This window comes from Medicago truncatula, chromosome 5 (genome assembly GCF_003473485.1).
Source record: "Medicago truncatula cultivar Jemalong A17 chromosome 5, MtrunA17r5.0-ANR, whole genome shotgun sequence".
NCBI lineage: Eukaryota > Viridiplantae > Streptophyta > Magnoliopsida > Fabales > Fabaceae > Medicago > Medicago truncatula.
Genome location: NC_053046.1, coordinates 9,283,174 through 9,355,262, shown reverse-complemented (window position 1 = coordinate 9,355,262; position 72,089 = coordinate 9,283,174). Strand labels below are relative to the sequence as shown.

The window sequence follows — 72,089 nt, the reverse complement described above, 5'->3', positions numbered from 1 at the left end:
TAAACTTCATCAACCTATTCATACGTATTCTCGGATTAGTGTTGCATATCCTAATTATCAATTGATATTATCACATATTGCTCGACAACATCATTCGTGTCCAAATGATGTCATGAGTCCTATTGAATCGTTCAATCGTCGATTTCCCAAACTAATAAACGATCCACTAGTCGATTGCATCATTGTATAGTTGATTTCCCAAACTATTCAATGATACAAAAGCTTTAAGTTCCAATATTCAAAGTGATTATCAAGCTTAAGTTCCATGTCTAGAACCTAAGCATTAATAGAAGATTATTCTAAACTAGATTCAAAAGGTATTTTTCAATAACAATTCAAATCCATAGGATTAAAATGAAAAGCAAGAATAACATCAATATCTTAAGATAATTTAGAATCACACAACGTCCAAATCAAAGGGAATACATACTAATAGAGTTAACTACATTTAATCCCAACAAAAAGAGTTTAGCTACTCATTTTCATGGTAACCTTACAAGGAGAAAAGAAGAGATGAAATGTGCAAGCCATGATGTCTCAATGATCTTGGAGATCCCTTCAATCCTTGTGCTCCTTGCTCCTTAGGTTCTCTCTGGTTTTCCCCTGTTTTCTCTCCCTCAAGTGGCCTATGATATGATAAATTTTTCTTCTGAAATGAGTAAATGGCCTTTTATTCGCCATGGCAGGTAATTTGCTCGCCTCGCGAGTTGAGCTTTCTTTCCCAGTGGGTTTCTGCCACGTCAGTTTTGAAGGATTAGGCCGCCTTAACTCGCCTCGCGAGTAATTTTGCTCGCCATGGCAAGTTAGCTCGCCTTGAACTCGCCATGGCCGGTTGGTGGCGAGTTGCTTCTGGTACTCTCTGCCTCTACTCGCCTTCATGCTCGCCTCGCGAGTAATTCACTTGCCATGGCAAGTTGACTTTTTTCACAAATCCTTGTTTTTCTTTCTTTCTTAGTGTCTTGATATTCAATTCCTGCACAAATGGATAGAGTAAGATATAAAAAGCGTAATAGGGCAATTTTTCATCTTTTTCTCGCCTTTTCCCTAACTAACTTGTAAGACAAGTAACAAATGTGCCTTAAATGTAACATGATATTAACTACTTTCTGGCACTTATCAAGAGGCTTTGGAAATTGCCATTGACAAGATAGAAAAAGGTATGGAGAGTGTATGTAGGCACTTGGTTAGAATCAGAGTCAATGACTCAATAATCTAGTTGGGTCACATGCATCAACAGGGCACGTCGCCTGACATCCACGATATTAGATAGATGCAAAGAGTCAGTCACCTTCAGTCAAACTAGGCTTTGATATAACTCTTAGGTCATTAAAGGAGTCTAAAACACCACAAAGATATTCAAATTGTATTAAGAGCATCACCAAAAGTGGCTTGGACGCCTCATCTTTACCAACAATATTAAAAGCAACACCACGATAAAAGGAAGACATTGACAAGTGGACTTCGACTGTTGTACTATTAGGTTTTAAGGCCTATTTGAAATTTCATTTGATACATAATTGTTGTTGTCCGGCATTATCAACCTGGCTAGGGGATGACTAGGAAGTGGTGGTGGCACTACAACATGATTGAGATTTTGTAACAATTGAAAATTGTAACAAAATCAAGAAAAATGTTACTAATTAAATTTAGTAACATTTGAGCAATTGTTAGGTAAAGTCGATGTTACTAAAAAGCTACACAATTCAGTAACAACCATGGTGAGATATGGTGGGTGCAGGATTTTAACTGAGATAAACAAGTTAGTAAATGGATCCAACTTGCAAACTTTTGACCTTCATTTCAGTTTCAATATGTTGTGATATCTTCCATTCTAAGCATGAATAATGGATAAGTTTTTTTTTTGTAATATTTGGTTGAAAATTAATTTGCCTATTTAATATTTGATATTTGCAAAAACACAACTCAATATGAGAAAATTATTTTAATTTTAAGAATAAATATTTTAACTAAAATAGTAGGGACTTTACCTAAAAGGGAGTCCTTCCAAAAATTCTCGAAGGCAGTTGCACCAAGCCTAAGAGGGGGTTTGGAAATAGTTTTCAACCAGCAATAGACGCGCCTCAGTTAATTCCTCACTAGCTGCGTCATTGCCCCAAGTGAAAAGATGATTATTTTCATAGACTAAGCTCTATTTTTATATAACCTTACGCTCACCTCTTTCCTCTTTTAAGCAATGTGGGACTTGGAAGTTTTGCTTTTTTTCTATGCTCGCCTCATTCCTCTTATACGTCACTTCCCATAACTCTTTTCCTTAAAAAGTTTTCGACCAGGAAGTTTTGGTAACAATTAAGACAACAAATATCATATAAAAAAATCAGATGTTTTGGCCTGCAGCTCCTTCATATTGAGACAACCTACTGCACAAATCTCAGAGAAATATGCACCACTAATTTTTATAATTGAAATGATGAGGGTAATGTGGCAGCAAAGGAGGCAAGCTAATTGATGACTAATGAGGTTTTCTGATTGCCAACACTAGGAAGACATGCCAGCTATATTCATCATGCATCTCAAATTCATTTTAATATCATAGCATCTTGCATAATACCACATGCGATACCATTCACATATTCACAATGCTGGGAAAACATCTAACAAGGTTACTATATTCAAAAGGAAATCATACAGGCACCACATGCTCTAAACCATCATCAACAAGTACTGCATATTTTATCAACTTATTATATTATATGAATTAAATAATTATCAACCAATCAATATGACGAATACCTCTTATATAAATAGAGCATCAAGAACTTGGTAACATCACACAAACATTGAGCTTTACAATTATCTTAGAAAAGAAAAATAACACACAGCAAATTAAAGAAAAATATGGCAAACACCAAGTATCATGTTCGCTCAAACAGTTTTCCTTCTCAATCACATCCCAACTCCACAAGAATAGAACAAGAGCTATGCAAAATCAAGACATGGAAAGCCACATCAACATCCACATCTGATTCAATTACCAATGGCCTTTTCTTGCTTGAAGATTTGTATATTTCCTTGGAAGATCTTCTCAATATGTCATCAACACAAAAGGCCTTTGCTCACCATCAAGGTGAGAAATTTGTGGAAGAGTTGTTGGATGGTTCAGTGAAAGTTTTGGATATATGTGGCATCACAAGGGACATCATGTTACAAATTAACGAAAATTTTCAATCAATTCACTCTTCTCTTAGAAGGAGAAAGGGAGAATCAAGCATTGAAAAAAGTGTAGCAGAATATAAATTCTTCACAAAGAAGATGAAGAAGAACGTCACAAAGTTGATTACATCTTTAAAACATATGGAAAGTAAATTTGGAGCTTCCTCACTTTTGAATAAATTAGATCAAGACCTTGTTGCAGTGATTACAGTTCTTAGAGAGGTCATTGCAATGAACTTGTCTACCTTTCGATCCCTTTTTTCTTTCTTGGTTGGATCTTCATCAAAGTCAAAGGCAGCAAAATGGTTAAAAGTGACAAAGTTGATGCAAAAGAGGGTAACATGTGAAGAGAACATGGAGAGTTTCAATGAATTCCAGTGTGTGGAAGCATCTTTAAGAACCCTTATAAGTGAAGGTTCAAATGTTGCACATGAAGGATTTGAGGCTTTGGAGAATGCAATTGAAAGTATAGAGAATGGTTTAGAGAATATATTTAGGCGTTTGGTTAAAACTAGAGTCTGTCTTTTGAACATCATGACTCTATCTTAGGGATTTGATAAGGATTGAAATTTTTTGCACAGTCAATCTGTATACAAATATTATGTATACAATTCAATAGTAATACAAGCAAATAGAAACGACACATTTTTGTTCTATATATCATCTCTTTTTATTTTGAATTTTAAATTTAAGTTACAACTTTTCTCTAATGTCTGAAATTATGAATTACGTACTAGAATAAGACACACGCGTTGCGCGGATGTCTTGAATTATATCTTTAATTGGAAAGATATCGAGAATTTATTCTTAACTTACTGCACGTACAAATTTTTTTTGTGATATTGAAAAGTATGGATTACTCATACTCTTCGAAGATATAATTGTATCAATTACTACAGTCTACACAAATTTCTCTTTCCCCTTCTATGCAATTCGCAATAGAGCTGCACATATTTTACAAAGATGAGTCAACAAGATGAAAAGTAAAAGATGAGTCAACATGCACACATATTGACAAAGATCATTAGTGATATGTATCACAAAATACATAACAGAGCAATTTGCACTACAAAGGAAACTTATTTCAACTTACCCATTGAATCACAACTAATTTCAATTGACATACGTAGCTAAAAATGTTGCATGGGAAGAATAAAATTGGCTGTGTTAGTATTTTTTTAAGCGGTGCAAAAGTACAACAGATGTGCTTAGGGAGAAGTATACATACAAAGAGAGTTTGAGGAGTGAGACAATTTTTTTAGCAAATGAATTTAACATTGGTGGCAATATAAAGTAGCCAAAAGATTTTTGGATCAACATCAAAGATAATAGAAGATGAGGAAGGGGAAGAAAGGGTGGTCGAAAAATTACCATCAATAATAGAAACTAAACATAGAAACTTTTTCTTGAAAATTGTACTTTCATTGTATTAAATTAAAATTTTATATATTCAATGCAAAAGTTATCTTTTAATTCCATTTTTAGTTTTTTAATTAACTTGTGCCCTAAAGGTATAAGTTAACATGACCCTATTAATAATAATAATAGATGTAAAACATTTACAATAACATTAGCAGGGCTCGCAGGCACCACAACAACAAATGGCAATTAAAATTGCTTAAAATTACCATAAATATATCTTGTTAACGAGTGTCCCCGGGGCACTCTTTAAGCATTCAAACAATTTATGCTCGAAGACTCGTTACTTGGGATTATGACCGTTTTATTATCAATTGACGCAAGTTGTACTCCCTCCGTCTTTAAATATAAGCATTGACTTTGGATGTGGGACTCAGAGAAGATGACATTGGGCTATTTCATTTGAAAGAAGAAAATAACGAAAATACCAGCTTCCATACATAAATGTCTAATACCTATAGTAATTTTAATTGATACATTTGATTAGTTTATTACTCTTCAGTTTTGAACTTTTGATCATGTATGTTGCATACTAGATTCTTGGTAGTTTGGTCACCTACCATGCTCATATATAAAAGTATGACCAGAATATTAGCTAGCTTTTACATTTTGATGGTTTTGCTGATTGAATTTCCTTTACTTTTCATTTATCATGACACCAAAACATAACAAAGAACCTGCATAAAATATCATTTAATGAACATATCTTTTCTGCATTCTTCATCCACCATTGTTTTAGTAATATTTTGCACCTGTGTTTCCTCAAACCATCACTTTGCATTGTTTCATTAAGCCCCAAAGATAGTTGCTGCCACCTAAAAAACCATCATCTGCTTAATACCTCTCCATTTACATTATAGTCTACTACTAAAGTGCTCAAGTTTTAGTACCTGTTATTAATGAGTACTGTTTGTTTAACAGAACAAATATTAATAACTATAGTTTTTAAGCAAAGAATAATTCACAATTTCAGACCTTAGCGGAAAAATAAAAGAGCAGAAATATATAGGACAAAGATTTGTTTTTTCTATTTGATTGTATGACTACTCAATTGTATATATACAAATTGATCAAGCGAAAAATTCCAATCCTCAAGAATTCCCTAAAATTTGGATTCTTTGGAAGAATTGGAAATAAATTTACAACTCAGCAGGCTACTGAGTCATGATGTTCAAAAGACAGACTCTAGTTTTAACCAAACGCCTAAATATATTTTCTAAACCATTTTCTATACTTTCAACTGCATTCTCCAAAGCCTCAAATCTTTCATGTGCAACATTAGAACCTTCACTTAAAGATGCTTCCACACACTCCAATTCATTGAAATTCTCCATGTTCTCTTCACATGTTCCCCTCTTATGCATCAACTTTGCTACTTTCAACCATTTGGTTGCCTTTGACTTTGATGCAGCCCCAACCAAGAAACACAAAATGGATTGAAAGATAGACATGTTCATTGCAATGACCTCTCTAAGAACTGTAATCACTGCAACAAGGTCTTGATCTTTATTCAAAAGTGAGGAAGCTCCAAATTTAGTTTCCATATGTTTTAAAGATGAGATCAACTTTGTGACATTCTTCTTCATCTTCTTTGTGAATAATTTATATTCTGCTACACATTTTTCAATGCTTGATTCTCCTTTTCTCCTTCTAATAGAAGAGTGAAGTGATTGAACATTTTCTTTAATTTGTAACATGGTGTCTGTTATCATGGTTTTTGGGTGCCAAGCCATTAATTGGACTTGTACCTTTCGACCGTTGATATCTCTCTTTTTTCTTGGGAAGGGTAAAAGGAGAAAAACCCTTGAGTTTCCGAATCCGGGGGTCGTTTTCGCTACGGGAAGGTGTGAGGCACCCGGAGCGATTATGGTATTCCATAAGAACCGCTCTCCTAAGTTTATTTCTACGCTTTATTTTTAGAGGCTATTTGTAAAAAATGAAGGTGTGATTAGTTAAGAATGGGGGGTGAGAAGAAGTAGAATTTGATTTTTATTTCGGCTTGGATGAGTTTTGACTCATTGCCTACGTACCCTTTTAAGGGATCAAAACCGTTCGTAGTTCATTCTCAAAAATGGTTTTTTGTTTTTATTGGTTGATTTTAAGTTTGAAAAGAGATTTTGAAGAATAGAGATGAGAGGCCTCAAGGGCATTAGATTTAGCAAAAAGTGAGGTTTGATTAGTGATTAAAAAGAAAGTCTAAATGATTAAGATGAATTGAATTTTTCTTAAGAAAAAGAAAAAAAAAATGAAGTGTTGACTTCATATTTATTATGAAAATTTTTGAAGTGAAGTTCAATTGTTCTTTTTTGGAAAGAGATGGATTTTCTCTAAGTGTTCAAACCTAAGCGCTCATCTAACCATACAATCCTACGCATACATCTAAGGTGAGTGTGTGCGTGTCGGTGCGTCATAGTGTCCATAGTCCATATTACAAAAATTGCCTAAATACATTCTATGGCCCCTTTGCCAAGCTACAAACCAATGATAACAAATTACATTACCAAATGAATTAAAACTTGCAAAAGATAAATGCTAGGCTAAAGAAAGTGGAGGGAATGCTAAATGGGATGCATGAAACATGGAAATAAACTTGTTAGTGAAATAAAGCATAAAGAGTAGCAAGAGGCAAAGACGCATAAAATGCCATAAAGATAGTAATAAAATGGTAATAAAAACCCAAAATTTTGATATAAGAACTAAGGCATTTGTAGCTTCTAATTCTCATGCTATAGCAAGTTTGAAATAGTTTCTTTTATCTCAAGCTATAATTATGGGATCATTAGAAACAAACAAGCTTAGTTTCATGCCAATTTTGAGATAGAATTAGCATCTTATTACTTTCTAGAATATGCATACGTTGCTCATACAATCAAGGTTTCATGAATCCATTTAAAACAGCAAAATCAAGATAGGATCGTAGGTGTGAGCACCTCACATTAACATATCAAATGGCTTTTATCACATTTTCACAAATCAATGATAGAATTGACAAAACAATCATAAGAAATAATCCAAGAAAGAATTAAAATGCCATGGATTAATCATACAAGAATTTTGCCAATTCCAGCGTGCAAAAATGCCATAAAACATCAAGAAAATGTCAAGAAGTAAGCATGGATTTTCTAGGAAATTTATCAAGATTTTTAAATCAAGTCATAGGTTCAAATAGCAAAGAAAAACAGTGCAAATAGCAGAAAAAACAAAAAAACGTAAAGGAAAACTAAGCCCAAACCAAAGCCCAATCACTAAAAGATCCGGATGCACAGGGAGCGTTGGATTGATCCAGGGAAGGAAACCCTAGATCCAACGCTCAGGATTGAAGGGATTGGACCGGTCTTGAACCGGTCCGGTTCAGTTGCCTATATAAACAAGCTAGCACCGGTTTTTTCATTTTTACAAAACCTTTCTCTCTCTACACTCAGAGCTTCTCTCTCTTCTCTCTAACATAAGCTCACCGGATTCTGGGTTGAGCCACCGTGAGAGATGAAGGTCTGGCTGGAGCCACTGTAGGCTCGCCGGAACCTTCATCTTCTCCGGTGAGCTCCCTAGGGTTCCGGCGAGCTTTCAACCCAGAATCTGATGAAAATCACATCATTCTCTTCGTCTTTTCATTGCGATTACGGTTCTGGCCTTGGTTTTTACAAACACTACGTGAATCAACGCGAATCTGGTCTTCTCACTTACGTTTTTTCGCAAAATTAGGGTTTGCTCTTTTTGATGAAATTCTTTGAATCTTTTTTGAGATTCTGTTGATTCACGTACTGATGGTCCTTTTTACGAAAAGATGAAGAGATTAACGGTCTGGATGATGTAGATCTGCGCTTTTGGTGTTACGGTTTTTGGAAATCTTTTAGGTTTTTTGGCTTAAATGTTTTCAACTTCACAGATCTACATCTTCTCTGAGTTTGTTATTGACTTTGATGATGAGAATGATGAAGATTCACGAGTTTACCTGAGTTTGTATGGAGATTGTTGATTTCTTCAGAAAATCTTCAAATCTTGTTTCTGTTTTGATCTGATTTCGTTTCTGGAGACTGAAAATAAATCAGTGTGGTCCTTGCTAGCCTTGAATCTTCATCTTCTTCGGTGTAAACCCTAACTTCTTTTCTTCTTCTTCCTTCGAATCTCTGCGATCAGCACTCGTAGCTTTTTGCCATAGGTGAAGAGCTCGTGCTTCGAATTGCAGAGTCTGCAATTCAGTGATGATGATTCAATTGAATCACTGAGAATTGCAGTAACAAACCAGTTCAGCTTTTCTGGATTTTGCGTTCTGGAAGTGGTTTAGGTTTTCGCCATTGATGAATGTTGAAGCTTTTTCTGTTTGATTCGTAACTGACAAGAGAGAGAGTGTGATTCTATGTTTATGAGTTGGCACTTGATGAATGGAAAACGTCTGAAATTCATTGCCACTGTGTTGCTTTTATAGCTGACAAGTGTGCATCTGAACCAATGAGAACAGGACACCTGGATCTGGAAAAAAAAAATGGCACGGCCTTGCAGTTTTGGACTTTGAGGACCTCCCTGCAATTTTGTAAAATATGGGACTGGACTGCAATTTTAAAAATAGAACTAAAAAGAACATAAAGATTGGACAGTTTGGACTTAAATGCAATTTTAAAAAGTTGAAGGATTTAAAATGCAAAGTAAAAATAAAAATGAATTAAAATATGTAATTTGACTAAACGTAAAGCGAAACAAAAATAAAACTGACAAAACGGACTAAAACGAACCAATGGCCTAAATGAGGTACTTCAAAGTAACCTCCCTATGTCAAAATTTCGTGTGAAATGACCAAAATGCCCCTAGGGCTAAAAATGACCTAAACTGACTCAAACAGACTTGACACTGACTCAGACGCAAGTTTGAAATGAATTTTAACAAGGTTTACTGATGAAATGTTAAAAAATTCTGAGAAAGACTCAGAGACAGTCACAAGGATGAAAATGGGTCCCACTGCAGGAAATGACCAAAATACCCTTCTGTATGACTTTTTTTTGCAAATTTTGAAATAAACTGTAGAAAAAGCAATGTAATGATTCAGAGACACTTTTGAATGACTTACAAGACAAGTAAAGACATTTCGAAAGGTTTTATGCAAGAAAAACATAGGTAAAATTGTGATTGAAAATACTGCGAGGCAGAGACAATTTGAACTGTGCAGTTGAAATTTGATAATTGACAAAGTTTGAAATGAAATTGGGCCCAGTATTTTTAGGTCCAAAAACAGGGTATAACAGCTGCCCCTACTTAAGTTTCTTTGTCTGGAGAGTCAAGAGACGGAGTCTTTGGCTTGACAGGACGAAGATACTTAAATATTAACATTTGCACTGTGTTTGGACGTAAAAATACGCCTACCCATTTTCAAATAATATGCATGCTATGCATCATTTGGATTATAAATGCAAGACCTCATGGAGATTGGAATTAACAAAATATGTTGTATCCATTGCGGGATTGGTAGACATTGACAAAGATAGTGAATAGCAGAGTAACGGGAAACTAGAAACAAGTTGGATAGGTACAAGCTGTTCTTGGATTCGAACTAGCCACTTGACCGGGAATGAAACAAACAGACAACTGCGAGTTGTTCTTATGGATTCGAACTGGTCACTTCACAGGGGATAGAGGTTACTGGACAAACATGAGTTGTTCTTATGGATTCGAACTGGTAACTCACTTGGGGATATTGGAAAGTGCGAGTTGTTCTTATGGAGTCGAACTGGTGACCCGACTGGGAAAAAGAGAAAATTGGCAAGTACGAGTTGTTCTTAAGGATTCGAACTGGTTACTCGACTGAAAGCAAGGCAAATAGACAGGTGCGAGCTTGTTCTTGGATGCGAACTGGTTACTCCACCGGAGACAAACAGATAGATAGGTACAAGCTGCTCTTGGATTGAGCTGGGCACTTGACCAAACGGAAACATATTGACAGGTACAAGCTGCTCTTGGATTGAGCTGGGCACTCGACCGATAACATAAGCAAATTGATAGGTACAAGCTGTTCTTGGACTTGAACTAGCCACTTGACCGAACAGAAACATATTCACTGGAGATTGGTTTGTTGACAAAATATAAATTGAGATTGACTTGACGTCGATTTGAATTGAAAGGTAGAAATTGACCGATATTATTGACTCACAAGGCTTTGACAGAGAACCTGACATGAGTATCGAATTGAGACTGATGTTGATATTGGAAATGCAATATGCACGGATGATATAAAAGATTCATTAAGTGCACGGGTACGTAATATGCATGATTATGCATGTATGAATGCTTGTAATGCATGACTATTGGCATTTTGTAGGCACGACTTCACGGGGAAGACAAGACATTAGAGTATTGGGCACGTAGTGGCTCGTGCTATATTACACATTCTTGGAAATCCTCTTTGGAGATGACGTCGTTGGGAGACGTATCGGAACCATGGCTGAGGGCAGGTAACTAAACAACTTGCTTGGGGATAGAATCTTGAGAGACTCCACCGGGGAAAACGCCGTTGTGCTGGGCATGTCGTAGATATTGCATCTGTGGTCAATGCTTTTTGCATGTTATTTTCTCAATTTCCATTCATCATTTTTTGCATCCCATTTTTGCCTGGATCGCCCTTTCGGGTTTTCGATCCACCGGGGCAATAAATTCTTTTCAATGCCCCATTTTTGCCTGAACTGCCCTTTCGGGTTGTCAATCCAGCGGGGTGCTCATTTTTGCCTAAGTCGCCCTTTCGGGTTTTCAACTTAGCGAGCTCATTCATTTTCATGCATTTTCATTCTGTTTTTTCATTCTTGCCATTGACCACAGATTATCTTGGAGGAGAACCTGCTTGTAACATATATTGAAATAGACATCGACATACTCTCGCTTATGCATGTTTCGTTTGAATGTACCCTGTTGCTCAGGTTTGCTTTTCAAAATAGACAAAAGGTTTTCAATTTTCAAAATGTTTGTTTCAAGCATTGTCATTATCAAAATAGAAGGAAAATGATTTGTATATAGCTTTGAAAATAGAAGAAAATAGAGTTTTAAACAAAAGCACAGGCTCAATTTGATGTATAAGAGTGGTGGTCAGCCGAAGGCGTGACTCCACGGATTCACAAAGCTTGGAAAATGGTAATTTTATTGGTTGGTGGTACATTGAACACAGTAATCATTACATTTCCCAAAAAACTTTGAATTCACAAGTACAGAAACTTCAGATGAAGATGGTCATTAACAGCTGCAGATGCCCCAAGGGAGACGGTGGTTGACTAGATATAGTTACTTGCCTTTTGTTTCAATCTCATTTTTGCATGAACCGCCCTTCCGGGTTTTCGGCTCATCGAGACGCTCATTCTTGCCTGAGTTGTGTACAATCTCAGCGAGCTTTTCATATTTGTTTCTTTTTGTCCCTTATTTTTGCCTGGACCGCCCTTTCGGGTTTTCGATCCACCGGGAAGCGCATTCTTGCCTAGGCCGCCCTTTCGGGTTTTCGACCTACCACGCTGTTCTTTTCACATTTCTAGGCAAAGTATTTCTTGACTATATCGGCATTCACTGGATTTGGAAGTTCTACACCATCCATGTGTGTAAGGATTAAAGCACCACCGGAGAAGGCCTTCTTGACAACATAAGGACCTTCATAGTTAGGCGTCCACTTGCCCCTTGGGTCGGGTTGCTGGCCTATCCTCCTTTTCAATACAAGTTCCCCTACCTTGAATTCTCGAGGATGGACTTTCTTGTCAAAAGCAGTCTTCATTCTTGCTTGATACGACTGTCCACGAGCCATGGCATCCATGCGTTTTTCTTCAATCAAATTTAACTGATCATACCGGCTTTGGCACCATTCAGCCTCAGATAACTTTGCTTCCATGATCACACGGAGAGACGGGATCTCTACTTCCAAAGGAAGAACTGCTTCCATACCATATACAAGAGAGAAAGGGGTTGCCCCGGTTGAACTGCGCACGGTAGTACGGTAGCCATGCAGAGCATAGGGTAACATCTCATGCCAGTCCTTGTAAGTGGTTACCATCTTCTGGACAATTCTCTTGATATTCTTGTTGGCGGCCTCAACTGCACCATTCATCTGAGGTCTATAGGGAGAAGAGTTATGGTGCTCAATTTTGAATTCTTCACAAAGAGCTTGCACCACATTGTTGTTCAGGTTGGTACCATTGTCAGTAATAATCTTGTTGGGAACACCATATCGACAGATGATGTTGTTCTTGATAAACTTGGCTACCACTTGCTTGGTCACATTGGTATAAGATGCTGCTTCAACCCACTTGGTGAAGTAGTCAATTGCCACTAAGATGAAACGATGACCATTTGAAGCCTTCGGTTCAATTCTTCCAATCATGTCGATGCCCCACATTGAGAACGGCCACGGGGATGACATAACATTGAGAGCGTGCGGAGGCACATGAATCTTATCAGCATAGATTTGACACTTGTGGCATTTTCTGGCGTACTGGTAGCAATCATGTTCCATGGCCATCCAGTAGTAACCTGCTCGTAACAACTTCCTTGACATAGTATGCCCTGTAGCATGGGTCCCGAAGGTACCGTCATGTACGTCATGCATTAACTGCTCTGCTTCGTGTTCATCAACACATCTTAACAATACCATGTCATAGTTTCTCTTGTACAGAATATCTCCATCTAACAGGAATCTACTGGCCAATCTTCTCAGGGTCTTCTTATCTTGTTTGGAAGCACCCGGCGGATACTCACGGCTCAGCAAGAACTGTTTGATGTCGTAGTACCAGGGTCTATAGTCAACCACATTTTCACCAGCCTGATCGACCACATCCCCAATAGCAAACACATGTGAAGGTCTTTCAAGGCGCTGCACTTTGATTACTGGCACATCATTCCAATGGTTTACTCGAAACATGGAGGATAGAGTAGCAAGAGCATCAGCCATTTGGTTCTCATCACGAGGGATATGGTGCAGCTCAACCTTTGTAAAATATGTCAGAAGACGTCTCGCATAATCACGATAAGGAATCAACTTAGCATGGTGTGTCTCCCATTCACCCTTTATCTGATTGATGACGAGCGCAGAATCTCCATAGATGTCGAGGTGTTTGATTCTCATGTCAATTGCTTCCTCGATCCCGAAGATACATGCTTCATACTCAGCCATATTGTTGGTACATTCGAACAGGATTCTGGCGGTAAAAGGAATGTGATGCCCCTGTGGGGATACAATGACTGCCCCAATTCCTTTACCATAAGCATTGACAGCACCATCAAAGACTAAACCCCACTTGCTATTGGGATCTGGACCTTCATCAATCAACGGTTCTTCGCAGTCTTTTGATTTCAAATACATGATCTCTTCATCGGGGAAGTCGAACTCAATTGGTTGATAATCATCAAGAGGTTGGTAAGCAAGATGATCGGCAAGAATGCTACCTTTGATTGCCTTTTGAGTTTTGAACACAATATCATATTCAGACAAAAGCATCTGCCAGCGTGCAATCTTTCCAGTAACAGCAGCTTTCTCAAAGATATACTTGATCGGATCCATTCTGGATATCAACCAAGTTGTATGATTCACCAAATAATGACGCAGGCGTTTGGCAGCCCAAGCTAAAGCACAACAAGTCTTCTCAAGCATTGTATACCGAGTTTCACAATCGGTGAACTTCTTGCTCAGATAGTAGATAGCATGCTCTTTCTTCCCAGTTTCATCTTGTTGACCAAGTACACATCCCATGGATTCATCAAACACTGCCAAATACATAATCAAAGGCCTTCCTTCCACGGGTGGGACAAGGATAGGTGGTTCCAGCAGATAATTCTTGATGCTATCAAAAGCTTCTTGGCATTCATCATTCCATACAATAGGCTGATTCTTCCTGAGTAGCTTGAAGATCGGCCCGCAAGTTGCGGTCATGTGAGATATGAATCGAGAGATGTAATTCAAACGTCCGAGGAAGCCTCTGACTTGCTTCTCTGTCTGTGGAGCTGGCATTTCTCGGATGGCCCGGACTTTATCAGGATCGACTTCAATGCCCTTTTGGCTGACAATGAAGCCTAATAACTTCCCGGATCTGACGCCGAATGTACATTTGTTAGGATTCAATCGAAGCTTGTATTTTCTCAACCTTTCAAACATCTTTGTCAAATATTCAACATGCTGCTCCTCATCTGTTGACTTCACAATCATGTCGTCCACATATACTTCGACCTCTTTGTGAATCATGTCATGAAACAGAGTAGTCATTCCCCTTTGGTAGGTAGCACCAGCATTGATTAGGCCGAACGGCATCACTTTGTAGCAGAAGGTACCCCATGGAGTGATAAAAGACGTCTTTTCTCTATCTTCAGGAGACATCTTGATCTGATTGTAACCGGAGAAACCGTCCATGAAGGAGAACACCTTAGACTGAGCAGTATTATCAACAAGCACATCGATATGAGGTAACGGAAAGTTGTTTTTTGGACTGGCTTTGTTCAAGTCCCTGAAGTCAACACACATCCGGACTTTACCATCCTTCTTTGGCACAGGCACAATATTGGCAACCCATTCAGGGTACTCAACTGTCATGAGGAAACCCGCATCAATTTGCTTTTGAACCTCGCTCTTAATCTTGAGAGCCATATCAGGATGAGTCCTTCTCAATTTCTGCCTGACGGGAGGACATTCGGGCTTGGTAGGGATCCGGTGCTCCACAATCATAGGGTCTAGACCTGGCATATCTTCATACGACCATGCAAAAATATCCGGATATTCCCGTAGGAGCTGGATGATCTTACTTTTAACCTCTTCCCCTAGAGCAGCACCGATCTTGATTTCCCGCTTGTTCTCCTCGGTACCTATGTTGATAAGCTCAATCTCTTCCTGATGAGGTTGAATGGCTTTCTTTTCTTGCTCGAGTAACCGAGTGATCTCATACGGTATATCATCACCCTCCTCATCTTCGGCTTCATATACCGGGAATTCAAAGTTTGGAAGAGGCATAGAATTACTGTGTTCAACGGGTTTATTATGGTTCAACCTGCATATAATGATTGGATGATTTTAGAAAGAGTTTTTTTTGTTTTTTGTTTTTTTTTTTTTTTTCATGCAGGTTTTTGAAATTAATAAGAAAATACAGACGTTTTGGTTTTTTCTGGCATTACCATTTTTCCAAGAAAAAGGCACTAAAAAAAAAAAGCAGTCGTGAAAGAAACGACAATTTTTATTCATCAAACGGCAATGCCGAAACAAACACGCCCTTACAGAAAATATCACTCTCGCTTTGGGCAGAGCGAGAGGATTGTTATTTTTGAAAACAAAGCGCTAAAGCAACAAGACGCATTACTCGGAAACATGCATGATTGAAGGAATGTCAATGGCGTCCCAATTACTCGCAATGCCTCCTGGTGTAACAAATGCAGGCCTGAGACCAGATCCAGTTGCTTCTTCAGAGATAGCATTAACAAACCCAGCACTGTGGAAGACTCCTGAGGAAACCCTTGATGACGGGGAGAACCCGAGACCTTCTTTACGCTTGTTCTCACAGAGCTGTACCACCTTGCCCCAACCGGCAGTCTGACCTTCCTGGATAACCTTCTGAGCATCTTTCAATGAAGCCATAGCAGCCCCAGCTTTCTTAGGCTCTGCACCTTCAATGGTCAAACCTTGGAAAGCAGTCCCTTCAGCAGACCCTGCTTCAATACAAGAGAAGGAAGACAGCTGGCTGACTAAGTATGCCTCTTCACCATGAATGGTAACAAGCTTTCCCTTCCTTACGAATTTCAACTTCTGATGTAAGGTAGAGGTTACCGCACCTGCATCGTGTATCCACGGTCTTCCCAGCAGACAACTGTAGGATGCATTAATGTCCATCACTTGGAAGGTAATCAGGAAATTCTCAGGGCCAATGGTTATCGGCAAGTCTATCTCCCCCAGCACATTCTTTCGAGATCCATCAAAAGCTTTGACCAAGAAAGTACTCCTCCTCAAAGGGGTCCCTCGGTAGCTCAACTGATCTAGAGTTGTCTTGGGCATTACATTGAGTGAGGAACCGGTATCCACCAACACATTTGATATCATGTCTGATTTGCAATTCACCGAGATGTGCAAAGCCAGATTGTGACTCTTTCCCACTTCCGGCAATTCTTCTTCACTAAACCAGAGGTTGTTACAAGCAGTAATATTTCCCACTATGCCACCGAAACGATCTACCGTAACTTCGTGGTCAACATAAGCCTGCTCCAGCACTTTCAACAAGGTATTCCTGTGAGCCTCAGAGCTCAAGAGTAATGACAAGACAGATATCTTTGAAGGAGTCTGCAGCAACTGATCAACGATCTTGTAGTCGCTCCTCTTTATTATCCTCAGAATCTCATCTAAATTTGAATCCTCTATAGCCTTTCCTGACTGGTTCACATCTGTAGCAATGGGTGAAACAACGGTTGGAGTTGCTTCTTCAACTGGTGGAATGGTCGGTGTAGCTACCTTCTTCTGAAATAACGGCGGACGAACCTTCCCGCTTCTTAGCGCTGCAGAAGTCCCTTCGGCAATATTGCTTACTGTGGCAAAGGAGGCTAGAGGCACCTCTACTCCATTTTCTATCATAGTAGCATTGTATTTGTATGGAACAGCCTTGTCCGAAACATAAGGAATTGGTCCTGGCAACCTTATCACCAAAGGCTCAGCATTCTTCTTCAAAGGTGTACTCTTGACAGGCGGATCGTGAAAAACCGGCACAATCACGCAAACATCACTGACAGTCAGAAGATTATCATTCATCAAGCTTTGGATGTCTTCTTGAACAGTATAACAACCCAAAGGATCACGGAGACATCCCAGACACTTGGCATGATCATGATTGAACAGAGAAGCTTTGCACAGCTTGATGTGTAGAGGTACCAGAGGAGTTGCGACGTTGCGGACATCAAGTCTCGGAGCTTCTTCACACACTTCGATCATATTCACAGCGGCATGATTTGGAAGAGGATTGTCGAGGACGTGTGGGACATTATTCTCAAAAGTCAGCTTCCCTTGATCGATGAGCTTCTTCACGATATACTTCAAAGCATAACACCCCTCGACATCATGACCTAGGGCACCTTGATGAAAGTCACATTTGAGATCAGACCTGAACCTTGGAGGCAACGGATCAGGTGGGGGCTTACCCTGTCTAGTTGTACAATGCCCTCTCTGGAGTAAAGTTGGAAGCAACTCAGCATATAACATCGGTATCGGAGGGAAAGTAGGCCTAGCTTGCTGATTTTGTTGTTGTTGTTGAACCGGCATCTGTTGTTTCATCTGTTGGGCAATTGCATTGACGGGCACTTGAGGCTGGCCCGGCGGCAAAGGGTACTGATGATAAAACGGTGGGAAGAACGGATGCTGAGAATACGGCATATATGGGTATGACGGAGGCATTTGAGCTGCATTGATAGGAGCAACAGTAGCCATTGATTGACCGGCTCCAGCTGACACCATCCCCACTTCCGTTTCTTTCTTCTTGTGGTGTCCATTACCATACCTCTTTGATGCACTCACAGAGGATTCAGCTTTCTCAAACACAATGATTCCATCCCTGACTACTTCCTCAAGACGGGTTCCCATAGTGACCATTTCCGAAAAGTTGTTCGGGGCAGCGATGATCATCCTCTCAACATAATCTTTCTTCAACGTCTTTAAGAACGTCTGGGTCATTTCTTCCTCATCTAAAGCAGGAGTGATACGGGCAGCCGCCCCTCTCCACCTTTGCGCATATTCACGGAAACTTTCCTCCTTCTTCTGAGATAGGGACCTGAGAAACTCCCTATTTGGCCTCAGTCGAGTGTTAAACCCATAATGGCTCTTGAAAGCGGTGGCTAACTCATCAAAGGTATGGATGTCATTCTTACTCAAACTAGTATACCACTCTGCGGCATCCTCCATCAGACTATCCTGAAAACAGTGGATCATAAGGGAATCATTGTCTTTGTAATTGCCCATCTTCCGGACGTATTTGATGATGTGATTTTGAGGACAAGTTAGCCCGTTGTACCGGTCGAAGTCCGGAATCTTGAACTTTTTAGGAACATCCACTTTTGACACTAAGCAAAGGTCTTGAGTTTTGACAGAGTCTGCATTCCCTCGATTGGCCTGGATCTCGTGACGGAGTTCTTTAGCAAGTTCCTCCATCATCTCTTCCATAGTCTTGGTTACGGGGATGCTTCTGTGCTGTGTGTTGATGTTAATACCTTGAGGCAGAGTGTGTACCAGAGGCTCAGTGACAGCTGCTGTTGTTTGTGGCAAAGTAGCAATGATGGAGGCGGCATTTGTTGCAGGGATCAGAACATTGTTAGCAGTGCCCGAGGTGCTTGCTGTAGCAACGGGAGTGAAGAACGGTGGAAGCCCATACGGAAACCCCACTGGCATAGTAAAGCGATTGTCTGCAGAAGTGGTAGGGAGCACGCTTGTAGTTACTGGTGCAGCTGTGGTTGTAGGGATAGCTGTAGCTGATTGCTCTTGAGCAGCTAGTAGAGCAGTCATGACGTCATTAGCTTTAGCCAATTCCTCCTTTAGAGAGGCTAACTCGGTGCGAAGCTGAGCGTTCTCTTCTTCCATAGCCCTTTTCTTTCTTCTGTATTCTCTGGTTCGATCAATTCTATCTGGTTCGTAAACTCTCTGAGCACGAGCCACTTTTCACACTGCGGCAGAGGAACCAGGAGATAGTGAGCACTTGGAAGCCTTTGTGACCAATGCATGATGCATATGATGCATGATATGCAAATGCGAATGCAAAAGACTTATTTTTTTCATCGAAGGATTTTAAAACAAATTAGAAATCTTGCAAATAAACAAAATTACACAACATTTTCAACAAGGTAAACAAATAAAGCTCTCAAGCATAGGAAGTAGTCGGAAGATCATCGGACTCGGAATCTGAATCACAGTATCTGTCAAAGAAATCTCGTCGTCCTCGAGCTCTCTTGGAATCCCTCATAAGCAGCTCGTCTTTCTCTTCCAATTCCTTCCGAACCTTAGCTAGTTCTTTCTTCAACATCAGATTCTCATGAGTCTTCTGCTCATCTCTACCATCCAAAGTCATGATTAGATTCTCGGCTTGATTGTACCGAGCTTTCCACACTTGCTTCTCACGACTCTCCATAGCTAGATGCTCCTGATACATATCCTGAGTTGCGGGAAGTAGAGGTAAAGGCATAGACGGAGTGGATGAAGACACGTATCTCATAGCTGGATAAGGCATACCAATCTCCTCAGCTCGATCTATCACCCACTGAGTATAGGCCTCATGAGCGACACCGGATCTCACACCTAGATGCTTCACACTCTTCCTTCGAACCTTGGACCAAGCATCTATGAAAGCTTTCCTTTGTCCGGTGGGAGCATTCATGTAGAAGAAGAACTCTGGAGATGTGGCAAGATTGATGGGCTTCGACTTCATAGGGAAACCGAACTGTCTCATAGCAAGCTCGGGGTTGTAGTTGATTCCTCCACGGGTACCAAGAAGAGGTACATTGAGAAAGTCTCCGCAACCCATAATGATTTCCTTCACTTGAGCGGCAGGAGTGAGCCAGACGACCTCATTAGGAGTAAGGGCCATAATCCGCTGCGAGTAGGACCAGTTCTCCGAGTTGTCATGGAAGGAACTCGGAAGGTGCGAAATAAACCACCTATACAAAAGAGATGTGCAGCAAAGAATATATCCACGGCCCTTGAGAGTCCTGTCATGAATGGCGTGGTAGGTATCCGCTAGCAAAGTAGGAACCGGGTTCTTGGAATGAAAGATCTCGATAGCATTTATGTCCACGAAGTTGTCGAGGTTCGGAAAGAGGATGAGCCCGTAGATAAGCAAAGCAAGAATAGCCTCGAGTGTATCCTGACGAGTAGTACCGAGATTGGCCTGATCAAGAAGATACTTCGAAGTGAACCCCCGGATGTGAGACTTGGTAATAAGATGGTTGAAGACGTCGGAAGTCTTGAGGTAGAGATCCTTAGCAATAACCAGAGGAGTAAGAGAAGTCCCGGGACCGGTGAAAGGCGTCTTCTCGGCTATAGGTAAACCCACTAGATTGGAGTAAGCCTCGAGAGTAGGAACCAACTGGAAGTCCGGGAAAGTGAAGCAACGGAAGCTCGGATCATAAAACTGTACTAGAGTGTGCACTAGCTTCTCGTCCACATCGGTTCGGAGCAAAGTAAGCAATCCCCCATACCGGAGTCGGAACCCTGTTTGACTCTTGACCTTGAGTGCCAACTCTCTCAAACTAACCAAATCCACTTCCTTGAACTTGTAGCACTTAGTCTTCTTCATACCTGTGATTATTTACAAAAATTTCCATTTGTTTTAAACCCTTCGATGAATGCATGAAAAAATGTTTATGCATGAATGCATGTATGCATGATTGCGTTGTTTAGTTACAATGTGGGTTGAGGTTCAAAGTAACGGGGCCACGGATGGACACGGCGTCCGGTGAACTAAGGCTTTGGATAGTAGTAACCAAGGTTCTAACACAGTTCCCAAACTGCAACCTCTCTCACATATATCATGGTAGTACAGGACGACACCCGTTCCATGATTATTTGTGAGAAGGTCTAGTTTGAGTGTAGTATCGCGTGACGACTAAAGTTTGAGACAACACTCAATTTAGCCACCGCACTACGTCCTAAAAAGGCTAGGATGGGTTTGGTAACTACGGTTCATAGCTTCGTCGAACAATTGAAAGTGAAGTGCCTAAGCATGACAACACACGCCGACAATATCACCTTCAAAATGCCTCAGCTATGTGAGATTGATCGCATAATCCAATACACGAGGCAACCCCCGGATCGAATTGTCGATTATATCTTTACCTAAACATAAGTTCACTCAGCCCGGGTTAGGACTTTTGATATTCTCACCCCACACGTTGAATGAAAGTAAACAAATATTCACATATGTAAGCAATAAAATAAAGCGTAAATATAAACTAAGGAAAACTAGGCGCGACCCGCTAAAAAGAATCCCCAGTGAAGTCGCCATTTCTGTTATCATGGTTTTTGGGTGCCAAGCCATTAATTGGACTTGTACCTTTCGACCGTTGATATCTCTCTTTTTTCTTGGGAAGGGTAAAAGGAGAAAAACCCTTGAGTTTCCGAATCCGGGGGTCGTTTTCGCTACGGGAAGGTGTGAGGCACCCGGAGCGATTATGGTATTCCATAAGAACCGCTCTCCTAAGTTTATTTCTACGCTTTATTTTTAGAGGCTATTTGTAAAAAATGAAGGTGTGATTAGTTAAGAATGGGGGGTGAGAAGAAGTAGAATTTGATTTTTATTTCGGCTTGGATGAGTTTTGACTCATTGCCTACGTACCCTTTTAAGGGATCAAAACCGTTCGTAGTTCATTCTCAAAAATGGTTTTTTGTTTTTATTGGTTGATTTTAAGTTTGAAAAGAGATTTTGAAGAATAGAGATGAGAGGCCTCAAGGGCATTAGATTTAGCAAAAAGTGAGGTTTGATTAGTGATTAAAAAGAAAGTCTAAATGATTAAGATGAATTGAATTTTTCTTAAGAAAAAGAAAAAAAAAAATGAAGTGTTGACTTCATATTTATTATGAAAATTTTTGAAGTGAAGTTCAATTGTTCTTTTTTGGAAAGAGATGGATTTTCTCTAAGTGTTCAAACCTAAGCGCTCATCTAACCATACAATCCTACGCATACATCTAAGGTGAGTGTGTGCGTGTCGGTGCGTCATAGTGTCCATAGTCCATATTACAAAAATTGCCTAAATACATTCTATGGCCCCTTTGCCAAGCTACAAACCAATGATAACAAATTACATTACCAAATGAATTAAAACTTGCAAAAGATAAATGCTAGGCTAAAGAAAGTGGAGGGAATGCTAAATGGGATGCATGAAACATGGAAATAAACTTGTTAGTGAAATAAAGCATAAAGAGTAGCAAGAGGCAAAGACGCATAAAATGCCATAAAGATAGTAATAAAATGGTAATAAAAACCCAAAATTTTGATATAAGAACTAAGGCATTTGTAGCTTCTAATTCTCATGCTATAGCAAGTTTGAAATAGTTTCTTTTATCTCAAGCTATAATTATGGGATCATTAGAAACAAACAAGCTTAGTTTCATGCCAATTTTGAGATAGAATTAGCATCTTATTACTTTCTAGAATATGCATACGTTGCTCATACAATCAAGGTTTCATGAATCCATTTAAAACAGCAAAATCAAGATAGGATCGTAGGTGTGAGCACCTCACATTAACATATCAAATGGCTTTTATCACATTTTCACAAATCAATGATAGAATTGACAAAACAATCATAAGAAATAATCCAAGAAAGAATTAAAATGCCATGGATTAATCATACAAGAATTTTGCCAATTCCAGCGTGCAAAAATGCCATAAAACATCAAGAAAATGTCAAGAAGTAAGCATGGATTTTCTAGGAAATTTATCAAGATTTTTAAATCAAGTCATAGGTTCAAATAGCAAAGAAAAACAGTGCAAATAGCAGAAAAAACAAAAAAACGTAAAGGAAAACTAAGCCCAAACCAAAGCCCAATCACTAAAAGATCCGGATGCACAGGGAGCGTTGGATTGATCCAGGGAAGGAAACCCTAGATCCAACGCTCAGGATTGAAGGGATTGGACCGGTCTTGAACCGGTCCGGTTCAGTTGCCTATATAAACAAGCTAGCACCGGTTTTTTCATTTTTACAAAACCTTTCTCTCTCTACACTCAGAGCTTCTCTCTCTTCTCTCTAACATAAGCTCACCGGATTCTGGGTTGAGCCACCGTGAGAGATGAAGGTCTGGCTGGAGCCACTGTAGGCTCGCCGGAACCTTCATCTTCTCCGGTGAGCTCCCTAGGGTTCCGGCGAGCTTTCAACCCAGAATCTGATGAAAATCACATCATTCTCTTCGTCTTTTCATTGCGATTACGGTTCTGGCCTTGGTTTTTACAAACACTACGTGAATCAACGCGAATCTGGTCTTCTCACTTACGTTTTTTCGCAAAATTAGGGTTTGCTCTTTTTGATGAAATTCTTTGAATCTTTTTTGAGATTCTGTTGATTCACGTACTGATGGTCCTTTTTACGAAAAGATGAAGAGATTAACGGTCTGGATGATGTAGATCTGCGCTTTTGGTGTTACGGTTTTTGGAAATCTTTTAGGTTTTTTGGCTTAAATGTTTTCAACTTCACAGATCTACATCTTCTCTGAGTTTGTTATTGACTTTGATGATGAGAATGATGAAGATTCACGAGTTTACCTGAGTTTGTATGGAGATTGTTGATTTCTTCAGAAAATCTTCAAATCTTGTTTCTGTTTTGATCTGATTTCGTTTCTGGAGACTGAAAATAAATCAGTGTGGTCCTTGCTAGCCTTGAATCTTCATCTTCTTCGGTGTAAACCCTAACTTCTTTTCTTCTTCTTCCTTCGAATCTCTGCGATCAGCACTCGTAGCTTTTTGCCATAGGTGAAGAGCTCGTGCTTCGAATTGCAGAGTCTGCAATTCAGTGATGATGATTCAATTGAATCACTGAGAATTGCAGTAACAAACCAGTTCAGCTTTTCTGGATTTTGCGTTCTGGAAGTGGTTTAGGTTTTCGCCATTGATGAATGTTGAAGCTTTTTCTGTTTGATTCGTAACTGACAAGAGAGAGAGTGTGATTCTGTGTTTATGAGTTGGCACTTGATGAATGGAAAACGTCTGAAATTCATTGCCACTGTGTTGCTTTTATAGCTGACAAGTGTGCATCTGAACCAATGAGAACAGGACACCTGGATCTGGAAAAAAAAAATGGCACGGCCTTGCAGTTTTGGACTTTGAGGACCTCCCTGCAATTTTGTAAAATATGGGACTGGACTGCAATTTTAAAAATAGAACTAAAAAGAACATAAAGATTGGACAGTTTGGACTTAAATGCAATTTTAAAAAGTTGAAGGATTTAAAATGCAAAGTAAAAATAAAAATGAATTAAAATATGTAATTTGACTAAACGTAAAGCGAAACAAAAATAAAACTGACAAAACGGACTAAAACGAACCAATGGCCTAAATGAGGTACTTCAAAGTAACCTCCCTATGTCAAAATTTCGTGTGAAATGACCAAAATGCCCCTAGGGCTAAAAATGACCTAAACTGACTCAAACAGACTTGACACTGACTCAGACGCAAGTTTGAAATGAATTTTAACAAGGTTTACTGATGAAATGTTAAAAAATTCTGAGAAAGACTCAGAGACAGTCACAAGGATGAAAATGGGTCCCACTGCAGGAAATGACCAAAATACCCTTCTGTATGACTTTTTTTTGCAAATTTTGAAATAAACTGTAGAAAAAGCAATGTAATGATTCAGAGACACTTTTGAATGACTTACAAGACAAGTAAAGACATTTCGAAAGGTTTTATGCAAGAAAAACATAGGTAAAATTGTGATTGAAAATACTGCGAGGCAGAGACAATTTGAACTGTGCAGTTGAAATTTGATAATTGACAAAGTTTGAAATGAAATTGGGCCCAGTATTTTTAGGTCCAAAAACAGGGTATAACAGTGTCCCTTGTGATGCCACAAATATCCAAAACTTTCACTGAACCATCCAACAATTCTTCGACAAATTTCTCGCCATGATGGTGAGAAATAGCCTTTTGTGTTGATGACATGTTGAGAAGATCTTCCAAAGAAATATACAAATCTTCAAGAAAGGAAAGGCCAGTGGTAATTGAATCAGATGTGGATGTTGATGTGGCTTCCCATGTCTTCATTTTGGTTAACTCTTGTTCAATTCTAGTGGAGCTTGGATGAGATTGAGAAGGAAAACTGTTTGAGCGAACATGGTATTTGCTTGACATCTTAATTTCTCCTTAATTTGTTGTTTGTTTCTTTTTTAGTTCTAAGAAAATTGTAAAGCTCAATGTTTGTGTGGTGTTCCCAAGTTCCTGACTCTCTTTATATAAGAGCCATTCATGATCGATATTGGTTGCTGATTATTAATTTCATATAATAAGTAAATTAATAAAATAGTTATCACTTGTTAATCATGGTTTAGAGCATGTGGTGCCTGCATGGATTTCCCTTTGAATATGGTAAGCTTGTCATACCTCTACCCAACATTGTGAATATGTTAATGATATTGCATGTGATACTCTGCAAGATGCTCTGATATTGAAATTGGTTCAAGATGCATGATGAATATTATTCACTATATAACTGGCATGTCTTCCTAATGTTGGCAATCAGAAAACCTCATTAGTCATCAATTAGCTAGTTTGCCTCCTCTGCTGCTACATTAGACTCATAATTTCAATTATAAAAATTGGTGATGCTGATAATTGATACTTAGATTACATGCCACTCGTGTATAGACAACGAATTAATCCATTATTTTGTTCTAGTAAACGAATATTGTAATACTAAATGAAAAAAGTTATATATAACTGATATTGTTGTCTGTCTTTTGATCATATCCCTCAAGATCTGGATCTCATCCTTCTGAAATCCATTCTTTAAAACCATATAGCAGTTCTTGCTCCTCAACAATGGAACATGCCAGACAATAGATACCACTGAATCAAAAACAACTTTTTGTTATATTAGAAACCAAGTGAATAATGAGGTTTTCTGTTTAGCAACATTAAGGGGATGTTTGTTTCATGGATACAAAACATATTCCTAGGAATTCTTGGATGGGAATTAAGATTCCAGTGTTTGTTACGGTGGAACGAACAATTATTCCCAGGAAATAATTATGCCCGGGAAAGATTTTTCCCCACATTGTCTGGCTTTCTATTCCCAGCAAATAGAGATGGGAAACTTATATTCCCAGGTAATATAAGCAATTATGTGTAAAAGTACTGGCTTGCCCCACTACTTACACACGATTACAATTAATTATTTCCCTATCGTCTTGTTTTTTCCCAAGTAATATTTCCAAGTAAATATAATTGTTGTCCCCTTCTCTATCATGTTGTTTTTTCCTCTAAAATCTATCATATAATTTTTTTTCTTACAATATTGGCAATACCTGCATTCTAGATTGCTACAACTTATTGCCATTGTTTCTTATAATAAAATAATGATTGGATTTCATAGATTATATATTGTATATTAATTTCACACATGCAGTATAACAAAAGCTCTATTTCTGCATTATTCCAATCTTTAGCCTATTTCACGATTCATAAAATCACAAATAATAATGATAATGATATACTCATGGATTATCTTACTGGACAAAATCAAGTTACACCATATGGGTATTTTGGGAATTGTAAATTTTTAAAATAAAAGATTCCTGGGAACTAAAAATACTATCCAAACACTTTTTTTTTTAAAATATTCCTTCGAAAGTTATGCCCGGAAAAGTCATTCCTAGGATTAAATTTTGATACCATGAAACAAACGCCTCCAGTTATACACCTCAACTCCATTACATTAATCACCATCATGGCATGTATAATAATGCACAATGTTTGGCACAAATGTGACAAGTTTACCAAATTCTAAGGAAAACTCATGCAGCTACCACATGCTCACATAGATTAAGAAAGGTGTGCTGCATGTGCTCTAGTATTATTTGTTGAATAAAATATGAGTTACTTGCTATTATATAAAGAGAGAGTGTCAAGGACTTGGTAACAATTACTACATTTATAATTATAAACATTGAACTTGAGCTTCCATCTTCAAAAGAAATATGTAGCCATGGCAAATAAGTACCGTATTCGCACAAATAGTTTCTCTAGTGGTTCTCATCCTAGAGACATTAAGAATAGAAGCTACAAAATCGCAAGAATTTGACATTATGTGATGCGACTGATTAAGGAAAATGTTCAAGTACTTTACTCTGCTCTTAGAAGGATAAAATGGGATTGAAGCATTGAAAAAAGTGTAGCTAAATATAACTTCTTCTCAGTGAAGATGAAGAAGAATGCTAGGAAGTTGATCACATCATTGAAAAAGATGGATGTAGAATTTACAACATCCCCATTATGGAATGAAGATTATGATAACTCAATAATTTGATTAGAGTGCTTAGGGCAGTCATTCTTACAAGCATGTCAATCTTTCAATCCCTTTTATCTTTTTTAGCATTACCTGCTTCAAAGTCATAGTCAACCAAAAGGTTAAGGGTTGCAAAACTTGATGTATATAAGAGGATAATATCATGTGAAAGAGCTTGGAGAATTTCAATGAGTTACAAAGCGTGAAAGCTTATCTTTAAGCATCCTTCTAAGTGAGATTAACGATACACATGAAAGAGTCAGTCACTTTCAGGATACACGTCGCCTGACATCCACAACATTAGATAGATGCAAAGAGTCGGTCACCTTCAGTCAATCTAGGCTTTGATGCAACTCTTAAGTCATTAAAGGAGTCTAAAACACAACAAAGATCTTCAAATTGAATTAAGAAGTGGCTTGGATGCCTCATCTTTAGCAACAATATTAAGAGCAACACCACAATAAAAGGCGGACATAGACATGTGAACTATTTGACTGTTGTACTATTAGGTTTCAATAAAAGTCCTATTTCACATTGCATTTGATGCACAATTGTTTCTTCCCTGCATTATCAACCTGACTAGGGGATGACCGGGAAGGGGTGGTGGTGAGATATGGTGGGTGCAGTTATGAGTTCCGGGAGGGTAGGTTGGTTAGGGACTGGAACTTTAGGGAAATAAATGCTAAGAGGGGGTTTGAAAATTGTTTTCAACCAGCAATAGACGTGCCTCGGTTAATACCTCACTAGCTGCATCATTGGCCCAAGCACAAAGATGATTATAATCAAAGACTAAGCAACTAAGCACAATTTTTATACAACCTCACACTCATCTCTTTCCTCTTATAAGCAATGTGGGACTTGGAAATTTTACTGTTTTGCTATGCTGGTCTCATTTCTCTTATAAGTCACTTCCCATCATTCTTTGCCTTAAAGTTTGCGACCAGGAAGTGTGGGCAACAACCAAGACAATAGATATCATAGAAAAAAAATAGTTAGAGAAAAAGATTCCTCAAATTCTTTATCTTCTGCATAAATCTTTATACACTTTATTTACATGTAAGAGTTAAACATGAAACTTTGAATGCAACATCTAAGGAGACAGCGTTAAGACATTGTTTGGTACTTCAATCATATCATGAACGATTCTAAGTGAAAAATTTAAAGATGGAACACACAGGACAGCACTCCTTTTAAGTGCAATGAAGATCACTTGCCTAGTCTATGAACTTTCTTCATTACCCGTTGACCCCATCCAAAAGTGACAGTTTATTATTTTTTTTAAGGAGATAAAAATAATTTACTATCCAACAAGTTAGTTTTATGAGATGAGTTTGATTCAATATTAAAATTTTGTAACAAGTAATGATATGAAAATCAAAAGGAAACATGAATAGCTCACAAGCTCCTTCAAAAAAAATAAAAATGAATAGCACACAAGCAAGTTCTATTGTCAAAATAAAAAAAAATAATGTCCACAGCAAAACTTCACTCGTGCACACACACGTTCCAAATCTAGAGGCCTACTAATTTGCACATACACGTAACTTCAATTATTGTACACTTTTCTATATTTTAAGACCTTGAAGTTGGAAACCAACTTTGTTAAAAAATCAGATGTTTTGGCCTGCAGCTCCTTCATATTGAGACAACCTACTGCACAGATCTCAGAGAAATTTGCAGCACTGATTTTTCTAATTGAAATTATAAGAGTTATGTGGCAGCATAGGGAGGCAAGCTAATTGATGACTAATGAGGTTTTCTAACTGAAAACATGCCAGCTATATTCATCATGAACCTCAAACTCATTTCAATATCATAAGCATCTTGCAAAATATCACATGCAGTATCATTAATAAATTCACAATGTTGGACTAACATGTAACAAGCTTACCATATTCAAAGGGAAATTCATGTAGGCCCCACATGCTCTACACCATCACTAACAAGTGCTGTATATTTTATTAAAAATCATTATCATATGAATTTAATAATTATCCACCAATCAATATGATGAATACATCTTATATAAATAGAGTCAAGACCTTGGTAACATAACACAAACATTTAGCTTTACAATTATCTTAGAAGAAAAAAAGTACAAACAACAAATTAAAGAGAAATATGGCAAGCAACAATTACCATGTTCGCTCAAACAGTTTTCCTTCTCAATCTCATCCTAACTCCACAAGAATAGAACAAGAGCTAACCAAAATGAAGACATGGGAAGCCACATCAACATCCACATCTGATTCAATTACCAATGGCCTCTTCTTGCTTGAAGATTTGTATATATCTTTGGAAGATCTTCTAAATATGACATCAACACAGAAGCTTGTTTCTCACCATCAAGGTGAGAAATTTGTGGAAGAGTTGTTGGATGGTTCAATGAAAATGTTGGATATATGTGGCATTACAAGGGACACTATGTTACAAATTAAAGAAAATGTTCAATCACTTCACTCTTCTCTTAGAAGGAAAAAGGGAGATTCAAGCATTGAAAAAAGTGTAGCAGAATATAAATTTTTCACAAAGAAGATGAAGAAGAATGTCACAAAGTTGATCACATCTTTAAAACATATGGAAAGTAAATTTGGAGCTTCTTCACTTTTGAATAAAGATCAAGACCTTGTTGCAGTGATTACAGTTCTTAGAGAGGTCATTGCAATGAACTTGTCTATCTTTCGATCCCTTTTTTCTTTCTTGGTTGGATCTTCATCAAAGTCAAAGGCAACCAAATGGTTGAAAGTAGCAAAGTTGATGCAAAAGAGGGTAACATGCGAAGAGAACATGGAGAATTTCAATGAATTGCAGTGTGTTGAAGCATCTTTAAGAACCCTTTCAAGTGAAGATTCTAATGTTGCACATGAAAGATTTGAGGCTTTCGAGAATGCAATTGAAAGTATAGAAAATGGTTTAGAGAATATATTTAGGCGTTTGGTTAAAACTAGAGTTTGTCTTTTGAACATCATGACTCTATCTTAGGAATCTGATGAGGATTGAAAATTTTTGCACAGACAATATGTATATAAATATTATGTATACAATTTAATAGTAATACAGGCAAATAGAAATGACACATTTTTTTATCTATATATCATCTCTTTTTATTTTGAATTTTGAATTTTAAATTTTAAGTTACAACTTTCCTCTAAAGTCTGAAATTATGAAATTTTAAGCTGCATCTAAACTACTGCACTTTGAATACAAATCCATCAAAGCACTTTCAAACATAAATCCGACTGCATTCCCAATTTCCACAACAACCCAAGACGGAGAGATCAAAAAGTTTGAAATCCCTAAACATGCAAAAGCTCCCCAAAGGGGAGCATCTCGATTCAACAAATTATGAAAACTTCCCAAAGCAAACGACTGCATAACTTAAGAGCTAGCATATAACAAAACTCTGAAACAAAAATGATAAATCACTCTCCATTTCTCCAAAAGTTAAACGAGGATCTAAAATTACGAAGGAAATTTGCCCATATGAGAGACATCACCCAAAGAAGAAAAAAAAACTTCGCTTAAAAGCAGGAACATGCCAATCTACGATTAAAAATTATCAAAGTTAAACTTAATCACTTCGCCTTTATAGGCTTTGTGCTTGGGGATTTGTGGACCGTGATTGGGGATTTGTGGACCGTCAATATTCTATTAACACTTGGAGATTACAGGAGACTTGACAACCTCGATGAAGTTTCCCAACGGTTTCAGCGGGTGAACCCCGTATTCTTTGATATCAAAACCGTTGTTCTCACTACACTTCTTAGAAGCCTACAACACTATCAACCCAACTGGAGTTTCAGAATCCGACAAAAGGTTTCAGAATCCGTTGTTCTCAATACACTTCTCTAAGTGGAAGAGTGAATGATTTCCTTAATGCACTTTCCAAGTGGCACCATAGCTGCCTGAGACCAATTGAAGAAGGAATTCCTTAGTCTCTTTTTCCCAACATCAAAATACTTGGAGAAGAGGCAAGAGATTTTCAGTTTCAAACAGCAAGACAGAGAAACTTTATATGATGCGTGGGAAAGATTTAAGTTGTTACTCAAGAAATCTCTAGCTCTCAAATTTCATGAGATGGACACTACACAAATTTTCACCAATGGTGTGAAGCCTACTACTCGAACGATCCTTGACGCATTAGCAGGAGGTACCATGAAAAATAAAAAATGTTTGAGAATTCCGAGAGCCGATCGAGAACATGTCCTTAAATGAGTACCTCTCCCAAAAAGAGGAAATGGTTGTTCAAAAAAAGCAAGAAGTTTTAAGCTTGAAAACACATAATGCCTTGCTAGCAAGAAGTGAACTTAAGTATCCTATTGGAAGAATAGCTAAATTGTTGGAAGCGCACAAGTGGTGGCAAAGTTATCATAATGGTGTAGTTTGTGACTTTCGTGAGCAAGCTGATGAAAACAGTTCATGCCTTCCAACAAGTTTAGGGTTATCTGAGGAGTAGATTAAGTACATGGGTGCTTATACAAGACAACAATGAAACCCTTACTCCAACATTTACAATTCCGGTTGACCAAATTGTCAAAAAAATTCATGGAGAGGAAATAATAACCTCCCATATAAACAACATTACGGTAACATGGATAATGTTAAAATCAAAAATTCATTTTTGGAATATTTTAAGTATGGCCATCATACTCATCCGTAATTTATTTCATAAAAAATAGATGCGTTTAGAGTTTTGCAATGTTTGTATCCTAATACTTTCTAATTACCTATTGCGCAATGTTGTTATAGTACATAGTAATATTATAGAGATAATTAGTCACTAACAAAAAAAAATATTATAGAGATTAGTAAAGTTGGTTCTAATGAATATCTTCCACACAAAAGCAGTCTGCACCACTAACATGGCTCTATAATGAATATCCTACAATTTAGTTTTATAAGGATGAGTATGGTTCAATATTAAAACTTAATACTTCAGATGTTAAGTCATTCAAAATGAAAATTTAATAACAAGTAATGAAATGAAAATCAAAATGAGTAAAATCTAAAGGAAACATGAATAGCACACAAACAAATTTTATTGTCAAAATAAAAAAAATAAAAAAATGTACACAGAAAAATTCCACTCGTGCACACACACGTTCCTAATTTAAATGCCTACTAATTTTCTCATCACTTTGTTTTCTGATTTATAATAAATTATATGTCGCTTCAATTATATTGCACTTTTCAATAATTTAAGACCAAGCCAACGTGGATAAAAAAATAGATGTGGTAGCCTGCAGCTCCTTCATATTGAGACAATCTACTGCACCAATCTCAGAAATTTGCAGCACCAATTTTTATAATTGAAACGATGAGGGTAATGTGGCAGCAAAGGAGGCAAACTAGTTGATGACTAATGAGGTTTTCTGATTGCCAACACTACAAAGACATGCCAGCTATATTCATCATGCACCTCAAACTCATTTCAATATCATAAGCATCTTGCAGAATATCACATGCAATATCATTCACATATTCACAATGTTGACATCAAACAAGCTTACCATATTTAAAGGGAAATCCTGCAGGCACCACATGCTCTACACCATCACTAACAAGTGCTGCATATTTTATTAATTTCATTATTATATCAATTTAACAATTATCAACCAATCAATATGATGAATACCTCTTATATAAATAGGGAGTCAAGAACTTGGTAACATCACACAAACTTCTAGCTTTTCAACTATCTTAGAAGAAAAAAAAGAACAAATTAAAAGAGCAGTTAAGATGGCAAGCAACAATTACCATGTTCGCTCAAACAGTTTTCCTTCTCAATCTCATCCAAACTCCACTAGAATTGAAAAAGAGCTAACCAAAATGAAGACATGGGAAGCCACATCAACATCCACATCTGATTCAATTACAAATGGCCTCTTCTTGCTTGAAGATTTGTATATATCTTTGGAAGATCTTCTAAATTTGACATCAACACAGAAGCTTGTTTCTCACCATCATGGTGAGAAATTTGTGGAAGAGTTGTTGGATGGTTCAATGAAAATGTTGGATATATGTGGCATTACAAGGGACACTATGTTACACATTAAAGAAAATGTTCAATCACTTCACTCTTCTCTTAGAAGGAGAAAGGGAGATTCAAGCATTGAAAAAAGTGTAGCAGAATATAAATTTTTCACAAAGAAGATGAAGAAGAATGTCACAAAGTTGATCACATCTTTAAAACATATGGAAAGTAAATTTGGAGCTTCTTCACTTTTGAAAAAAGATCAAGACCTTGTTGCAGTGATTACAGTTCTTAGAGAGGTCATTAAATTGAACTTGTCTATCTTTCAATCTGTTTTGTCTTTCTTGGTTGGATCTTCATCAAAGTCAAAGGCAACAAAATGGTTGAAAGTGACAAAGTTGATGCAAAAGAGGGTAACATGTGAGGAGAACATGGAGAATTTCAATGAATTGCAGTGTGTGGAAGCATCTTTGAGAACCCTTACAAGTGAAGGTTCTAACGTTGCACATGAAAGATTTGAGGCTTTGGAGAATGCAATTGAAAGTATAGAAAATGGTTTAGAGAATATATTTAGGCGTTTGGTTAAAACTAGAGTCTGTCTTTTGAACATCATAACTCTATCTTAGGGATCTGATGAGGATTGAAATTTTTGCACAGTCAATCTGTATATAAATATTATGTATATAATTCAATAGTAATACAAGCAAATAGAAACAACAAATTTTTGTTTTATATATCTGCTCTTTTTTTTTTTTTTTTTTACTTTTAATTTGAAGTTTCAACTTTTCTCTAAGGTCTGAAATTATGAATTATTGTATTTTTTGCCTAAAAACTTCAATTTCTAATTGTTTTGGTGAATAAATAGAATTTGTTAATAAAAGGTGTAACTAAAACTTATGTTCTAGATTCATTAAGAAAAGAAATACTTATGCACTAGATGTACTCAAGCACTAAGCAGTAGAATACATTTTAGATATGAAATAGATGATAAAAAATGCCGCAACCTGAAACAAGCTATAGATGATGTAGCCAACATATGAATTCCAGCAACAACAGGAGTTAATCTGAAAATGAAAATTGCTGTGTGTGTCTTAAACTCTCATGTCTGACTATAAAAATTGTTCTTGAACTGTAAAATTCGCAAGGCGGAGCAGTTAGATAGCGTTTTCTGGAGGAATTATGGGCCTGGACTTTCTGTCCAAATCGCTAGGTGATCTGGACCAATCACAAGGCGATTTAAGCAGCCCAGGATTGTATTGATGTGCACCAGCCAGATCGTGAGGCGATCAGGTAACCAAATTGCTATGAACGAGTCTTTGCAAAATCTCTACAAATGAATATCATTTTGGGTTAAACTGCTTAACCAAATTTTTGTTTGTTTGATCATCTACTCTCTTTATATCGTTGCTCATATATCAATTGTAGATTTACTTTACACATTGTTTTTTGTTGTTGCTTGGACTATTTTGAATATTGGTTGCCATTAATGCTTCTCCACAAGTTTTTTGGTATGATTTGAGTTCAAATTCCCGATAATAAGATATGTTCAGCAAGATAGCATAAGCATTATTCAAAGCAGGAAAATGAAACCCAATCAAAACTAATAGGACTCCACCACATCTGATATGAATGTGTACAATCCCAGCTTTGTCACATACCCTAACAGCATCAGATAATTGGAATTTTGGCCTTTCTTGCATGGGATGAAGCTGGTACCCCTAAAAAAGCATAGCAAAACTATAAATGAGCAAAAGCCACTATGTTGTTCGTACTGTTATATGATCATGGGGGATGGTTGAACTATCTAGAATAGAGTATTGTTGTGAATTCGGACTCGAAACTCACATCAATAAACGTAGATGTGTGGAGAAAAAGGAAGTAGTACCCAATATCAATGTAGCCTCAAGCAAACTAGATCTGATCAAGTAACCAAGTGTAAGGCACAAATCACAAGCAAAAGATAAAGAGAGAAGAGAAATAAGCACACCAAGATTTGGTCACCCAATTTGGTTCCCTCCTTTAGTTTCTTGAGATTAGCAATCAAATGGGTCAAATAATATAGTGCTCAGATCCTGAGAAAATCGTGCCACACCTAAGATCCTTTGCATTTGTTTCCCTTTTCTTCTGCTAGGATCATTACATCCATCTGAGAGTACACAACCAAAGATGCAATGTTTTAGCTTATAACACCTCTGACTAATTTAGAATAACCAGTCCAATCTCAGCTAGCTCCAGCAACATCTCTCGTTGTTTCCAAGCTTGATCTTAAGGCTTTCTCCTATGAACTTGGAGAAGAGGCAACAGTAGCAGGTGGGGTGAGGATCACTTGAACACTCACATGCTTATTTGTGAAATACATCTTCGGAACATAAGGTTTGAGAAATTTTGTAATCTTCGGAGCCCTGACTGAAGGTGGAATAACCAACCATATCTGTTTTTTTTTTCCATCATTGAAACAAAAATATATTTCAAGATATTCACTTTTTATGCATCAGATATTTAGCACAACAGAGTCTGACATAACTCAAGAAACGAACAACTATCATAAAAAATTATCAACTTTCTACCTCCTTGGAAAACTGTAAATCAAATATGAAGACAAGCATTGGAATGTATCCACAAGTTCATTTCCAGGCATATAAGAATTTCAAAAGATCAGTTAAATATAAACATTTCTTGCTTTCAACATTGCTTCACTGGTTATAGCCTTTCAAGGACCTAAATACACTCTCCATACCATTCTATAGCCATTCAAGGACATTTTCCAAAGCCTTTCAGTCTTTCACCTGTAGCCTTAATCTTCACAGCATTAGTACAACCACTTAAAATGTTTCTTAATGATGTTTCCACACAACACACTGCAACTCATTGAAATTTTGAAGTTCTATTCACATGATATTATCCTCTTACGCATGATAAAAGAGATTGGAACTTTGTAAAATAGACATGTTTGTCACAATGAATTCCCTAAGCACTCTAATAAAAGCAGCTAGTTCATGACCATCATTCAAAAATGGTGATACTCCAAATTCTCCATCCATCTTCAATGATTCGATCAAATTCCTAACATTTTTCTTTATCAACTATGACACTATATATAATAGCTAACCTCTCTTAATCAATGTGAGCATGTGGTAGCTACATGAATTTTCCTTAAAATTCGGTAAACTTGTCATGTTTGTGCCAAACATTGTGTATTATTATACATTTCATAATGGTAATGAAATGTACTCGAGGTGTATAATTAACTGGCATGTCCTCTAAGTGTTGGTATACAAACAGTTTATTTGTTTCTAATAAAAAAAAAGTCTTAAATTTAGTTTGGAGGCATCAATTGGCTGGCATGTTCCATTGTTGAGGAACTAGAACTGCAAAATGGTTTAAAGAATGAATTTTTGAAGGATGAGATCCAGATCTTGAGGGATATGATCAAAAGACAGACAACAATATCAATTATGTAACAAAAAAACTATTATGATTAACATTTAGTAAAACAAAATAATGGATTAGTAGGTTGTGTATGTACGAGTGGCACGTAATCGGAGAAGCAACAAGCAGCACCAATTTTCATAATTTAATTGATGAATGTAATGTGGCAGCAGAGGAGGAAACTTACTAATGACTAATGATGTTTTCTGATTGCCAACACTATAAAGACATGGCAGCTATATTCATCATGCATCTCAAACTCATTTTAATATCATAAGCATCTTGCAGAATAACACATGCAGTATCATTAATATATTCACAATGTTGGACTAACATGTAACAAGCTTACCATATTCAAAGGGAAATCCATATTGACACCACATGCTCAACACCATCCTTAACAACTGCTGCATATTTTATTCATTTCCTTTCTATATCATGATTAGCTGTTATATAAAGAGAGTCAAGCACTTGTTAACATCACACAAACATTGAGCTTTACAATTATCTTAGAAGAAAAAAAAATAACAAACTACAATTTAAAGAGAAATATGGCAAGCAACAAGTACCATGTTCGCTCAAACAGTTTTCCTTCTCAATCTCATCCTAACTCCACAAGAATAGAACAAGAGCTAACCAAAATCAAGACATGGGAAGCCACATCAACATCCACATCTGATTCAATTACCACTGGCCTTTCCTTTCTTGAAGATTTGTATATTTCTTTGGAAGATCTTCTCAACATGTCATCAACACAAAAGGCTATTTCTCACCATCAAGGTGAGAAATTTGTGGAAGAATTATTGGATGGTTCAGTGAAAGTTTTGGATATCTGTGGCATCACAAGGGACACCATGTTACAAATTAAAGAAAATGTTCAATCACTTCACTCTTCTCTTAGAAGGAGAAAGGGAGATTCAAGCATTGAAACAAGTGTAGCCGAATATAAATTTTTCACTAAGAAGATGAAGAAGAATGTCACAAAGTTGATCACATATTTAAAACATATGGAAACTAAATTTGGAGTTTCTTCACTTTTGAATCAAGATCAAGACCTTGTCGCAGTTATTACAGTTCTTAGAGAGGTCATTAAAATGAACTTGTCTATCTTTCAATCCATATTGTCTTTCTTGGTTGGATCTTCATCAAAGTCAAAGGCAACAAAATGGTTGAAAGTGACAAAGTTGATGCAAAAGAGGGTAACATGTGAAGAGAGGATGGAGAATTTCAATGAATTGCAGTGTGTGGAAGCATCGTTAAGAACCCTTATAAGTGAAGGTTCTATTGTTGCACATGATAGATTTGAGGCTTTGGAGAATGCAATTGAAAGTATAGAAAATGGTTTAGAGAATATATTTAGGCATTTGGTTAAAACTAGAGTCTGTCTTTTGAACATCATGACTCTATCTTAGGGATCTGATGAGGATTGAATTTTTTTTTGCACATTCAATCTGTATATAGATATTATGTATTTAATACAAGCATATAGAAACAACACATTTTTGGTCTATATATCATTTCTTTTTATTTTTATTTTAAATTTGAAGTTACAACTTTTCATGATTTTAAATTTGTGTATTTTTTGCCTAAAAACTTCAATTACCAATTGTTTGGTGAATAAATAGAATTTTTTAGTAAAAGGTGTAACTAAAATTATGTACTAGATATACTCAAGCACTAAGCAGTAGAATACATTGTAGATACTGAAATAGATGATAAAAATTGTTGCAACCTGAAACAAGATGATGTAGCCAACATATGAATTCCAGCACAAGAGTTAATCAGAAAATGAAAGTTGTCCTGTTTGCCTTAAAATCTCATGTCTGAGTATGAAAATTGTTTTGCTTGAAATATAAAATTCGCTAGGCGGAGCAGTCAAATCACAAGGTGTTTTCTGGAGAAATTCTGGGGCTGGACTTTCTATCCAAATCATTAGGTTATTTGGACCAATCACTAGGCGATTTAAGCTGCTCAGGATTTTATTGCTGTGCACCAGCCAGATCATGAGGCGATCAGGTAACCAAATTGCTATGAACGAGTCTGTACAAAATCTTTTCAAATATAGGTCAATTTTTGAGTCAAATTAGTTATCCAAGTCTTGATGCGTTTGTTCATCTACTCTCTATATCTTGTTGCTCTTGCTTTGATTGTAGATTTTCTTTACGCATTGTTTTTGTTGCTGCTTGGAATGTTTTGTAAATTGGTGTACACATAAATTCTTATAAGTATTAATGCATCCAAAAATATAATTAATCACAGCATATTAACATACTTTTCACAAACTAATAAATTCTCTATTTTTATTTGTATATTTGAAAAAATCTGTTAACTATCCATTTCACAAATTCACTAGACCCATTCATCCACATCAACCAAGGTGTACACACACTCCCCCCTACCTCGAAACTGAGACACATGATTTAGGTTTTCTTCGCTGCCTCACGGTGCAAGAGCCGTGTCTGCTACACAGTATCTGGTATTTGAAACTTGCTAACTAAGGATACTGCAAGTGTATAGATTAGCATATCATGTAATGTGTTATATACATCTTTTTATGATTATCATACTATTATTATATTATATTAACACTCAACATAAAATTAAGCAGAAGTAATTATCTCTGAGCAGTAGTTATTGGAATTATTCTGTGTTGCACCCTGTTAGATAAATGAAGGAAGATTTGATAGGGAAAATATTCATTGGAAACTTCATTTTCAACCTCTCCTTTGAGTTTTCTATTTGTAAATCCTATAGGAAACATGATTTTGATTTTTGCAGGTGGATTATCATACATGAATGTCTTTCTGTTTCTTTATTGCATAATACTTCCAATAGGAAAGTAAAAATCATTTAACTTGTACAATTTTCTCATACTATGCTAATTTTATCCATCTCAATATCAAATAGGAAAATTAATTCAGCAATCAAATATTAAAAAAACCCTACTCCACTAATATATATGCTTAAAATAGAAGAGAACACACACACACACACAAAAAAAAAGATGACAAATTGGCTCCACTTACTTAGCTCTTCTCATCGATCTGAGAGTACACAAACCAAAGATACAATGTTTTAGCTTATAACACCTCTGGCCAAGTTAGATGTGATAGCCAAATCTCTGCAGCTGCAGGAACATCCGTAGTAATAGGCTGCAGTAGCAGTTGGGATGTACTTGAGCACTCACATACTTATTGGTGAAATGCATCTTCAGAACATAAGGTTTGAGAAATTTTGTAATCCTTGAAAAACCATATCTGTTTTTCTATATAATCATCGTTGAAGTAAAAATATATTTTAAAACGTTCACTTTTTTATGATACGTTCACAAAATTACCAACTTTCTACCACCTTGGAAAACTGTATGTCAAATATGAAGCCAAGCATTGCAATGTATCCACAAATTAAGTCATGATCTAGAAGAGAAACAGAGAGCCACTTTTTTATCAATGTTTGTGTCTACTTTTTCTGAACAATCTTATCAACATTATTGACAAGCAAAATATAAAGATTACTTCCTAGCGTTATGCATAAAATATAATTTAAAACAGGTCAAAGAAACTTAGCAATAGAACAGTCAAATATTCACCTTTGGTTTTGACTTTTGATGTTGCTCATAATATTTAGGTAAAGATAGGGCGTTCAAATCACTTGTGTTTTCGCTCTTAATTCAATGTGAAAATCTCTGTGGTGTTTTAGACTCCCTTCATGACCTAAGAGTCGTATTAGAGTCAGGTTTGACTAAAGGTAACCGACTCTTGTATCAAATGTCTATCTGGTTATATGGATGTTGTTGATGTGTCCTGTTGATGCATACGATTCAACGAGAGTACTAGTGTGTGGATGAAAGTTTCCACTTGGGAGCTAAATACACGCAGTTTTTAGTCAAGTACCTAAATACACTCTCCAAACCACTCTTTAAATAGCATTTTCCAAAGCCTCCGATCTTCATTTATAGCCTTAATCTTCATAACATTAGTACTACCACTTAAAATGTTGGTTAAAGATGCTTCCACGCACTGTAACTCATTGAAATTCTCAAGTTCTCTTTACATGATTGTATCCTGTTATGCATGATAAAAGAGATTTGAAGAAGACATGCATGTTGCTCACAATGAATTCCCGAAGAACACTAGCAAAAACAGCGAGTTCATGATCTTCAATCAATAATGGTAATACTCAAAATTCTCTATGATGCCATAAACTTCCTAACATTATTCTTCATCTTCTTTGACACACTCTATATATATAAGGATGGAAAGCAATTCATGCTTCATTCAAAGCAAAAAGAAAAAGGCAGAACAGGTAGCTAACCTCTCTTAATCCATGTGAGCATGTGGTAGCTACAAAAGTTTTCCTTAAAATTTGGTAAACTTGTCAAATTTGTGCCAAACATTGTGCATTATTATACTGTCCATAATGGTAATGAAATGTATTTGAGGTGTATAATTAACTTAAATGTCCTCAAAGTGTTGGTAAACAAAAACCTTCATTATCACTTTGTTACTAATATAATAAAACGGTGCTGTTTTTGGTTCAGAGGTATCAATTGGCTGGCATGTTCCCTGTTGAGGTGCTAGAACTGGTAAAGAATGGATTTTAGAAGGATGAGATCCAGATCTTGTGGGATTTGATCAAAAGACAGACAACAATATAAATTATTATGATTTACATTTTAGTATAACAAAATAATGGATTCGTTGGTTGTGTATGCACGAGTGGCACGTAATCGGAGAAGCAACAAGCAGCACCAAGATTTATAATAGAAATGTGGCAGCAGAGGAGAAAACTTACTGATGACTAATGAGGTTTTATGATTGCCAACACTATGAAGACATGCCAGCTATATTCATCATGCACCTCAAACTCATTTCAATATTCATAGCATCTAGCAGAATAACACATGCAGTCTCATTAATAAATTCACAATGTTGGACTAACATGTAACAAGCTTACCATATTCAAATGGCAATTCATGTAGGCACCACATGCTCTACACCATCATTAACAACTGCTGTCTATTTTATTAATTTCCTTTTCTGTATCATGATTAGCTCATATATAAATAGAGAGTCAAGAACTTGGTAACATCACACAAACATTAAGCTTTACAATTATCTTAGAAGAAAAAATAACAAACAACAAATTAAAGAGAAATATGGCAAGCAACAATTACCACGTTCGCTCAAACAGTTTTCCTTCTCAATCTCATCCTAACTCCACAAGAATAGAACAAGAGCTAACCAAAATCAAGACATGGGAAGCCACATCAACATCCACATCTGATTCAATTACCACTGGCCTTTCCTTTCTTGAAGATTTGTATATTTCTTTGGAAGATCTTCTCAATATGTCATCAACACAAAAGGCTATTTCTCACCATCAGGGTGAGAAATTTGTGGAAGAGTTGCTGGATGGTTCAATGAAAGTTTTGGATATCTGTGGCATCACCAGGGACATCGTGTTACAAATTAAAGAAAATGTTCAATCACTTCACTCTTCTCTTAGAAGGAGAAAGGGAGAATCAAACATTGAAAAAAGTGTAGCCGAATATAAATTCTTCACAAAGAAGATGAAGAAGAATGTCACAAAGTTGATCACATCTTTAAAACATATGGAAACTAAATTTGGAGCTTCCTCACTTTTGAATCAAGATCAAGACCTTGTTGCACTGATTACAGTTCTTAGAGAGGTCATTAAAATGAACTTGTCTATCTTTCAATCAGTTTTGTCTTTCTTGGTTGGATCTTCATCAAAGTCAAAGGCAACAAAATGGTTCAAAGTGACAAAGTTGATGCAAAAGAGGGTAACATGTGAAGAGAACATGGAGAATTTCAATGAATTGCAGTGTGTCGAAGCATCTTTAAGAACCCTTTCAAGTGATGGTTCTATTGTTGCACATGAAAGATTTGAGGCTTTGGAGAATGCAATTGAAAGTATAGAAAAGGGTTTAGAGAATATATTTAGGCGTTTGGTTAAAACTAGAGTCTGTCTTTTGAACATCATAACTCTATCTTAGGGACCTGCTGAGTATAGAAAAATTTTGCAGAGTCAATTTGTATATATATACGATGTATACAATTCAATAGCAATACAATCAAATAGAAACAACAGATTTTTGTTCTATATTTCTGCTCCTTTATTTTGATCTGAAGTTTTATTTTGAAGTTACATTTTCCATATCTCAAAGTCATATATTTGAAAGTATATCTATTCAACCAGAGAACATAATTACACAAGTAGTATTCAAAGCATGAAAATAGGAAATCCAATCAAAACTATTAGAACTTCACCATATCTTATATTTGCATAAAAATTGTGAACAACTAGGATATTATGAATTTGTCAATACTAGTCCACGAAAACTCAAGATACAAACCAAAATTACTGGTTCAAACGTGTCCCTCTGTCTCAAAATTACAACTTTGATATGAAATATTTATAAGATATTAATATTTAATCTCAAAAATGATTTAATAATGATTGAAAAATCATAAATATGAAGACCTGTTCTAAAAAAACAGAACAGAAGAAAAATGAGGATATCAAGGAGCAAAGGGTTTCATTGATTTCCGTGAGACCAAGTTGATTTTACCCAAAACTACCTACATAATAAAAATTTAAGAATATTATTATAGCATTTGGTACTTTCGAAACTTGCCCAGACCAACATAATCGGATCATAATCTGCTAACTATAAAGATACTGGAAGAGGATAGATTACTATATCAATCACATGTGTTATTATATATCTTTTTATAATTATCATATTGTTATATTAACTCTTGATATAAAATTATGCAGAAGTAATCATCACTGGGCGGTAGTTATTAGAATTTTTCTGTGCTGTACCCTGTTAAATAATTGAAGGAAGATTTGGAAGGAAATATATTCACTGGAAGCTACATTTTCAATCTCTCCTTTGAGTTTTCTATTTTCAAAAAAAAATACGGCAACAGGGATTGGCGAGAGACTTAATATTACAATGTACGATGACAATCATTATGCAATAGGCTTATAGAATTATAAAGGTCTCCAGAAGAAATTTTAAACAGAAAATAATTGGAAGACAGTGTGCATGGTTTTGATTCGATATTGATGTTGAATGTGTGCATAATTTGATGTCTACTACAGAAGATCAAAGATCCAATGCATTCCACCTTTGAAGTTTTCACTTAGGCTTGTTCAAAGATATGATAAACAAAGTCTGAACCCTGTCAACTCAGATGCTACCAATTCTAAGTTCAAAATTTAAGACACAAAATGGTGAGTGGTGACTTGGCAGCATATTTCCTAGTCCCACATCGCTAATAAGAGGAATTAGATGAGTTGAGAGTTATATAAAAAGCAGCTTAATCTATCTTTAAAACCATCTTTGCGCTTGGGGCAATGACGCAGCTAATGAGGTACTAACCGAGGCGCGTCAATTGCTGGTTGAAAACTATTTCCAAACCCTCTCTTAGACTAGAGTTCAACTCTAGTCTTCGAGAATTTCTGGAAGGACTCCCTTTTAGGGGTAAAGTCCTAAAGTTTTAGTTCAATATTTATTCTGAAATAGGAAAGTTATTTCAGCAACCAATTCATGATCTTCAATCAAATGTGTATACTCCCTTATAGCACTCATATACTTATTGGTGAAATGCATCTTCATAACATAAGGTTTGAGAAATTTTGTAATCCTTGGAGGCCTGACTGAAGGTTGAATAACTATATTTGTTTTGCTATATAATCATCATTGAAATAAAAATATATTTTAAAACATTCACTTTTTTAAGCATCAGATATTTGGAACAACAGAATCTGACATAACTCACGATCATTAAAAATTATCAACATACTACCACCTTAGAAAACTGTATATCAAATATGAAGCCAAGCATTGCAATGTATCCACAAATTAAGCCCTGATCTAGAAGAGAAACGGAGAGCCAGTTCTTTATTCAATGTAAGGTGTCTAGTTTCTCAGAACAATCTTATCAACATTATTGAGAAGAAAAAGATAAGGATTACTTCCTAATGTTATGGATAAAATATAATTTCAAACAGGTCAAAGATAGTTTCCAGTAGAACAGTCAAGTACCCACCTGTCAATGTCCACCTTTGGTTGTCCAAATCATTTGTGTTTTTGCTCTTAATCCAATGTGAAGATCTCTATCGTGTTTTAGACTCCCTTCATGACCTAAGAGTCGCATTAGAGTCGGGTTTGACTAAAGGTAACCTACTCTTTGTATCAAAAGTCTATCCTGTAATATGGATGTCAGATGATGTGTCCTGTTGATGTATGCGAGTCAATGAGAGTACAAGTGTGTGGATGAAAGCTTCCACTTGAGAACTAAGTACCTGCATTTTTTAGTCGTTCAAAAGGTGGGATCTGATTTTCAACAAGTACCTAAATACACTCTCCATACTATTCTCTAGCATTTCAATGGCATTTTCCATAGCCTCCAATATTTCATGTGTAGCCTTAATCTTCATAACATTAGTATTACTACTTAAAATGTTGCTTAAAGATGCTTCCACACACTACAACTCATTGAAATTCTCAAGTTCTCTTCACATGATAGTATCCTCTCCTCTTATGCATGATAAAAGAGATTGAAAGATGAAAAATGTAACAATGAATTCCCTAAGCACTCTAGTAAAAACAGTGAGTTCATAATCTTCATTCAATAATGGTGATAGTCCAAATTCTCCATCCACCTTCTTCAATGATGCGATCAACTTCCTAACAAATTTCATCTTCTTTAACACTATATATAATAGAAAGCAATTCATGCTTCATTAAAAAAAAAATGCAGCACATGTAGTGTAGCTAACCTCTCTGAATCAATATGAGCATGTGGTGGTAACTAAATGAGTTTTCCTTAAAATTTGGTAAACTTGTCCCAATTGAGCCATACATTGTGCATTATTATACAGTCCATAATGGTAATGTGATGTATTTGAGGTGTATAGTTAACTGGCATGTCCTCTGAGTGTTGGTAAACAAAAACCTTCATTATCACTTTGTTTCTAATATAATAAAAAGGTGCTGTTTTTGGTTCAGAGGTATCTATTGCCTGGCATGTTCCCTGTCGAGATGCGAGAACAGGTAAAGAATGGATTTTTGAAGGATGAGATCCAGATCTTGTGGGATATATATGATCAAAAGACAGACAACAATATCAATTATTATGATTTATATTCAGTAGAACAAAATAATGGATTAGTTGTTTGTGTATGCACGAGTGGCACGTAATCGGAGAAGCAACAAGCAGAACCAATTTTAATAATTTAATTGATGAGTGTAATGTGGCAGCAGAGGAGGAAACTTACTAATGACTACTGAGGTTTTCCGATTGCCAACACAAAGAAGACATGCCAGCTATATTCATCATGCATCTCAAACTCATTTCAATATTCATAGCATCTTGCAGAATAACACATGCAGTATCATTAATAAATTCTCAATGTTGGACTAACATGTAACAAGCTTACCATATTCAAATGGCAATTTATGTAGGCACCACATGCTCTACACCATCCTTAACAACTGCTGTCTATTTTATTAATTTTGTTATTATATGAACATAATAATTATCAACCAATATCATGATTAGCTCTTATATAAAGAGAGAGTCAAGCACTTGGTAATATCAAGCAAACATCGAGCTTTACAAAAGAACAAACAACAAATTAAAGAGAAATATGGCAAGCAACAATTACCATGTTCGCTCAAACAGTTTTCCTTCTCAATCTCATCCTAACACCTCAAGAATAGATCAAGAGTTAACAAAAATGAAGACATGGGAAGCCACATCAACATCCACATCTCATTCAATTACCAATGGCCTTTCATTTCTTGAAGATTTGTATATTTCTTTGGAAGATCTTCTCAATATGTCATCAACACAAAAGGCCATTGCTCACCACCATCGAGGTGAGAAATTTGTCGAAGAGTTGTTGGATGGTTCAGTGAAAGTTTTGGATATCTGTGGCATCACAAGGGACACCATGTTACAGATTAAAGAAAATGTTCAATCCCTTCACTCTTCCCTTAGAAGGAGAAAGAGAGATTCAAGCATCGAAACAAGTGTAGCCGAATATAAATTATTCACAAAGAAGATGAAGAAGAATGTCACAAAGTTGATCACATCTTTAAAACGAATGGAAAGTAAATTTGGAGCTTCCTCACTTTTGAATCAAGATCAAGACCTTGTTGCAGTGATTACAGTTCTTAGAGAGGTCATTGCAATGAACATGTCTATCTTTCAATCCATTTTGTCTTTCTTGGTTGGATCATCATCAAAGTCAAAGGCAACCAAATGGTTGAACTTGATGCATAAGAGGGTAATATGTGAAGAGAACATGGAGAATTTCAATGAATTGCAATGTGTGGAAGCATCTTTGAAAACCCTTATAAGTGAAGGTTCTAATGTTGCACATGAAAGATTTGAGGCTTTGGAGAATGCAATTGAAATGATAGAAAATGGTTTGGAGAATGTATTTAGGCGTTTGGTTAAAACTAGAGTCAGTCTTTTGAACATAATGAGTCAATAGTTTGATAAGTCTTTGTTTTCTCTCCGATCTTCTAAAGCATCCAAATTTTAAGGATCTTTCGAGGATTGAAAATTTTGTCTCATCAATTTGTATAGATACTTACAATTCAATAGTCATACATTACAATGAAAATTTTACACTCATTATTACCCTCTACTCATTTCATGTGATTATTTTCTCTATTTTTCCTTAACTTGTCTTCCAATTCAATAAAAAGAACGAATTTGTGCAAAAGATTATGATATTCTTTTGAGAAAAATGCAATAGACATTTGAAATGGAATTATACTTTCCTTTTCTTGAGACTTTGGCCCTTAGGTTTTATCTATGATGCAAAGTGAATGATTACTCTACCTAATGTACTCATGCACTATTTAAGAAAAGTGGCTAGTTTCATTTTATTTTTGCAAAGAAAAAAATAGTTATATTCTCTAAATTGTACTTCATAAAATAGTTATATGAATAAAAGCATTACTAAAAAAATAAAGTTTAAAATAATTAAAGAGTGTTTTATGAATGATAACATTAAATATAATTTAATAATTAGTTAAATCTTGGTTATAAAACTCAATCGACATACTTATTTCTACTCACTTATTTCTACCCAAGAGTGTGATACCCTAATTTGCTCCTCTGTATCTCCCAGTGCATTGTAGAATTCAAAGCTACGTAGTTTTTGAGTGAAAATGTTTGTGTGTTGATACTTTTAATGAAAATATTTTTGTTGCGATTTTGATAAAAAAAAATGTGTTGTTTGATTTGATGAAGGGAAATGACATTTAACGGAAGAAAATGATTATGATGAGTTTCTTGATTGATTGATTTGTTTTAAAAAATTGAGATCGAGAACGATCAATGTGTACAATTTCTGTTCTAACCATTTGTGAAGTAAAAAGATGTGCATCCTTTTAACGGTCTTCAAATGATTTGTTTTGTTTAAATTATTTGAAAATGAGTTGTAGAACTATCAAGTTGTCACAACTTGTGTTCTAAAAGAGTAACAAAATAAAACTTGTGTTCTAAAAGATTAAAAAAATAAAAAACTTGTGTTCTTAAAACTCAATGATTAAGAGATTTTCATCCAAATGATAATAAAATAAAAAATTACAGTAGAAGATTTTATATCTTTTGTTGTGAAAAGGGTTAAACCCAAATTTCAATAAGAAAAGTAATGAAAAGGGTTAAACCAAAATTTTAATGAGAGAATAGTGAAAGATGATTGTATTATAGGCTTCTCAAATTGCTCAACCTCAAAAATAAGTTAACTCCTGATAAATTTTGTACAGTCGAAATTATTGATCTGATAATTTCAAGTGCTTTTGAGCAATAAGGGGACCTATAAAGCAATTACCATATTAAAAGTGGATCATTGTCCATAAAACAAAAAAGAGAGTTTAAAAGCCCAGAGCCCAAACTAGATCTGTTTTAAAAATAATTAATAATTATTAATTAACGAAAAATAATAAGAAAAAGAAACCCTAATACTGCAAGCTACAGTACGTAAGACAAAGGGATGGGGGCGGTGTGAATGCTAAGAAGAATATGGAAAAACAGAAGGAACCTCAACCGGCAGGATAGGGTTTAATTTGATGGCTGCATACGATGATGGTTCCATGAGGTATTCTTCTTCCTTCTCTATTTGTCTTATTCTTTTAATTTTATTCTTTTGAAATGAAGATGGCTGATAGGGTTTGAACTTTGAAGTATGTAGGTAAGTTTGATGCATCATAAAGAGCTAGCACCATGCAAAAGTGTTTTGATAGACTCATAATCACAGTGCCTATCCAACTTTTCTGAAACCTTTCTCATTAGATGTTGCAACCAGCGCCGATGGCGATCAAAGACATTGCATTTTTTTCATTGCTCTACAATGGTCGGTAAGTATGGAATTTGGTGCATGTTCATTTATAGATTCGAACCATATTGTGAATAATCAATAAAAAGTTTAGTATCTCATTTGACAAAAGGTGCAACCCAACGGAATGGATTGACACGAAGATTTAGTTCAACAAAAAGGAGCAAAATGTATGTCATATATAAGTTAAAAGTTATGACTTCGTCGAAATATTCATAACTAACCCTACATCTCACACATCTGCCAAACATACATTTCGTTGTTGACTTTTACCATCCACGTTTATTACATAATTAAATTGACTTGGTTCTTTGCATTCTAATGAAATAGTTTGAATATCTTCAACATCTCATATCCCAAGTTGATGTCGTCTTAATTTATCTATGTAGTTTCTGCAATCTTTTTCTCTAAATTAAGATTATCATACCCATTTGCTTCAACAACCATAGATAAAACATGTCTACTAACTTAATTCCAGCTTGATCATTAAGCTCTAACCTCATTTTTGTATGAGGGTCCAAATTCTTGTTGCATCTAAAATATCTTGACTTGGTTGGCTTAGTTCATGATTATTCTTAATAACAACTCTTCATATTGTTATTGTTCCATCTAGAGACACACATTCACTTTAGACTTACATTGTGTTCGTGTGATAGGATTTGGCTTCAAAAGATTCTTTGACTTGCTCATGTAACTTCATGGACGGCAACATGGTAGAGTAAAGTATTTTTTTTTCATCATCTCTAATTTTTGAACTTATTTTACCAATTCCAAAACCCAAATATCTAGCATAATTTTTGTAATACTCGACAATTTCTTGTAAAGAACTAAATGTCATTCCAACCATAGTTCACCATCTTCACACACAATAATTGCTTCTAAATTATATCACAGTTTTCGTCTATGTGATCAATTTCCTCTTACCACGAGGATATTTATTACATAAATGAAAATTGTGATTAAAATTTAAAAGCAAATATTTTCCATGAGAATTAAGAAACCTAAGAATGGCATGGGATGACATTTAGTTCCGAAGAAGAAATTACCACATATTACAAGAATTATGTTTGATGTATGGGCTTTGGAATCGGTAAAATAAATTCAAAAAATGCAAATGGTGGAAAAAGTAGTATGCTCTAGCATGTAGTTGTGCAAGAAGGTATTTGATTAATTCAAAGAAACTTTTGAAGTCAAATCCTATCAGGCTAGAGTAAATATGTATATGTCATTAGATAGAACGATTACAATTTCAAGAGTTGCTCTCAAGCATAATCATGAATTAACCCTAACCAAATCAAGATATTTTAGATGCAACAAGAATTCTGACCCTTGTATAAAAGGAGGTTAGAGTTTAATGGTCAAGTTGCGATTAATGTAAGCAGACATTTTTGGGCAATTGTTGTTGAAGCGAATGGATATGATAATTTTACACTTGGAGGAAAAGATTGTAGAAACTATATAGACAAAATAAGACGGCATCGGCTTGACATGAGATGTTGAAGCTATTCAAAACTATTTTGTCAAAATGAAAAGGAGAAATAGTCAATTGTATTATGTAATGGATTGTGGATGACAAAAGTCATTTGAAATGTATTTTGGGCAGATGCGAGATGTAGGACAACTCATGAATATTTTGGTGAATTCATAACTTTTGACATCGCTTGTTTAACAAATAAATATGACATGCATTTTGCCCCCTTTTGTTGGAGTAGTAAATCATGGTCAATAATTTTTGTTAGGTTGTGTCCTATTGTCGAATGAGGATACTAAAATCTTTTCTTGGCCGTTCACAACATGGTTAGAATGTATGCATGAGTGTGCACCAAATGCCATAATTATTGACCAAGATATAGAGCAATGAAGAATACAATTGAAGTTGTCTTTTTTAAAGGTCACCAGCGATGGTGTTTGTGGCATTTAATGACAAGGTTCCAGAATAAATGGGTAGACACTCAGTCTATCTAATTACTTTTACACGATGGTGTATGTGATTCGTATCGTCGAGCATAACTGATTTCATGGAGCAGTGGACAAAACTGATTGACTGTTATGAATTGCTTGATAATGAATGGTTGAGAGGATAATTGTTAAGCGACATGAATAAACTACTTTGGAAGATAAGAGTTGAAAGGGCTATTTAATGAGAGACATGAATTGAATGAACCACTCATTTTTTTAGGCACAACATCATATGAATGATAAACCATCATCATATGAGAGACATGAATGAACCACTGCTTTGGGATATGAGAGTTGAAAATGATAGTTGCAGACTTGCAACAACTATTTATTTTGCGTTAAGTGGTTATGACACAACAGCTTACATTTACAATATTAGCAGTAAGGATGATAATTAGAATCTAGACTTTCTGTCATATATTGTTGCAGCAACTATTTATTTAGCTTTATTTTATTGTTGTTGAAACAGTCATTATGAATTACTTTTGTTCTCTGTACATTTTGGTAGTTTTGTCTCTTTGATCGTGTCGAAATGTTGTTGCTCTATGATGCGGCTCGATTTTGTGATCTGCTAGTCAGCTTAGCTTCTGTTTCATGCATGTTTCAGTGGTTTTAGCAGGTATGGTGTCAGTGGCCTTGAGTTTTGGTGTATGTAAGAGTATTTTTAGTAGGTTGTGTTCTTTTAACAAAAAAGATTAAACTTGTAACAATTTGCATAAGTTTAGACAAATGATTAGCCAGGACAATATGACTTCGCAAGGTTCTAATTGTAGTTCGATAACTATTCTAGATAAGGAAACTTAGATTTTAGAACATGAGAAATAAATTTGAGCCCACCTTAAATTTGATGGCTTTTCCAATGTGCTACGAACTCCATAAGCATCCCAAAATAATACCAAAAAAAAAAAAAAAATGGCAGTCTTATGAATTCTTGACGCATGAAGCAATATATAAAAAAATTATTTCTCCCAAAAAAAAAATAAGATATCAAAATTGAGTGAGGCTCACGGTGGTAATTGTGTGAGATTGTGGTGGTGTCATCTGAGGGGCATTGACAATACCTCATTGTGACAAGACCTGGAAGTTGCATGTTAAAATGATGTGAGATTGTTGAAAAAAGAAAGATAACCCTTACCTTAGAACATGGTTGCGACGAAGAGAGTAACATGAGGTTTGTAGGGCTTGATGATGGAAGCCATATATTGACGATTAGGGAGGAGAAGGATTCATCGGAACCCTAATCATGGTAACAGAAACATAGTGGTGAGGTTGTTGAAAAATGCCTTAAATTATTTTAATTTTTTTTTTGTCATTCTTCCATTTTGCGCCCAGGCGCAAGACTTTTGCAGTAAGTGCTTTTTTGGCAATGTTGTTTTGCGCTCATGCGCAACCAGGTATATAAAAATACAGTTTTTACAACGAGGTGTGAGGTAAACTACAGTTTATCAAAAGGGGTAAATATTCTTATGAGATCAAAGGCCAAGAATAGAGTACTTTTGGGGTATACTATAGGGATGGAAAACAATCCAAACACATTAATAAATTTATTGAGTCTCTTGGTGAGGGGATGATATTCGAAAAATTGGTAGAAACCAAGGTTCAAGGTTAAGTTCTTGCAACCCTTGTATCTCTTTGTAAGAAACACCTTTAATAATGGATTAGAGATAACTCTCTCCTCCAGACGTATGTCAAAATTTGTGTCGAATTGGGTGATCACTTTAATTTTGATTGCTACTTATTTTCCTTCACGCATCAAATATTGATTGTTGAATTTTTATTATTTTTTTTTTTTTGGATATATGAACACTCCAATTTTAACCAAAGTCACTCTTTTTTTTTTAATAAAGAAGGATTCATACTGTTTTTTGACCAAAGTCATACACACCCTTTATTAATAAAAAAAAATATTACAATTGTAACTGAAAAAATCATTTAATATTTATTCTTAAAATATTTAGAAGTATTCAATGTCCTTAGTTAATGATTAAAGGATTTTATGACACATCTATTAGGAAACCAAGTAAAAGGAATAGAAACGATTCCTCTTGATTGAAAGTGAAGTTACAATTGATATATATACTAATATCTAAGACTATAGTAACCTATCATGTATATACAATATAGGATAAGAACCCTAATATTGGTTACTTGCTCGGCAAGAAAGGGAAAGCTATGTAATGTGAACATTATCATGATCACTGTGTAATATCTCCCCACAAAGATGGAGGTTGATAAATGTTTATCAAATCCAACTTGGATAAAAGAACATGAAAAGTCCTAGGAAGCAAAGCTTTTGTGAAAAAATCAGCTACTTGGTCTTGTGAAGAAACTGGAAGCAGTTTGAGCATGCCAGATTGCAGCTTTTCTCTAATCAGATGACAATCAATCTCTAATTGCTTGGGCCTCTCATGAAAAACAGGATTAGAAGCAATATGTATAGCACTTTGATTGTCACAATAGAGCACAGGTAGCTTGGAGCAGGAAACATGCAAATCTCTGAGTAGGTATAGAATCTATTGAAGTTCACAAGTGGCTGAAGCTAGAGCTCTATATTCTTCAGAAGAAGAAGGCACGGACACAGTGATTTGCTTCTTTGTTATCGATAAATTTAATGAACTTTCTAAGAAGAAACATTGACCAGAGGTAGATTTTCTAGTATCAAGGCAGCCAGCCCAGTTAGCATCTGAAAATCCTTGCAAAGTGAGGGATGTATTTCTGGGAAATAATAAACCTTTGCAATGATATCCCTTAAGGTACTTTAAAACTCTTAAAGTTGCATGATGATGAGCTTGTATAGGTTTGGATAAAAATTGGCTCAACTGCTGAGTCATGAATGTGATATCAGGTCTGGTAGTGTTGAGGTAAAGGATCTACCCACTAATCTTCTATATGCAGGAACATCATCATAAAGAGGACCAGAATCAAGATGAAGTTTAATGGATGAATCAGATGGAGTTGAGACAGGTTTAGAACCTATAGTGCCTGAATCATTAAGCAAATCCAGACAGTAGTTTCTTTAACATAAAGAAATTCCTGCTTTGGAATGAGCAACTTCAATGCCTAAAAAATACTTCAACTGAGCTAAATCCTTGATTTTGAATAATGAATACAATACAGACTTAATGTGAGTGAATTCAGGAAGGGAGTTGCCTGCAAGGATGATATCATCCACATATACCAGAAGGATAGTGAATGAGGAGGATGTTTTCTTGACAAACAAGGAATGATCAGATGCATCATGAAGGTAATTGTGAGCCAAAATAGTAGAGGTCAATCTTTCATACCATTTTCTACTAGCCTGTTTCAAATCATAAAAAGACTTTTGAAGTTTGCAAACTTGATTTTGCTTGTCAGTTTTAATACCAGGAGGAACTATGTGAAGATAATTCCTCCCAAAGAGACTTCATTTATGTGAAATAATCCAAAATAGATTTGGATCCCTGTTTGAGATTGTTGATTGAAGAGCGCAAATTTGCAATACAAATACGATCAATCTTTAAGAAACGCTCCTTCAAATCAAGCCAAACTTCAAGTGCAGTATCACAAAACACAATAGTTTGTGCAATTGAATCAGAAACAGAGTTGATGAGCCAAGATTGAACAACATGATTACATCTTCCCCATGCTGCGCGATTCAAATAATCATCATCAGGCATAGGAATGGTACCATTGATGAATCCAAGCTTGTTCTTCGTTCCCAAAGAACTTCTAACAGTACGATTCCAAGCAATGTAATTGGAACCGTTGAGTTTGGGAGTAATGGAAAGAGAATTTGGGTTCTCACTAGGACGAACAAAGTAAACGGATTCAGTATCAGGTGAAGAATTTCTTGGCGCCATGGAAGAAGGTGAAAAACAGAGACAAAGAATTCAAGCAAGAAGATGAAGAAAATCACCAAAAAACACTGATTGAATGAAAAATTATTTAATCGAACAAAACAAGAATCAAGGTGTGAAATTGTAAGATTTCACCAGAAATCAGAGAAAAACAATCAAACGAGGATGATCAAAGATGAATGCACAATAGAAGAAAGGAAGAAAAACGGTTACAGACCGTTATGGATCATAACAAACTCTTCCTCTTTGGAAAGAGCTCTTGATACCATATTAGGAAACCAAGTAAAAGGAGTAGAAATGATTCTTCTTGATTGAAAGTGAAGTTACAATTGATATATATACTAATATCTAAGACTATAGTAACCTCTCATGTATATACAATAGAGGATAAGAACCCTAATATTGGTTACTTGCTCAGCAAGAAAGGAAAAGCTAAGTGAAGAAAGGGAAAGCTAAGTAATGTGATCATAATCATGATCACCGTGTAATAAACATCTTATCCAAATTCCAGATTTAAAAAAGAAAATTGTCATGGGGGGCGGCAAATCTACACCATTGGGAGATTGTGTAGCGTATTAGAAGTATCAATCAAAGGTCAAACTTTAGTAGTTTACAATTGTTAGAATAAAAATATATATATATATATATATATATATATATATATATATATATATATATATATATATATATATATATATATGTGTGTGTGTGTGTGTGTGTTGAATATGTTATTTTATTGGCTTTATTTTCACCAAATTTTTTATTTATTATATTGGAATCAATTCAATTTAAATTTTTATTTACCCGTATTATTTTCTGAGTCACTCAAACTCACGGGAACACGTTACAATCCTCAAAAGGACAATATACCGACGTTTCATTTGTGCAGTACGAAGTACTATAATATATTCCTTCTCATTTTCTAACCACAAATTCCAAAACAAGATGACAAAAAATATCTCACGAATATTGCATCTATGATTTGCCATATCTTGAATTCTATAGCTCAATGAAGTCCACAAAATTTTGCAAAGACAAGTTTTAATAATTAACCGACCTTCATGAATGAAACAATTCAAAAGGTATCATGAACAGTTGATTAGGTCTATTGAAGAATTCAAGATTTTAGAGACAGAGACATGAAAAATCCATTTAGTGAGGTTCACTTTGCAACATATGTAACATGAATAGAGTTTAACTTCCAACTTTCCAATTAAAACATGAGTAGTTAATTGTATTGCTGGTGGAGGACGTGACAAGTGACAACAACATTTTATATTGAAGTCACCCAACAATCCATTTGGCATCATAATATAAAGGATACATATAATAGTGTTCTCTCCTTAGTCCAATTCCCTTCTCCACACATGACTAGAAGATCAAGAAACACTTTATTAGTATATATATAGGCATAAACCCTTTTTTACTATGACGAAAAGGGAAACTATGGCTACCCTCTCACCAAAGAAATCTTGTCGTTATGGTATTAGATCTATTAGTTTACCAACAAGATCACATCCAAGCACAATTAAAATTCAAGAGGAGCTAAACAAGTTTAAATCATATGAGGCAATGTCATCATCATCATCTTCCTCAAAAGTTGAAACAATTTGCTTTGGTCTATATGTTCTTGTAAACGTTTACAAGTGCATGGAAGATGTTTTGAAATTGGCAATGACCCAACAAGCATTATTCTCTCACAAAAATGAGAAATGGGTTGATGAGTTAGTAGAATGCCCGGTTAGATTCTTAGACATATTAGGAGAAACTAGAGATGTTATCATGTTGATGAAAGGAAATTTTCAAGAACTTCAATCAGCACTTAGAAGGAGAAAATTTGAAGAATATGTAATTGAAAGTTATGTATCTTCATATTGGAGTTTAAGAAGAAGCATGAAGAAATCATGCACAAAATCTTTGTTTTTATTGAAGCAAATAGATGAATCATTTGGAGGGTGTTTTCCTTTAGATGTTAATCAACACATTTCTTCAATTGTGAGAGTATTTAGAGAGGTAAGTTTGATCACAAGTTCTATTTTTCAGTCACTAGTGGAATTTCTTGCTTCACCAATTTTCAAGACTAAGGTTAACAAGTGGAAATTTGTTTCAAGAGTACTCATGAGGAAAGGTGGGTTTGATTGCAATTATCAAGAGGAAAATATTAATGAATTAGAAAAAGTGGATTTGGCACTTTGTAGATTAATGGTTATTGATAACACAGACATGGATTTTGATGAGGTTGAGAAGATTCAATGTGTACATAAAGAGGTTGAAGCTATTGTGGTTGTCATTGAAGGGTTTGAAAATGGATTGGATTGTTTGTTTAAGCACCTTATTAATACTCGTGTGTCTTTTCTTAATATTCTTTCTCCCTAAGGTTGAATATAATAGTTTAGAATTTAATTCCAATGAGGTCATGTAATTCATGGAGTATCATCCTTTTGAGAAATGATATTTGTACAACTACTTTATTATAATTTTTTGACGACTTTCTCTTTCATACTCACGTTATATTCCTATTTTCTATTTTCTTTTTTCTCTCTCTATTGTTATGGACCAATGAGAAGAGAGAAAATAAAAGTTATAACAAAGTTGTCATAAATGGTTGTCAATATATGATATATCACTACTCTTTTTTTTTTTTCATCAAAGTCTCGTTCTTCCTGAGAAGGAAACAAACCTTACCTCTAGCATATGATATTTGATTCAAAAGAAAAAACAATAATAATAGCATTAGGATGGATTTACACGGAATAAACGATCGCAGACATTAATTAAAAATCAAACGGTTCAAATTACGGGATGGTAAAATCAAGTTTAAACATCACAACCGTTGAATTAGATCAGACAGACGAAAAACAATTTTCAATAGAAACTACGTGACACAGTTACGGTGCCAAATCTCCTTCCATAATGTTCTTATTTTTCTCCACAAAACATGGAAAGTTAAAGTTGCAGTCACTTTCTTAGCGTTCACTGTTCTGGTCTACTATCCAACTTATGGGCTGATATATCATTCATCCACCGATCTATCTTGGTCCTTGTCAGTTACATACTTATTGTAGTTAATAATGTTCACAACTGTATGTGTGAATCTTTGCAATTGAACTCCTTAAATTTTTTCTCTCAAAAAAAAAAAAAAAAAACTCCTTAAATTTTAAACATTAGGATTAGGATAAAATAAATAAATTCGTCTTTTCTTATTATAATCATACTCCTAAAATTTTAAAACAGAAGAACCACACCTAAGATAAGAAACTTTGGAACTAACACAAGTGGTATCGATGAAAAAAGTTTAGGTGAATTTTTATTGTGAGGTTATGGGTCTAAACACGGGTCAAGATTCTCAACCTAGTAATATTAATTGAATTAAATTTTATAAACAAAATTTACGTGATTTTAAATTAGGGTCTTGTTAACGAGTGTCTTCGGGTATTCTTCAAGCATCCCAAATTTAGTAATTATTTTTTTAAAAAATCAACTATTATAATTTTCAATGCATTCAATACATAACTTTTCATTAAAAACTTACTATTTAAAGTGCTTAAAGAGCACCCTAAGACAATCGTTAATATTTTCCTTTGAATTATTGATTATTGAATCTCAAGCCTAACTTAGTATTTGTTTGGTTGAGCGTCTGGAGAGTCCAAATGCAGGTTTGAAGTTCCAAACGTGAGTTTGCCATTTTTCATGATGTTTGAACACACTCAAAAGCAATTCTGAAAAAGCAAGTTTACAGCCAAAACGTGGTTTAACAAGAAGCTATAAATTGTAGCTTCTGCGGCAACTCAAATCAATTTTGGATTTTAAGAAATATATTTTCCCTAATTACCCTCAAGCTCCAATTTTTTTTTCTTCCAAACTTCAATATTTATTCTCTGGAACACTTTCTTCTTGTTTTTCTAGATCTGGTGAAAAACAAAAGTGAAGGAGGAAGAATGAAGAAAATACCCAATTACTATGGAAGCTTCAGCGAAGAACATGAATGAAAATTAGAAAATTTGGAAAAACTAAAAACAGAATTAGTATTACAGAGGAGAGGCGAATTGAACAACTGTGAGATAAGAGAGCCTGGAGTCTGGAGAACGAATTGAAACAGAATTAATCTCCATGAAATTGAACAATGGAGAGGCACCATTAGTATTACATAGAGACGAGCGCATTTCATAACCCACTACTATATTTTTTTTTTTTTATTAGTGTTAATTAAAGGGGAATTCTAGAGATTTTTTTTTTTTTAAGAGTTTTAAGTTCCCGGGAATTCTTATTTGATTTTTTAAAATGATTTTAACTAATTGATTAATTAATAAGATAAACAAAAAATGAATCGAGAGACAGGTACAACTAATAATGAAGCAATAAAAATCCAAATATGATTATATTTTTTTTTTAAAAGAAAATAGGAAGATAACTTGAAATAATTATCTAAAAATGAGCTATTTAATTTTAAATATAATTTTGCTAAAAAAAAAATTAAATACAATTAAAAAGATAATTTGGTCATTACACATTCAAAATCAAGTTTCATTCAAATCATCCAAACAACATCAACTCATAAGAATCAATTTTATTAAAGTGTATCCAAACATAAATCAATTAACATCTAACTCACTTTTAACCAAAATCAATTCTCTTAAACTCAATTTTATCAAAATCAATTTTCCCCACCGCCAAACCAAACACACATAATTTGTAGAGTATGAGAGTTTTCACCATAAATTTATTGAGATAACTATAATGGTTATTGTAGCAAGTGTCAAGTGGTTGGTAAGAAAGAAGAGTAGTTTGCTAGAATTTGACATGACATCGTGACTTTGTCCTATGTATCTCATCAGTTAACTGCAAACGATTTTTTCAACTACCACCTTGGAATAACGTAACTAAAATTATAAATAGTGAAGTTGGGAAGCGGTGGCAACAAAAAGAATCATGCATTTAATGAATATGAATATTGGATTTTGGGAACGGTCTTAAACAAGAGAAGAAGAAAAAAATTGGTAGATGCCCTTTATATTTTGTACTACGTGTGACATTCATGTGCAGCCGAGTGTGATTGTGTGTCAATTCTCTTTTAATATTGAGAAATAATATTTGAATAATTATTTTTATAACTTTTAAATAACTATTATATTTGTATTCTCTCTCTTCTTCTTTCTCTCTATTGTCATTGTCCAATCAAAAAGGAGTAAAAATGATTGTCATAAAAATTGTTTAAAATTTATTGTACAAATATCATTCATCTTTAACATTAATCATCATTGTCTTGAGTCATGTGCGATTAGGGTGTTAAAGAGATGATTGAGTGTGTATATATTGGTATTCAAGATAAAATAGTGATAGACACCTTTAGATATTGTACATGATACTCATGCAATCGAGTTTTATTGAATGTCAACTCTCTCTTATCATTGGTTATACATTATGTGAGGTCATGTAGGGCCGAATCAGATGCTACATGGGCGGACGGACGGGTGTCTATATATGGTGGTTGAGTGTCTATATATATTATGTTCAAAAGAAAATGTTGATAGACACCCTTTAGATATTGTACATGATACTCTTATAGTCGAATCTTAGACCATGTACAATGATTTTTTCTTTCAACATCCACTTTTTCAATTCCCAACACTCCACATCATTTTTCTCTCTTATTTAACACTCATTCAACACTCTACCCCACCACTTTTTATTTCTTATTCTTATTTAATTTTATATTTTGTTTTTATAATAACATAAAATTACAATTATCGATTATAATTAAATTAAAATAATACAATTAACAATTTATTTTTTAGTTTTTTTGGAAAAACAAAATTTTGTAAAATACCCCCTGGTAAATTGACCTTCCCATGCTTTAGGACAATTTTTCCACTCCCAGTGCATGCAGTCAATACTCCTGATCATCCCTGGGAACCCCCGCATTTCACTAACATGTAGTATTCTTTGCAGGTCATCTTGCGTTGGTGCTCTCAAGTACACTTGCTCATACAATCGTATGATTCCTTTGCAGAATCTAAGTAAGCACTCCAATGTTGTACCACTTCCTATTTTGATGTATTCATCGACCGCATCTGATGCCACACCATATGCTAACATTCGCATTGTTGTGGTACATTTTTCTAAGGGTGATATACCTTCTATATTGGCTGCATCAACTCGCTGGGTGAAATAGTTATCACTACTTGAAAGGTCTTTAACGATTCGAAGGAAAACGTGTTTTTGCATCCGGTACCGACGACGAAACATTGCATCGTCATATGTAGGCTCATTGGCAAAGTAGTCGTCAATTATTCTTTGGTTTGCCGCTCCATGATCTCTATTGAAATATTTTCTAGTACCAGATGCACTATCTTCCTCTAATTTTTTCGACGCTGAATAAATTGGTAGACGATATAAGTGTCTTCAATATAACGTTTTTGTTAGTAGACTTCGATATCAAAAGGATCCATTGATAGTTTTTTGGAAGTAGATTGAATAGTTTTTTTGTGATATTGGAAGTAGATATAAATGAGATTTGTGAAATTGGAAGTAGATAAAAATGAGATTTGTGAAATTGGAAGTATATATGAGTCCTTATATAAGTACATTGTGTGGTTGACACTGACGAATTCGAAAAAAGTTATTGTATTGTATTAAAGCAAACAGTGGGGATAATTATTAAAGCAAATAGTATGTGAAATAATGGACACACAGTGAGGATAATTATTAAAGTAAATAGTATGTGAAATAATGCACACGCGCCATTCTTGCCCAACAAAATCTCACCACGTGTCCCTATGGTAGATAGTTTCAACATGTTGAATGTGTTCAACACTTCTCTCATCCCATTGGAGCAAAACCATATATTGAAAGTTGCATTCAACATTACCATTGAACATGGTCTTATTGAATGTCAACTCTCTCTGATCATTAGTTTCGGGTGTCTACATATGCTACTTGACTTAAAATGAATTAATATGTTTGTTTTTTCATAAGCTAAGATAATAGTTTTTTTTTTTCTTTTGATGATCCAAGGCTGAAACGATTGAATGATGAGGCTCTATCCGCCCTCGTATTGCTGCAAAGTCCCTCACTAATCTCAAGCTATCGTTTGATTTTGATAGCACCGGTTTTACTCTAAAAACCTATCAAAAGCTACATTCTAGTGGACTTTTTTCTAGGGATGATAATATGATCCATCAGATCCATATCCATCCAATCCATCCACTACAAAATCCATCCAATCCATCCAACAACAAAAAATTGTAAATGGATTGGATTTGATCCATCCATTAAAAACTATGGAAGGATTTGATCCATCCACCTTATTTTAAAAATCCAATGGATCACCTCTTTAAATTAAAAAAAGTCCAATGGATATCTTCAAAAATTATTAATCTTTTTTATTTAAATAATTATATTTTTTATTATCACCTTATTTTTTTTAACTAAACTATTTAAATAAAAAAGCTTATTAATATCTCATTTTCAAAAACAACTTATTTATGCAAAACAACTTATTACGATCTCATTTTCAAAACAACTTATTTATGAAAAACAACTTATTATGATCTCATTTTCAAAAACAGTTTATTCATTCAAAACAGCTTATTTATGCAAAACAGCTTAGTATGATCTCATTTTCAAAAACAACTTATTTATGCAAAACAACTTATTAATATCTCATTTTCAAAAACAACTTATTTATGCAAAACAGCTTATTTCGATCTCATTTTCAGTAACAACTTATTCAAAACAGCTTAATTATGCACAATAGCTTATTATGATCTCATTTTCAAAAACAGCTTATTTCGATCTCATTTTCAAAAACAGCTTATTCAAAACAACTTAATTATGCAAAACAGCTTATTATGATCTCATTTTCAAAAACAGCTTATTCAAAACAACTTATTTATGCAAAACAACTTATTACGATCTCATTTTCAAAAAAAAAAATATTATTTATGCAAAACAGCTTATTAATATCTCATTTTCAAAAACAGCTTATTCAAAACAACTTATTTATGCAAAACAGCTTATTATGATCTCATTATCAAAAACAGCTTATTCAAAACAACTTATTTATGTCAAACAGCTTATTATGATCTCATTTTCAAAACTAGCTTATTCATGCAAAACAGCTTATTATGAACTCATTTTCATAAACAACTTATTTCGATCTCATTTTCAGAAACAACTTATTCAAAACAACTTAATTATGCAAAACAGTTTATTATGATCTCATTTTCAAAAACAGCTTATTAAAAACAACTTATTTATGCAAAACAACTTATTACGATCTCATTTTCAAAAAAATATTATTTATGCAAAACAGCTTATTAATATCTCATTTTCAAAAACAACTTATTCAAAACAGCTTATTTATGCAAAACAGCTTATTATGATCTCATTATCAAAAACAGCTTATTCAAAACAACGTATTTATGGAAAACAACTTATTACGATCTCATTTTCAAAAAAATATTTTATATGCAAAACAGCTTATTAATATCTCATTTTCAAAAACAGCTTATTCAAAACAGCTTATTTATGCAAAACAGCTTATTATGATCTCATTATCAAAAACAGCTTATTCAAAATAACTTATTTATGCCAAACAGCTTATTATGATCTCATTTTCAAAACTAGCTTATTCATGCAAAACAGCTTATTTATGCAAAACAGCTTATTATGAACTCATTTTCATAAACAACTTATTCGAAACAGCTTATTTATGTAAAACAGCTTGTTAATATCTCATTTTCAAAAACAACTTATTTATGCAAAACAGCTTATTACGATCTCATTTTCAAAAACAGCTTATTCATGCAAAACAGCTTATTACTGAAAATGAGATCGAAATAAGCTATTTTTCATAAATAAGTTGTTTTTCATGAATAAGCTGTTTTTGAAAATGAGAGCATAATAAGCAGCTTTTAATAAATAAGTTGTTTTGAATAAGTTGTTTCTGAAAATGAGATCGAAATAAGCTGTTTTGCATAAATAAGTTGTTTTGAATAAGCTGTTTTAGAAAATGAGATCATAAAAAGTTGTTTTGCATAATTAAGCTGTTTTGAATAAGCAATTTTTGAAAATGAGATCATAATATGCTATTTTGCATAAATAAGCTGTTTTGAATAAGTTGTTTATGAAAATGAGATCGAAATAAGTTGTTTTGCATAAAAAAAGTTGTTTTGAATAAGCTGTTTTTGAAAATGAGATCATAATAAGCATTTTTTAATAAATAAGTTTTTTTGAATAAGCTGTTTCTGAAAATGATATCGAAATAATCTGTTTTTTCATAAATAAGTTGTTTTTGAAAATGAGATCAGATTAAGTTGTTTTGCTTAAATGAGCTGTTTTGAATAAGCTGTTTTTGAAAATGAGATCAAAATAAGTTGTTTTGCATAAATAAGCTGTTTTTCAAAAGAGATCCTAATAAGTTGTTTTGCATAAATGAACTGTTATTTTTTTTAAAAAGAGATCGTAATAAGTTTTTTTGTATAAGATAAGTTTTTTTTGATAATACACCTATCAAAAAAAATAATACACTTTAAAAAAACTAATTCACCTATAAAAAAAATAATACACTTTAAAAAAAAATTATACACTTTGATTTATGGATCGGATGGATTAGCCATCCATTAAAATCTAATAATGGATGGATTAGATGGATTTTATTCTAATTGGATGGACTTAATGGTTTTTTTAAAAAAAAAAAAAAGAATATTGGATTGTAATGGACTAATGGACCTTTTTTGATCCATCCATTAGGATCCAAATTTATATCCATCCAATCCATCCATTTTGCCACCCCTACTTTTTCCCCAATTTTGAGCAATATGAGACGGAAATAGAGTTTCTCAAGATATTGAATATCCAATCCATCGAGGTATCATTTTGGGCTTTGCCCAATTACATCTTCACTATACCTGGCCTTATACTTTTACTAATATTTTACTTTTTTTCAAGTACTTTTACTAATAATTTATACAAAACGTCAAAAAAATTATTTAATTATACACCTTTACTGCATCAGGCTTAGCTTAATTTGACTAAAATTGTGCAAGATTACAATAACTTTTTAATTGTTATGCACTAAATTTACATATACGTTAAATCAAATTTACCATTTCGATATTTGTATATTATGTCGTGTCTAAATAGTGTAATCTTCTTTTGTAAAAATTTCTTTTGCATTTTCAATACATTCAAATTATAGTCACGGATTGACTGAATTTTATAATATTAGATTATATGTAATTTGACATAATTGGAATTTTAACCTATCATAGGATTTTTAGCCTTTATTTGGTTTCAAAGAAATAGAGGAGAGAGATAGAGAAGAGAAGTTTGAGATATCTCTCGTTTGATAAGAAGAGAAATTGAGAAGAGAGAAGAATAAATGATGAGTCACATGCTTTTGTTTTCTCTTTAAAAGTGAGAAGAAAGAGGGAAGAAGACAAAAAAGTATGATATGTTATTGGTTTTTAATTAATCATAAATTATAATGTTGTCTTATCAAGATTATTTTTGTTTTTATAAAAAAATAATAACATTTATTTATCTTCTATTTCTTTTTTCTTTCTCTTATACTACCTCCGTCCCTAATTATAGGTGACGTTTAACCTACACAAGTTAATGAATTTGTGTATCATACACAGTTTTCTTTTACCTGCTATAGAAAGTTTTACCGATAACATCCTTTATAGATTTCACCTTTAAGTTATTTAATTTACATCATAAGTTCACTCTAATATTTTTAACTATTCTACAATTGCCAAAGGATTTTCCCTTTTTCACATTTAATAAATTATAGGATTAATTTCTTCCTATCCAGAAAGTCAGTCTCTTCTCTCCATCTGTCTACCATCGTCCTGCTCCTTCTCCTCTATGCAATGAGAATTAAGCACATTTTTCCTCTCTATTTTTCAATCTCGCTCATCTCTTCGGCCATGATTTTAATACTCCACTTTCACATTCAAGCCTTTTCTTCAAATTATTTAATCATAAATCATCTCAAATTCAGCTTTTTCATGGGTGTCTTTGAAAGAACCTTAAAGAATTTTTTTAATCCACAAATTTGTTAATTTTTCAGAAATTGGTTTGATTGTGCTCATGATCTTTCCACCTTGTTTGTTATATGGAAGTTCAAAATTTTGGGGTTTTTGAGATTGATTTGGAAAACATAGTTGTTTTTTTATTAAGGGCGAAGACAATTTCTTTTTTAGGGGAGAACTGTTATTATTGAGATGGATTGAGAAAGAAATACCCATTTAGTTCATAATATTATTCCCCATATCTGATTTTTTTTTTCTTTGTTTTTATTAGGGGTAGTAATTTTGTTTTATTTTTTTATATCGATGACTCACTCAAATGAATGATATTTCCCTATCAATGATTTTTAGTTTAATTCTTTTATCTGTCAAAAAAAAAAAAAGAAGCTTAATCCTTATATTTTCAATAATAATTTTTTTTAGTAGCAGTTTCAACAATATTTTTAAATTTAGGTATTTAATAGAATAATATGAACTTTCTTTCAAAAAAATAAAAAAGAATAATATGAACCTTTTTTTCCCGATTATTGCTTTTTTTAGAATTCAATTTTCATATTTTTTTTATTTAACAATTGTTTTCACAAATGCATCAATGCAATTCTATTATTAGTTGGACACCACATTTGCAAATACCAACAATTGAACAACAAACCCACTAAACAAGTACTCATTCTTCAATCTTGGCCATTGAATTGTTTAATATTATATCAATGGTGAAAAGCAAATTTGGGTATGATACACAAAAAATTTCACTTGTGTATTCTAAATGCCACCCTAATTATATGACCTTTTTGAGAATTTTTTTTCCCTTTTTATAAGACCCCTTTTCTATTTCCAACTACATTAATTATTTCTTTACATACATGCCCCTATTTATTATACATCTTTTTCTTCGATCAGCAATAAATAGAATGTTGAAAACATAAGCCAACCCTATTTTTTAAAGGATAAAATTGTAAAAACAATAGTAATTACAAACATATTTAATACAAATATCCACTATCTTAATTCCCGTTATTTTTTCAAAAGGGCCTTATAATTAGGGACGGAGGTAGTACTAAACAATACAAGTCTTCTCTATTTCTCATCTTTTTCTCTCTTCTCAACATCTCTCTTACATATTTTTCTCTTTTCAATTTTTCTTCCAAACCAAACACACCCTTAAGGAGAGAAACATCACATTCATTTTAAGTTCTCTTTCTTCTGAACTCGCCGGACATGGGTGGTTTTGGGTCATTTTTTACAGTATAATCATTCACTGTTATCTTTTTCCTTCTTTTAATCTAAATAAGTGGTTTCCACATAAATCAATTATTTTTCTCGTGTTTTTTTTTGTGATTTCATCGTCTGAGTAAGACATTATGTTGTTCGTCGTCTTGTATTGTGTTGTTTGATTTCCACCTTCTTGTGGTATTTGTTTGGATCTTATTGAAAGATTAGTTTCAATCAATTACGTGGGTGTCAACGTTGTAGATCTGAATGCATGTGTATTTCAATCGCTTTGATTTTATGATAGTATTTCTAGGCATTTTGTCTATGTATTCTATCAACTTGGGTGATTTGTGTGTGCTTGCAAATTCATCTTTTACTTTCAAACGATATTGAATATGTGATGGTATTCAATGTACTCTAACAATTCAATAAATATTGTTTTGATTTTCTTAAAAATATGTAATTCAACTTTTTACTTTCTCCGATAGAGTTAGTAACATAAAAACTCATGTTAGGTGTTTCGTACTATAAACAAGTATTTCTACTTTACTCTATTTAATATTGTGATTCCTAAATGACCTTCGATTAGAATAGATTTTATTTTTCAACAAATCTTTTATTTCAACGAAACAAGTCTCCAAAATTGACGAATTTGAAAAATAAAATTGTGTTTTTGATGACATAAGTATAATGTGATAAATTCTTTTCTCATCCTCTTTACTTCTCATGCATCCTTCAAATTTTCAAAAATGCCATCAGATTTTATAATTCAAAATGAGTTTATAATCCAAACACCTCCTATGCTTATAATTTTTTGCATTTTAAAAATATGGCGCATGAGAAGCAAGGAGGATGAGAAAAGAATTCACATTGGGCGCATCCTAGAGAGTTTTTTTTTTTAAAAGGTAGTGAAACCTAGAGCTATTAATATGTGTTTGGCCTGATGGAATAGTCTGTTTTGCTTGGTATAAAAGGTGGGGTGGATTGTATAAATATGAGAAAACTACTCAATATGCACCTTGGATTGCTCACAGACCCCTTGAAATTTCTAAAGTGCCACATTTGATTCCTAGCTCCTGATTGCTTTATTCTTATCGTTAGAACTCGAGCAATCCTGAGGTTTAGTTACAATTGGATCGGATGTAACAAACCGAATCATAGAGTATTTTCAATAACAAACATAAACAAAAATTACAACACAATTTAAGAAACCTAAATAAAACTCTACTGACATTTTGGACACTTGAAATTTGAAGGAGAAAAAAAAAACGACAAATATAACACTTCAACTTCACTAACCATCGTCGAAAACATGGAGTATACGTCATAATCATCCTTAACAATCTCTTCATAATAAGCACAAGATGTTCATACACAACTCTAGAAACTTGAAAGACCAAAACTCGAGTACAATAATTTGTCTCGGTATCTATGTTCCAAAAACAGTACCACTTTTCCCAAAAGATGCATGTATCTCAATAAACTGTAATTATAACATATTGTTCATTACCTCCCAAACTTTGACCAAATCTCCCTTACTATCCTTCAAATATTTTTTCAACATTACATGAGCAGATTCAACTGTGTTAGTGGTTATTTTACCAAGAGGTAAGACATGGGTTGTCCATGTCCTTTACAATCTTTTTCTTAAAGGTATTTAATATGTTATTTTCAACATAGTTGAGGAACTTTGAGTAGTTCCTACACACCTCTCGGAATTGCACAATGGATTCAACAAATGGTTCCTTCGAAGAGGATTCAATCATATTTCCCCACACTTTCATGATGTTTTTAATTAACTTCATGGACTTCACCTCTTTCATATCCTTCTCTTCATCATCCACGTCTTAGGAATCTTTCTCTTTGACATTTACAATTTTGGTATCCTTAGATTTGATTTTGCAGCTCATCTTCCATCTTGCTCTCACGTTTTTTGAAATATGAAATCGATACGGTAAAGTGGTAGATTTAAGGAATACTTTGCAACAACGTTAATTAGTGTGGTATCTCTGTCAATTACAATCACCTTTGGCATATTATCTTTAGACTTCAAAAGATCAAGACACGATTGTAGTATCCAAGTGAAATTATCATCTTTTTGAGATGTTATAAAAACAAGGGTTAATTAAGTTTTTAGTCCATATAAATATACTAAATTTCGTTTTTAGTCCTCATAAAAAAAAGTGATAGATTTTGGTCCCTATAAAAAAAATTAGCACGTAGTTTTAGTCCTTATTAAATTAAAATTTGTTTAATTATGCTTAAACTTCTAAATTTTTGAAATATTTTTTATAAACATGTTCATAACATCGTAAGACACTTTTATAAAATCTTTTAGTTTTTTTAACATGTAATGAATTAAATATGAATTTTTCTAAAATCAAAATTTCAAAATCATATTAATGAAAATTTGCACCTAATAATAAAATTTTGAGCTACTTTTTTTACGGAGGAACTCTGTATAATGTTCTAAATAAGTATGTAAAAAATGGAATTTTATAGTGATTGGTTTTATAGGTGGAATTCATCAACAAAACATAATGAAAAGTGTTAATCAACTTAACATTCAGGATGAGTTCAAAAAAAATCATCAACATCCTTTAGTTTCACATCAACGGAAACAACAACAATATTTGATTTCACAACAATGGAAACTTCGACATTGTTTGAATTTGGATTAATAGGATGTTCAACCATAATTTAAAAAACCTAAATTATATTGTATAAAATGTAATAGAAAAAAAGCATATCAAGCATTGAATGGATCGGGAGTTAAGAAGAACCCGGTCATAGTCCGGGTCTTAAATCCTGAAAGGAAAAAAAAAAAAAAAAGAAAAAAAAAAAGAGGGGGGAAACAGTTCGGCAGAAGAAGAATTAACAAAAATTAATTTTGTGAATGAAAAATGCTAAAATACTATCAAATTTGCTTACCGTCTCTTTATATATTGTTATTGTTTTCAATTTTATTTCAATTGAAAATAATTAAACATGGTACAAATTATTTTTATTTTATCTTAAAAAAATTATTAATTTTTGATAAGTTAATAAGAGAGGAAGTTATTATATTGAAAACATAAACTAACTCTCTCTTAAAAATAAAATTGTAAAAACAATAATAATTTATATACAAATTTAATACTACTATTGACTTTCTTAGTTCCCTTAAATTTGATAAAAAGGTCCTATATTTCGAGACAAATATAATATCAATTTTACATAAAAATAAAATAAAATAAAGAAGCAAACAATTTTTGAAAAGAAAAGAAAAAAAACACACAAGGGATCTCATTATTGAAAACCATTAATTAAGAAGAAAAAGACAAATAGTCAATGCTTCGTGCATATAGTGCGACAAATATGTTGTGTTATATAGCATTAATCTTTGTGAATTATTCATCATATCAACACAGTCTGTCACATTATGGCACCAAAAATATAAAATAAAATTCTTTTCTGTCACGTTGGATTTCCAGCATCCGTGCAATTACTATCATATATCGACACATGCTTCGTCCCTAGTTACTAATATCAAAATATAATATATTTGTGGAGGTGGTGTCACAAATTAATGATGCAAAGTACTTGACAGAATTAACATTGAGATATACTACCTCCGTCTTTAATTATAAGGTCTTTTTGAAAAAATAACGGGAATTAAGATAGTGGATATTTATATTAAATATGTTTGTAATTACTATTGTTTTTACAATTTTATCCTTTAAGAAAGAGGGTTGGCTTATGTTTTCAACATTCTATTTATTGTTGATTGAAGAAAAAGATGTATAATAAATAAGAGCATGTATATAAAGAAATAATTAATGTAGTTGGAAATAGAAAATGAGTCTTATAAAACGGGACAAAAAAATTCTCAAAAGGATCTTATGATTAAGTAGTCTATTGTTTTATTTTGTCCACAACCCATAACACATAATTGAGAATCATGAGAAATAACACCTCGTCACACCATGCAATAATGTTACATTGTATTTCATGATCAACACAATGGCACCTAGTAATAAGTTAGGTGATAACTTACATGTAATTTTATGATCGACAAAGATGTAAGACATGTGTCAAAATATAATATATTTTTTTAGGTGCTGTCACAAATTAATGATGCAAAGTACTTGACAGAATTAACATTGAGATATATCTTATCTTAATATCTAATCCTAAACTACAATGCAAACAAAACATCAAAAATCCTAATCCTATGTTTTGAGCGGGAAACTAATGCTTTAACCTAACTTAATGCCATTTTTGAATTTCAAATCATGTACCTTTTTGGAATGTGTGCTCATGTGGCTAATTAAATACAGATTTTGAAATTCAAATATCCCACCTATTGGAATTGTGCTCCCTTCTTTCCAAGACATGTAGTTACCCACTTCCCTATGCAAAAGCATCTGAACCAAACAAACATATTTCCTTGCATTTTGCTCTTGCTCTCTCTCCCCTCTCACGCCCATTTTTCTCTCTTAAGTCATCAATTTTCAGTCCCTCTTCTCTTCTCTCTCACTTCAGTTCCTCTCTAAAAAAAAGCCTCTTCTCTTCTCTCTCACTTCAGTTCCTCTCTAAAAAAAAGCCTCTTCTCTTCTCACACGTTATTTTTTTTCTTCATTTTCCAACATTTTTATTCAATTCTCCCTCTCTCTCTCTCTCTCATTGTTTCTCGCGTGGCTATTCATGTCTTAGGGTTGGGTGTTCTCTTCAT

At 34.4% G+C, this 72,089-nt stretch overlaps 8 protein-coding genes, 2 non-coding genes and 1 pseudogene across 10 annotated transcripts; 8 read left to right on the top strand and 3 right to left on the bottom strand.

Annotated features, from left to right (window-relative positions):
• Positions 1–1,980: 1,980 nt before the first annotated feature.
• On the bottom strand, positions 1,981–2,127 carry LOC112422332 (U4 spliceosomal RNA). The gene has a single exon (XR_003012696.1). It is a non-coding gene; the product is annotated as a U4 spliceosomal RNA (small nuclear RNA).
• A 687-nt stretch (positions 2,128–2,814) lies between these two features.
• Positions 2,815–3,735, top strand: LOC11426246 (uncharacterized). Its single transcript, XM_003612250.4, has one exon. The coding sequence runs from the start codon at positions 2,857–2,859 to the stop codon at positions 3,718–3,720; it is 864 nt and encodes a 287-aa protein (XP_003612298.1). The 5' UTR covers positions 2,815–2,856; the 3' UTR covers positions 3,721–3,735.
• Positions 3,736–5,744: 2,009 nt separating this feature from the next.
• LOC11426245 (uncharacterized) lies at positions 5,745–6,302 on the bottom strand. The gene has a single exon (XM_003612249.2). The coding sequence runs from the start codon at positions 6,300–6,302 to the stop codon at positions 5,745–5,747; it is 558 nt and encodes a 185-aa protein (XP_003612297.2).
• Positions 6,303–28,201: 21,899 nt separating this feature from the next.
• Positions 28,202–28,310, bottom strand: LOC112422335 (uncharacterized; annotated as a pseudogene).
• Positions 28,311–29,583: 1,273 nt separating this feature from the next.
• LOC11410897 (uncharacterized) lies at positions 29,584–30,626 on the top strand. Its single transcript, XM_003612245.4, has one exon. The coding sequence runs from the start codon at positions 29,658–29,660 to the stop codon at positions 30,516–30,518; it is 861 nt and encodes a 286-aa protein (XP_003612293.1). The 5' UTR covers positions 29,584–29,657; the 3' UTR covers positions 30,519–30,626.
• A 2,300-nt stretch (positions 30,627–32,926) lies between these two features.
• LOC11408560 (uncharacterized) lies at positions 32,927–34,246 on the top strand. The gene has a single exon (XM_003612243.4). The coding sequence runs from the start codon at positions 33,276–33,278 to the stop codon at positions 34,134–34,136; it is 861 nt and encodes a 286-aa protein (XP_003612291.1). The 5' UTR covers positions 32,927–33,275; the 3' UTR covers positions 34,137–34,246.
• A 3,058-nt stretch (positions 34,247–37,304) lies between these two features.
• Positions 37,305–38,449, top strand: LOC11405448 (uncharacterized). The gene has a single exon (XM_003612241.4). It carries the CDS (start codon positions 37,491–37,493, stop codon positions 38,349–38,351), a length of 861 nt encoding a protein of 286 aa, XP_003612289.1. The 5' UTR covers positions 37,305–37,490; the 3' UTR covers positions 38,352–38,449.
• Positions 38,450–42,073: 3,624 nt separating this feature from the next.
• LOC11407321 (uncharacterized) lies at positions 42,074–43,065 on the top strand. Its single transcript, XM_024783887.2, has one exon. The coding sequence runs from the start codon at positions 42,098–42,100 to the stop codon at positions 42,956–42,958; it is 861 nt and encodes a 286-aa protein (XP_024639655.1). The 5' UTR covers positions 42,074–42,097; the 3' UTR covers positions 42,959–43,065.
• A 1,245-nt stretch (positions 43,066–44,310) lies between these two features.
• Positions 44,311–44,463, top strand: LOC112422331 (U4 spliceosomal RNA). The gene has a single exon (XR_003012695.1). It is a non-coding gene; the product is annotated as a U4 spliceosomal RNA (small nuclear RNA).
• A 2,119-nt stretch (positions 44,464–46,582) lies between these two features.
• On the top strand, positions 46,583–47,618 carry LOC11425359 (uncharacterized). The gene has a single exon (XM_003612238.4). It carries the CDS (start codon positions 46,627–46,629, stop codon positions 47,476–47,478), a length of 852 nt encoding a protein of 283 aa, XP_003612286.1. The 5' UTR covers positions 46,583–46,626; the 3' UTR covers positions 47,479–47,618.
• Positions 47,619–56,254: 8,636 nt separating this feature from the next.
• Positions 56,255–57,592, top strand: LOC11424139 (uncharacterized). The gene has a single exon (XM_003612236.3). It carries the CDS (start codon positions 56,556–56,558, stop codon positions 57,501–57,503), a length of 948 nt encoding a protein of 315 aa, XP_003612284.2. The 5' UTR covers positions 56,255–56,555; the 3' UTR covers positions 57,504–57,592.
• The last annotated feature ends 14,497 nt before the right edge of the window (positions 57,593–72,089 follow it).

Bases quoted from the DNA above. Each gene is read 5' to 3' on its own strand.
- LOC11410897 (XM_003612245.4), top strand. From the start codon at position 29,658: ATGGCAAGCAACAATTACCATGTTCGCTCAAACAGTTTTCCTTCTCAA.
- LOC11407321 (XM_024783887.2), top strand. From the start codon at position 42,098: ATGGCAAGCAACAATTACCACGTTCGCTCAAACAGTTTTCCTTCTCAA.
- LOC11426245 (XM_003612249.2), bottom strand. From the start codon at position 6,302: ATGATAACAGACACCATGTTACAAATTAAAGAAAATGTTCAATCACTT.
- LOC11408560 (XM_003612243.4), top strand. From the start codon at position 33,276: ATGGCAAGCAACAATTACCATGTTCGCTCAAACAGTTTTCCTTCTCAA.
- LOC11426246 (XM_003612250.4), top strand. From the start codon at position 2,857: ATGGCAAACACCAAGTATCATGTTCGCTCAAACAGTTTTCCTTCTCAA.
- LOC11425359 (XM_003612238.4), top strand. From the start codon at position 46,627: ATGGCAAGCAACAATTACCATGTTCGCTCAAACAGTTTTCCTTCTCAA.
- LOC11424139 (XM_003612236.3), top strand. From the start codon at position 56,556: ATGACGAAAAGGGAAACTATGGCTACCCTCTCACCAAAGAAATCTTGT.
- LOC11405448 (XM_003612241.4), top strand. From the start codon at position 37,491: ATGGCAAGCAACAAGTACCATGTTCGCTCAAACAGTTTTCCTTCTCAA.